This window comes from Crinia signifera, chromosome 4, assembly GCF_055691185.1.
Source record: "Crinia signifera chromosome 4, ASM5569118v1, whole genome shotgun sequence".
Classification (NCBI taxonomy): Eukaryota; Metazoa; Chordata; class Amphibia; order Anura; family Myobatrachidae; genus Crinia; species Crinia signifera.
The window spans coordinates 150,183,286-150,255,374 of record NC_139220.1 but is presented as its reverse complement, the minus strand read 5'-3'; the positions used below and the strand labels follow the sequence as shown (position 1 = coordinate 150,255,374).

The 72,089-nt window shown below is 43.1% G+C and overlaps 1 long non-coding RNA gene across 1 annotated transcript; it reads right to left on the bottom strand.

The window, feature by feature from the left end:
• Positions 1-28,085: 28,085 nt before the first annotated feature.
• On the bottom strand, positions 28,086-69,147 carry LOC146072441 (uncharacterized). The gene is made up of 4 exons (XR_014473129.1): positions 68,869-69,147; positions 57,442-57,520; positions 41,565-41,616; positions 28,086-28,967 (listed from the first exon to the last, which is right to left on the bottom strand). It is a non-coding gene; the product is annotated as an uncharacterized LOC146072441 (long non-coding RNA).
• Positions 69,148-72,089: the final 2,942 nt, after the last annotated feature.

The following is a 72,089-nucleotide window of genomic DNA, read 5'->3' as shown; positions in this document are numbered from 1 at the left end:
TCATTTGCATACAGACAAATCCCCTAAGAAGAGGAATATGTTGATGACTGGGAGCTGTCCCCCACACGCTGCAGCATGACTGGTTCCATAGCAGCATAGCTGGTTGTGATTGGGGATATATATTTGGTAAAGCACCGCCCCCTCACAGGCATAATTTTGCGGGTGTATTTGAAGCTGCAGAGGGCTCTGTTGCCATGAATTTCCCTCCAGACCTAATGCTAGCACATGTAGTGCTCTCTGATCCCTCTTTTACAATCTTTCTGCCCCCTCTTTCTCTCCCTAACATTCTACAGTTCTCCCCTCATTCTCTATCCCTAGCAACCCCTGCTCTCTCTCCCTGGCAACCCCCCTCTCTCCCCCCCCCTTCTATTCCTGGCAACCCACCCCCTCTTTCCCTGGCAACCCCCCTCTGGTGTAAAACATACACAAAAATATTTGTGCCATATCTATGCATGGCAAATGACCATTGAATGAAGTTATCTAGGACTTAAGTTTGAGTCCTCTCTCCCTTGAACCTTTTTCTCTTGCTCCCCCCTGTCTCTCTGTTCATGATAACCTGTCTCTTTCCATTACATCCTACTGTCTATCTTTCTTTCTCTCTCCTCCCCTCTGTGTCCACTCTCTTACACCCATGGCAGGATGTAATAGCATCCAAGTTCAGTTGTGGGTGTGGGATGCCACCCCCTGCAGCCTCTTTTCCTGGATGGTCTCTCTGGTGTCAACCTGGCACTGGTTCCCAGGGTTACCAGGTACACTGCAGCCAGCGTGGAACAGTGTCAAGCCACACCACAAGCAATGTGATCCAGGCAAAACATGGATACCTCCCACAAGCTGGGAGGTATCCATGGCACTGAGCATGTAACACCTGGCACTTACCACATAACCCCTGGCACTGAGCATGTAACCCTGGGAAAAAAGCATAAAACCCTGGCATCGAGCAAGAAAACCCTAGCAATCAGCATGTAGGTAAGTGTGCATAATCCCCTGTCCCACAAAGCCATGCCCTAAATCAGGGGTGTCCAAACTTTTTGCGACGAGGGCCAGTTTTGGTGAGGTGAAAATGTGGGGGGCCGACCATTCAGCCTGACATTCTTTGAATCATTAATCACATCAGAATGGTCCCCCACTCTGCCCCCATTCACTTTATGTCCCCCAGCCTGCCCCTTCACTGTATATTCACTAGACTGCCATCCTTCTCTTTATTTCCTCCAGCCTGCCCCCATTCACTGTATATTCTCCTGCCTGACCATCCTTCTCTTTATGTCCCCCAGCCTGCTCCTCCTTCACTGTATGTCCACCACTCACTGTATGTTCCCCTCTCTGCACCCATTCACTCTGTCCCCCAGACTGTCCCCCCCTTCTCTGAATGTCCATCACTGCCTCCATTTACTGTATGTCCCCCAGCCTGACCCTCCTTCACTGTATGTCCCCCACTCTACCCCCATTGACAGTATGTCCCCCTGCTTGCCTCCTCCCTTCTCTGCATGTTTCTTAGCCCCTTGTGTGAGGACAGAGAGGCAAAGCAGGAACGGCAAGGACAGGAGATGCTTGCGCTCCCGCTGCTGCCCTCCTCCACTCTGCATGTTACAGGAGCAAACTTCCCCCTTGCTGCACCCCATCCCCACACACTGCTGTCACTGTGATTGTGGAGGAGGGTGATATACAATTGCAGCTGCAGGGGTTGGATGCATACTCACCTGAAAGATGCCAAACACATCTCACTGTGGTGGCCAGCACCTCCTCACTGCTGATGACAGCAAGGTAAAGGCCCCACCTTTAGTGCTGTCTGTCCCGCATCTGATGCTCCACCCACTTCTGGCTGGAGCTGCGGGCCACTTGAAATGACAGCACGGGCCACAATTGGCCCCCGAGCCAGACTTTGGACATGCCTGCCCTAAATGTTTGCTGTGCGCCTTTGGTGTGCACTGTTCTTTTTTAGTTTGGTGTTGGGTTGTTTTGCACTGTGGAGCATAATTTGAATTCGGCGTGGTATTATGTGGCCCACATTATTCTATTCAACGGTGTGTAGGCCATAAAGCTTGCAGGGGGGTGCTGAACACCCTAGTACCCCCCCCCCCCTGACTATGGCATATGATTCTACCATGCTGAAGCTATTGTATGTCCAGCATCCACACATTCCTTACAGGAGCTGTGATACTCAGGTTACAAAGTCTTCTTGTTAGACAAAAGGAGGCTAAGAAGGTAATCAGATGTGCAAAAGCACAAGCTGAGGAGAAAATGGCCAGTGGGTAAACGGAGAAAACTTTTTTTATGTATATAAGTGAAAGGAGAAAAACAAAAAGTGGAGTCATAAGACTAAAGACAGAGAGTGGAAGTCTTCTTGATGGGACAATGTAATAGCAAATCATATTAATAATTATTTCTGCTTAGTATTCACTGCTGAAAGAGAGGAGAAGGGTCACAGTTAAGTTGCAAGTATAGTCAGAAAACTGAGGGAGAAACAAGTACATTTACAGAGGAGAAAGTCCTCACAGAACTCTCAAAACTACATCCAAGGATACTAAAAGAGCTTTAAGCAAAGCTGGTAATACCATTAACAGAATTATTGAACCAGTCACTAGCTACTGGAGTAATCCCAGAGTACTGGAAAACAGCAAATGTATTCCCACTGCACAAAAGTGGAATCAAGGAAGAGGTAAGCAACTATCGACCAGTGAGCCTTACATCATTAGTAGGGAAATTGATTGAAACACTCTTAAAACAAAGAGTTCTAGAATATCTCAAAACCAGCAATTTACAGGATCCGAAACAGCATGGGTTTACTGGGGGAAGATCATGTCAAACAAATCTTATTGACTTCTTTACCTGGGTGACTAAAGTAATAGATCAAGGTGGGGCTGTAGATGTAGCTTATCTAGAATTTAGTAAGGCTTTTGACACTGCAGTTGGATTCTAAAGGTGCCCATACACGTACCAATAACCCGGTACTTTTTGTGCTAAAATAGCATTGCATCCCATGCACAAGGCATGCACAACGATGCTATTTTAGCACAAAAAGTACCGGGTAATCAGTACGTGTATGGGCACCTTAAGATAGTTGAATGGATAAGATATTGGTTGCAGGACAGAAAACAGAGAGTTGTAGTAAACGGAGTACAGTCAAAGGAGGGAAAGGTTACAAGTGGAGTATCCCAGGGATCTGTACTTGGACCAGTGCTCTTTAATATCTTTATTGGTGATATTGCAAATGGAATTGAGGGTAAAATGTGCCTTTTTGCAGATGACACAAAGGTATGCAACAGGGTAGACACACCAGGATGGGTAAACTAAATGATTGATGATCTAGGTAGATTAGAGGAATGGTTAAGAGCGTGGAAACTACAGTTTAATGCCAAAAAATGCAAAATCTTGCACTTGGGTCTCAAAAATCCAAAGACTAAATATAGTATAAAAGGCACTATAATGGAAACTACTGAGGAAGAGAGGGATCTAGATGTCACTATTTCAGGGGACTTAAAGGCAGGTAGGCAATGTAACAAAGCAATGAAGAAGGCAAGTCAGATGCTTGGCTGCATAGGGAGATGTATCAGCAGTAGAAAGAAAGAAGTAATAATGCCACTGTATATGTCATTGGTATGACCTCATCAAGAGTACTGTGTTCAGTTCTGGAGGTCATATCTCCAGAAGGATATAAGAAGTACAGAGACTGTACAAAGAAGGGCAACTAAAATGGGGCATGGCCTACATCACAAAACGTACCAGGAAAGACTAAAATATCTTAAAATGTATACTTTAGAGCAGAGAAGGGAAAGGGGGGACATGATAGAAACTTTCAACTATATCAAGGATTTTAACAAGGTACAGGTGAGAGACTTTCTTCACAGAAAGAGGAGCAGCAGAACACGAGGACATGCACTGAAACTATAGGGAGGAAGATTCAGGGGAAATTTAAGGAAGAATTACTTCACAGAAAGAGTAGTAGATAAGTGGAATAGCCTCCTATCAGAGGTGGTAGAGGCAAATACAGTAGAACAATTTAAACATGCTTGGGATAGGCATATGGATATCCTTACAAAAAATAAGGATCAAATATGGTTTGAGGTAACATGTTTGAAAAAAGGGGCAGACTAGATGGGCCAAGTGGTTCTTATCTGCCGTCAAATTCTATGTTTCTATGTTATCCCTTCTTTGGCTATCAATATCACCACCCAAGACATATAATACTCCTAGGACTATATACCAGGACTGTAGATGTTAGTAACAAACACACCAGTAACTAACTGTCCCTCACCACAACTTAGGTGCTGAGCTTGAGGAACGGGGTTGTGTGTGGACAATAACCCCAAAATGACTTTTGATGGGAACATGGACATGCACCTATATTGCATGTATAATATCCCTCCTCCCAAGTAATTGAATGGATGTATGGATGTTGCAAAGGCATCCTCGCCTCAGATCCAGATAGAGCAGCTTGGGGACAGAGGCTAAATAACTCTGTTGTCACTATCACTTGTCACTATCAAATATACCTCTTCTGTATAAATTGACGGATTTAAAAAAAAGGAGTGTGTTCCATTCTAAATATAACTGCAAACATACAGCTTAATGAACCCGAGTAATGCTATATTGATATATATATGGTATGCCAACATATACCCTTGCTCATATAGCAACATACACCCAATTTGGTGCACCAAGGACTTTCCTACAAACATCCTGCCGGAGACTCATTACCAAAATATGCATCTTGGTTAAAACACTAATGCAGCAAATGTACTGTGCAATAAGTTCACACCTTGCATCATGTAATATTATACATACTTATTCTGACTTCATACCAACTCCTTTACAATGAAAGCACATATATGAATTAATATTTCTATTAATCATTCTATTACACAAATGTCTATACATGTGAAAACTTTTATTACAGACAACCGATCCCTCCTTCTCCCTCCAATTGGGATTTGTAATTGCCGTATACTAATATAGATGGCTGATCTGGAGGAATCTTTATTCTCATCCCTAATAAAAATCATATGATTGTCAGTAGTACAGTTTGTGATTAATGTGAGAGGTGCAGAAAATAATACACATTTACTTGTTAAAGCATACATAAAACTAATGGTCTCTCCAGTGGAGCACATATATACTTTGCAACTATTGAGAATTCTTCTAATATAAAGTATCAATATATCAACTCAGAATAAAAAGTGATACTTCAGACTGAATAATTTACATTGTACATATTTTTTCATACTCCACCAGGGTCCAATTTCCAGTTCAATAGGCAGAGTGACAGTCCCCATATGAATAGGGGTGTTTTTCTCTCCTATATATCCATACACATAACCTGCTGGAAAGTACACACCAATACAGCTCGTACATGTATTATGGATATGAAATAGAAGAAATGAGATGCAAAGAATGTGATTCATTAATTTATTGATAGAATAATTAGGTGCATGAAGACACTCTCATTAGCTATTTAATCATTCCTTTTTTGCCACTTTCCCATGTATGTGTGTTGTTATACTTTGCTATTTCATTAAAATCTAAAGTAAAAGCTACGTTTTATGTGTACATTTATTCTTTGGTGTTACTGTGATATACTTTTCTTTTCTTGTACTTGTCCTTGACCTGAGGGGGACTCAATAGAATTTTGAATGCCATCAGGTCTTGTGTGACTGACTATCAACGATACTTTTTCTCTAAAGCCCCTTTCACATTGCAGTTTTAACACGGCATATTGCCGATTTTTAACTGCTTTAAAACGGTACCAGCTGCAATATGAAAGCTCCACAATCAATTTACCGGTTACAAAATACCGGTATTTTGAAACGTGTTAAAAGCAGGATCCTACATGTTTCTGAGCCATTTTCCCTGCAGTCAGAACAGCTCAGAAACGGTATTTGCTACAAATGATAACCACACTTGATCCCTGCCCACAAGCAGGAAAAAAACATTTAAAATGACATTGTATGGCTTTCTATGGGTGAACCGGGTTGAATCTGAAGGTACAAAAACGGTATTGAAACTGCAATATGCCTTTACAACATACAATATTAATGGGGGTTTAACTGGCTTTTGACCTGTTTTAAGACACATTTACAAAAACGGGTTGAAAGCAGGTTTTTGCAATGTGAAACCAGCTTAAGTTCATACCTTGCGCTGTGTAATATTATACATACATAATCTGACTTCATACCAACTCCTTTATGATTAAAGGACTCATCTAGTGTGATTGTACAAGGAGAACAATTTTGTGTTGTAGCTACGATGCAAATAACATAAAAAAGTTGCAAAAAAGTACTTACAGTATGGGAATCATCACCTACTGTATAGCAGGACATCTAAATTATGCTAAGTCATATGGCACAATAATGATAGATCTGTTTGTTCCCGGGAAGTGCTATTATAAATTAAATGTTAATAAAGAGAAAGTTAGGGACATTAGAGTGATCTGCATCTCTGCATATCCTGCAGTAAGTAAATAACTATTAGGCTATTGTAAAATAGCTAATTGAAGGAAAGTACATATCCATAAAAATGCAAGCAATGTTCCTGTCTTTATGATTTGATGTATGTTACAGCTTGCAATAAATTAGATTTCTAGTGTATCTTAGACAAAAGTATGTCTACTGTGTTTATTAAAGGACAAGCTGATACTGAGTTATAGGATGTGAATAAAAAGTATACTAAAACAGACACTCGTAAATAAAACAATACTGCAACGCTAGCATACAGTATGCAGCAGGCATACATTAGCCATACATCCAGATAAATTACACACAAAATATGTAACATCTGCATGGTACTGGGTATGGCAAAATACCCCTGCATTGTCACAGCTGATAAACTTCACACTTAGGGTGAAATTAAATAGCATGAGGGAATCAGAAAGTGAGAGATTTGGTAAGAAATATCCAGTTTAAAGCGGCAATCAGTTACACTTCCAAATCAAAAAGGTTTTGCAGTGTAAATAATTGCCACTTTAAAAAACTGGAGATTTCTTACCAAATCTCTCACTTTCCGAGTCTCTCATCCTATTAAATTTCCCCCTTACTCTGCCCCGGCTGTTGGTGGGTTAGGCACAGGTACGAGTGGGTGCCCGGAATACTCAGGAGTTTATTTACAGAAGTATTGTGGTTGTGGGATAAACATGTCAGTGCATGGCAAGCATGACACAATAATGGCCAGCAACAAACTGCCTCAGTAGGTTTGTTAACAATAGCTGAAGACCACACATAGGGGATGAGACAGTTTTTACATCCTTGCAGGTCATCAGTGCAGAGCAAGAGGTGCCGAGTCCAGGTAGCAGCCACTACTGCTCTATTTTAATCTAATTATCCATCAACCATATTTAAGTAGTCTTTTAGTACATATAGTAACGGTAGTTTATAAAAATGTAAAAGAGCAGTATTGTTATTATTGTCTTTATTAGTCCTTCATAGTCTTTATTATCCTCCCATGCTCACAATTCCTGATCAGCATTTTCCTGATTTTGGATTCATGAAATCGGACATTAGCAATTTGTTACGAGTGATCTGCAGATCTTTTGTCATTAGCCTGGGTTAATTGTTTATGCTATGTATAAACTTAGAGTGTTATTGTCACGTCTGAAGGGTGACTTTGGTCCAGAGCTGGAGTATAACGGATCCTTAGGAAGAGATAGTATATCTCGAAACATGTTGATCATGTCCAGTGTGCTTTTATAAGAACGGAGCTAAGTGAGGACAGTTACCTTGTGGATGTACCTGGTGAGACCAGATCCGGATCCTGTGATCTCTCGTGGAAATCGTACAGTATTAACCTACCCTCCAAAACTCCCAACTTATTTTATGCTTCATTTTATTATATTTTACTTCAATAAAAATCTCTTGGAGGAGAAAGAAACCCTTATGAGCGTTTTTCAACACCATATATATCGTGAGTACTGCTACCTTTCCAAGATACCTTTATGTGTGGTACTCTTTACTTAGAAGGGCGCCCATCTCGGCCATCTCGGGCATTGAATGCACTAAAAAATCAGGTGCGATGCGACAGACGAGATGCCCGAGATTTCCCATAGGGAACAATGTTAAATGTCTCAATTGACCCGATTTTCCTGTTCAATGCCTCAATTGACCCAATTTTTCCATAGGAAACAATGTTAAATGGGCCACAGAGGCCAAATAGGCACCCTGAAGTGAATAATGGCCACCCGAATTGTTAACGCCACCCCACGATCAACGTCAACCCGAAGCGTGGCGAGCGCAGCGAGTCCGCGAGGGGCGGCGGTACGCGTCCTATGACCTTTTCATACCCCCACTATCCACGTCGGCGTGGAGTTGAGAATAGAAAGTGTGGCGAGCGCAGCGAGCCACCGAGCCCGAAGCGTGGCGAGCGCAGCGAGCCCCGCGAGGGGACGCGGATACCTTCACAGGTATCCGCGTCCCCTCGCGGGCTTCACAGCTGTCCATATTGGCCCATTTCCCATTGTTTTCTATGTTAGATGGACTTTATCAACTACATTTGATCTTGTGCCATTATAATGGCACAAGTCCGACGCGACCGACAGTATTTCAATGTTAAAAATATTTTAACATTGAAGCCTATGGAGAAATCGCGTCGGTCGCGTCGGTCGCGTCGTGTGCCTTAACTTTAAGGCACACGACACGACGCGATGAACCCGATTTCTCCATCGGGTTCAATGTTAAAAATATTTTAACATTGAAGCCTATGGAGAAATCGCGTCCATCGCGTCGCGTCGTGTGCCTTAAAGTTAAGGCACACGATGCCCGCGACGGGCGCCGCCAAAATACACAAGTACCGAAATCTTTATTCGATCATTGAAGAATTGAATTAGACTCACCCACTGCATGCATTCCTACTGTCTGTGTTTTGTATTCCACATATTGCCCATAGTCCAAACTATACATTGAGAATTGGGAAAATCCTGGGAACTTTCTACCCATCAGGAAGTGCATGAAGGGGGGTATTATTTTATTATTTCTACTCCTATCCATGTAGTCCAAAAAGGGAGCGCCTAGTTTCTGAGTTACAAACCACTTTACTTTACAGTTCACCAAAAAGAAAATCTGGGGAGTAGATCTCAGTACACCCAGACAGGCTGATCCCTTAGTGTAACGCCACGTTATCCCAAAAAAAAAAAAACACAAAGTGCCAGGAGTATAATGGAAGCTGGGTTCCTTAATAAACTTCACTGCATATGAGATAATTAGAGTCTATGGGATAATTAAAAATAAGGAAAGGAATAAGGTTTTCTTTAAAAAATTAAAAGAGAAAAAACACAAAGCACAACAAAAAGGGAAAATTAAAATTCACAATATTAGTTCACATAAATTAACACAAGAAGAGGAAAATATTTTAAGTAAAGGTTTGAAGTTTTGTCCCACAAATTCAGCTAAGTCATTTGACTTATTTGTAGATGTGCAGCGTCACTTGAGAAAGTTAGCACTAAAAAGGTTTTTTTCACAAAAATTCAACACAGGAAAATAACCCTAATGAGCAAAATGGTTTCCGAAAAAAATCTAACTTTAATCCCATTTTCAGTCGAGGATGCTTTGTGGAGATTTATGGCAAATTAATAACAGAAGATTTGAAAAAAATATGTGGGGTTAATGAAAAAAATGAAAAAAAAGAAAAAAAGATTTAACATATCAAAATCTGAAAAAGAAGCATTAGAAAGTATAGGGGTGGGGGGGGTGGTCGTTATGGACACTACAAACTATACAAATAAAATAAAACTATTACTTGCTGATAAGTCCACTTATAGAAATGTAAGAAAAAATCCAACAGAAGAAATAAAAAGAAAACTAGATTCCTTGGTTGATAAATATTATGCAAATAAGGTACTAACAGACAAAGAAAGGGATTTCCTGAAAATGGAATATCCGGTGTTACCTGTAATATATGGATTACCTAAAATTCACAAGAATGAAAAGGACCCACCCCTGAGACCTATAGTAGCAGGGGTGGGGTCCTTAACCTCAAATCTATCAGAAATGATAGACAGACACTTACAACCCATTGTAGGTAAGGGGAAAGCGTACCTCAAAGATACGATGGATATAATAAATAAATTGGATAATGTAGAGTGGCAAAAGGGGGATATCCTGATATCCGCTGACGTATCCTCCCTATACACAATCATAAAGCACAGGGATGGATTAGCAGCAGTGGAGAAAGTTTTGACAAGGGAAAAGAGTGATGAAAATTTAAAATCATTTATTTTGGAGGGTATCCAATTTATACTAGAAAACAACTATTTTTATTTTGACAATATGTTTTTCTTACAGTGCGCAGGGACTGCGATGGGGACAAAATTCACCCCTAGCTTCGCCAACATATTTATGGAGATGTGGGAGGAGTCATGTGTATGGCAGGAGCAGGGGGCGAATCTCATCCTCTATCAAAGATATATAGATGACGTAATAATGATCTGGAGGGGTGGTAAAGAGACATTGCGGACCTTTCAGGATCATTTAAATAAGAACAATGGGCCTTATTTTGGTTCATTCTTTCTGACAAAATCCTTCTTAGATGGACAAAACCATGTGCACTGCAGGGGGGGCAGATGTAACATGTGCAGAGAGAATTAGATTTGGGTGAGTAATTTTGTTTCTGTGCAGGGAAAATACTGACTGCTTTATTTTTACACTGCAATATAGATCTCACTTTGAAGTAAAACCCCACCCAAATCTAATTCTCTCTGCACAAGTAACACCTGCCCCACCTGCAGTGCACATGGTTTTGCCCATCTAAGAAGGATTTTGTCAGAAAGAATGAACCAAAATAAGGCCCAATGTGAGGATAATTTTGAGTTTTGTGTCCAGTGATGAATGTGTTAACTTTTTGGACTTAACGGTATATGTTGAAGAAGACAAAATTTTAACTAAATCTTATCAGAAACCAACTGACAGTAATTCTTTTATTAATATGCAGAGCAACCACCATCCGCGGTGGCTTAGGGGAATACCGGGTAGTCAATTTCGCAGAATAAAGCGAAATTGCACAAAAGAAGACATTTATAAAAACCAAGCGGAAAAAAATGAAAAATTAATTTTTAGTAAAAGGTTATGATGAGGCAGACTTACAGAGAACTTTGGTAGAAGTAGATCAGGTAAAACGTGAATCACTGTTAAAAAACAAACAGAAAGAGAAGAAAAAAGATGGTAATATGGCATTTATAACCACATATAATAGTGACTATAAAAAAATAGAAAAAGTGTTAAACAAACATTGGGGTCTGTTGAAAGCAGACCCGATACTTAAAGAATATATCCCAGAGAAGGCAAAAGTAATATACAAGAGAGCACCCAATATAAAAAATTGGGTAGTCAAAAGCGCCTTGGCCCCAAAAGTGACAATGCACACAAGGGTTAAAACCAAGGGTTTTTTTCAATGTGGATTGTGTGCGGGGTGTAAACAGTGCAAAAACACAGAAGGCAATAAAATTGAATTTTATACATCCACTGTAACTGGGAAAAAATATAATATTGAACACTTTGTAACCTGTAATAGCAGTGATTTCATTTACCTATTCCAATGTAAATGCAATAAACAATATGTGGGGAGAACAGGCCGACAATTTAAGATAAGATTGAGGGAACATCTGAACAATATTAAAAAAGGTGTTGAAACGCACTGTATGTCGGCCCATTTCAAAGCTGAACACAAATGCTCACCAAATAGCATTGTCAGCTTTAAGATCATAGACTCCATTAAGGGAAATTGGAGAAGGGAGGACAAAAAAAGTGATCTAGCCAGCGCAGAAATGCGATGGATCTACGAGATAGATACACTGCACCCAAAGGGGTTAAATGGGGAATTTGAAGTAAAATGGTTCTTGTGATCAGCTCCCCATCTTTCCCCTTTTTTTTTCTCCCTCCATATTATATTTTTTTGCCTTGTTGTACTTTTGCCTCTTCATATTTTATGTATACATTTTATATTATATCTTATGCATATGTTTTATGCACACTATCATCTTTGTGCAATATATTTCAGTGGATAGTTTTTCGTGGTATTTTAGATGTATGTACAACCTTAAGAGAACCAAGGGTGATGTATAGTATATGGGCCACCCGGGAACCAGCACACCGGAGCTCTGGGGGAGGTATAAATAATTAGGAACTGCGGCCTCTAGCTGCACCTTGAGAAAGACCGATTACGGTAGAAACTCGTTGGTGAGCAGCTGGAGACCGGAGTTCTAAGAGGAGACAGCCACCAGATACAGGGGAGAAGTGCCGGGGGAGACCTCTGCACAATTCCAGCAGCAGCAACCTCGGGCGGCTTAGTAAAATCATTAGCCGGGGAGAGAGCGCATACCATCAGAGGAGCATCGCGGCATACAAACATCTTTGCCGCGACCCTGCCAGACTGCGAGCGCAGGCAGATCCTGACAGGAGGGAGCACACCTGTTACCAGCTATCCAAGCACCTAGCTCCAGGCTCTCTTCTTTTTCCCTTACCACCAGGAAAACCTAACAAGCACAGGGAAAACCCAAAGGCTAACCACAGTGGCAGTGTGGCGCCTAAGGGAAGAGTACCAGTGTGGGAAGAATAAATGTCCTATTGAGTGGGAAATCCGGTTTAAGATCAGTGGACTTAAAGGTGAAAAATCACATCCCCCAAGAGGTCCGGTGAGCTGTAATTATCTTCTTACAAAGAACTGTTTTATTTTCATGTTTTTTTCATGTGTTTGATGTCTTGTGGAATTTTTTATATTTTTTATTGGATTGGTCCTATGGTTTGATCCACTTCTTTACAAATAAAGTGACTATATATTTTTTAAGTTAACACAAATCACGTGGCTTCTTTTGGAGAGATTATTTTAAACCTGCAAATCCTACAGATTTATTGGACATATTGTCCCTGCGCTATGGTCAGTCCTTTTACATATTGCCTTATCAAAAAATGCACCCATAGTAAAGAGGATGAGTCGTACTCATCCTCCACAGCAGCAGATATAGGGGCCCATTTATCAAACTATATTTGCAGCTAAATTCCCGAAAACGCACGTTTTCGGGGTTTAGCCGCAAATATTAACTATCTCCTAAATGTATCAAAGGGGGACCGCAGCAGGGATCTCCGATCACTGCTGCGATCCTCCCAGCAGCGCCGCCGGCCGCATCCCTGCCCGATTTATTAACATCGGGCAGCCCGGCATCGCAGCCCTGGGCTATCGCCATTCTTATATGGCGATAGCCCATTGTAGCCTATGGCTACACTTCGCACTGCCCAAGCAGGGCAGTGCGGTCAGAGAGGTCGGCGGGGGGTCAGCGCATAACCGCGCATGCGCTGACTTCCCGGCTTCCGGGTTAGGGCTTCGCAGGGACGGGCTCCTACCGGAGCACTGTCCCTGCGCCCTTAAAAATGATACATTGCCCCGATATGATCGCATTTTACAATGCGATCCTGGGCGGTAATATTGTAAAATGCGATCTTGATAAATGCGCCCCATAATGTCCATCAAAAATTACTTCAGGAGCTGCAGGCACCAGATGCAGACGTGCAGACGCTCCATGCAAACAAACTGACAGCATGTTGTATGCCACATTTGCTGTCCCTTTATCTTACCTGGCACTGGCACGTTCTTCTCTTGTACCTACTTTTTAAGGTGTCTGAATGTGTCCCATGCTTGCTTTTGCAAGTAGTTTTTTGTTCCTTCATTTGGAGCTGGCACTGCTGAGACATGGGTGCTCCCATCCTGCCCAACATCAGCAGACAATTGATCTACCAAAACTAGACCTTATTCCCTGCACTGACCATTGACATATCAGCAGCCAGATCTCTCTATATGAGTTTCACCCTGTCCACTATTCATTGCCAGAACAACTTTTGCTGTCATTTGCTTCCTATCATCCTGTATACTGTACAATTGTTTCAGAATTTGCTCCATAGTTAAGGGTGTCTCCCCAGGAGCTGATTCTTACTACTGATCTTTCTCACAGTCTCCAGTGTGTTCCTGTTGTGCCTTAAGTACGAGATAATATTGCTGAGCAATTCTCGGTCTCCAGTGTGTCCCAATTGTGGTCCCAGTATCAGCTATTACCACATAGTCCAGTCACTCTTTGCTGTCTGCCCTGTGCACACTAGTGTTTCTGACTCATAACTTTCAGATTTTGCATTTCTAATTGTTCTCAGAGCTTTCCTGCTACACAAGAGTTCATCTCCTATTGCTCCTATTGCTCTGCAGTCTCAGTTACAGCCTACCAGGTGACAGTGTACTGTCATTCGGCGGCTGGCATCTGGGGGACTCAAATGCGAATGGATGATTTGCATAAACATCCATTTACATCCTTCATCCTTGTGTGCGGGGACAAAATCATCTGATGGTCGCAGACCATTGAATGATTTCTATAGCGCTCGCAGATGTAAGACACCTCTCTGGTGTCTTATGTCTGTGAGCACCCTGCGTGGGAAGTGGACGGGCAGCTGACATCTGCTGACATCAGCTGTCCGCCCCCCTGCACCCACTTCATGGGTGCATTAGCCTGGGAACGCCCAACATTTCATGGGAACACCCATGAAACGCTCCGACTCCCCATGGGACAAGCAGTTCGTCGTACTTACTTGCACCAAGCGGCTGCACTTGCGCTTACATGTGCATGCGCATGTGCAGTTGCATGCCATTGCTCCCCTGTGCAAATGCGCAGGAGAGCGAATGGACATGAATAGGGTCCATTGTGAGAGGTCTGTGGATGTAGACACACTGCGCCAACCCCCCGATAGGGGCGAAAACGAGCGTCAGCAGTCAAAAACACACAGGTTTTACTGAATCTGTGTGTTTTTGCATTGGTTTTGTTGGATGATCTTATTCAGCTGTTGTGAAACTACACATCCCAGCATGCCTTGCCATAGTTTTGCTATTAGGGCAGTGGTTCCCTGTGTTCCCTGTGTGCCTAGGCACCCTGGGGTGCCTCGGGATTTCTGCAAGGGTGACTCGGGTTTGGGGTCAACTACCAAAACAAATGATTTATGTTCAAAGTGATAGGTAAAACTTGTGCTGGTAGCTGCCAATCATAAAATGTATGGATAATTACAACCATAGCTATGTTCCCCACCACATAAATGAACCTGATGGTGACAGCTAAGCACAATTGACTTTATTTTTTAATTTATCCATAAAAAAAAACTTTTTGACTAGGGGTGCCTTGAACACATGCTAATATTCTAGGGTGCCCTGGTCAAGAAATTTTGGAAACTACTGTATTAGGGAATGCTAAAACTATGGCAAGGCATGCTGGGATGTGTAGTTTCACAACAGCTGGAGGGTCGCAGGTTTGACATGCCTGATCTAATTGGATAGCCTGATAAAAAAAAAAAAATATTGGTGACATAACAGGAAAAATAGCAAAAAATGGCCATTGTGTTTTAGATACATTTTCAGCCACTTTAGTTACATTTTATTTGATGTGTCATAATGAGCAAAAAGATAAAGAAAATAATGTATAATTTGTGTGGGTACTGCATAAAAACTATTAATGATATTGATGATGCAATGTGGCTAACGTTAATGTCAAAACGTGTCAACGTTTTGTCAATGCTAACCATTAGTGGTCGACCTAGTGACTGTCGACCTAGACATTGTCTACCCAGTGACCGCATACCGGAGAGGCTGGGGGGGGGGGGCGTTGATAGTGACAAGAGAGAAGTCATCAGCCTGATGGTCAGCAACATGGAGTTGCGACCCCATGCTGAGATGGTCATGACCCACTTTAAGATCAGGACCCACAGTTTAAGAACTGCTTCACTAGATTCAGCTACACATATGGTTGACATCTTTAGAACATTGCGGGAGTGCGCATTGTTAACGATATTGAATGTGCATTCTAAACAATATGAACAATATACCATTAATGATATTGCTCATATTGTTAACGATATATTGTCTAGTATGCATGGGGCTTTAGTTTGCATATACAATGGAAATAAAAGTAACACTATTTAAAATAAACATGTTTGTATCTGTAATGTTGCTATATGCTTTTCATGGCATCATACCTCCCAACATGACCCGCTCCAGGAGAGACAAAGTGCTCTGTTTCTGGACTTCCCTCTTTATTTATGATTACCATCACTTGTGTTGAAATACCTCAGGGTTGCCGACTTTCAAATGCTCCTCTCCGGGAGAAGCCTGGAGAGGAGACTTTCATTACCCGTTCGGGGGCGGGGCTTGACTGTGATATCATTAAGCCCAGCCCCCATTATGGGAAATAGACAAAATCACTGATCTAAATGGAGGGGGCGGGGCTAAAATGACACGAGTATGTCGTTTTAGCTCCGCCCCCTCCTCTGAGACTCGCGGATTGCGGCATTTAAATGCCGCAATCTGGGGGCTCAGTGGGGGTCCCTTCCGGGGGGCTGGGAGGGGGACCCGATTTTCGGGAGACTCCCGTTAATTCCGGGAGGGTCGGCAACCCTGAAATACCTTTCTTGTCTTATATGTTTAAAACAGGTGAAGGGAAACAGAGTATTGTGTCCCTCGCGGAGAGGGTCATTTTGGGAGGAATGTGGCATAAATTTACTTGAGCATCATGTACAGCACTCCTTTATTACATAACAATGGAGCTTTAGAGCCTTATGAATAAATTAGATTTCATTTTTATGTTAGTGTCAATTACAGATACACATAAATTACAAACTAATTACATAGCAGCTATTTTTTCTAAATACACATGTACTTTATAAATATTTCATAGTTAGCAGTGAGCCCATTTGCACATAACACACCTTCAAGTATTGGTAAATTGAAATAATGCATATACAGTGTTAGTAATACTGTATGCTCTTTAAGGCAAGGGCACAGAGCTCCAGGCAGACTGCTGAGACAGCTTTGAATGGATGACTGTGTTTTGTAAACTTCCTAACACACTGCTGAAAATGTAATTACTCTCAGTTTAAAATCTAGACGTTATTGTTGTTGTATTTTAATGCCCTTTATAACATGCATGCTTCTTTAACTTAGCAAAGCTCAATCTTGACCATATAAATTAACGAAGAATGCAACAAAAGCTGCAATAAAAGAACTTTATCCTCCAAGCCTTCAAGTTGCAGCTAAATGAGATTTCTTTGAAATGCAGATCAGTTGAACTAGATTAGTGAATTTTAGCTCCTGTCAACATCATAACAAAATACAAATACAATTGTTCGCTGGCCTTATCTTCATGCTTCCATCTGCTGCCTTGTTATTTACTTTCCTTGATTTACTATGCAGATCTAAATAAGGCACATCAAGGAGGGCTTACAACACAATGGCTTCTTAAGCTTTACATCAAGGTATTTGAAACTGAAGCCCTGAAAGGGCTGCCATCAAAGACATATCTCTAATGAACTTCCATATCTGAGAAGGTTTGGTATTTAATACTGCTGTGAAAAGGAAGAAAAACAAATCAGAACAGCCTTCGAAATAAAAATGCTAGCAAATCTTGATGAGATTAGCACCTACTGGAATTAATATCCCAATAAAAGTAATGTATTGCACTATACAGAGCTAACTCCCAACCTTGTTTAAAATCAGTGTCAAATAGGCAACAGTGACAAGGTTGAAAGGTCATAATAGGATTTCACTGTTTTCATAGAAGACAATGAAACAGCTTTGGCTCTTTAATCAAATCTTGTAAGTCAAATTATCAGTAGCACACTGATGTAGATCACCAGCAGATTCAGCAGCTTTTAATTTTACAAATATATATTTTATTGTATCTTCTTCAAATTTATAACAGCATCACTGTGTACCAACCTAATCTTAAATGACAGCAGGCTCCATTTGTTCATCATATTCACTATTCCATTTCCACCCCCACAGCAATCTACACTTGCTCAAGGAAAAGTCTTCTGTCAGATGGCTTGAAAAATAATTCATAAGTATATATTCTGTTATCATTCTAATAAAGGGAACACTTATTTTTTTAGTTTCATGACTAGCGAAACACGGGCAACCATTTAATTAAATATTAAAATAGACATGGCATAATAGTTTGCTTTTCAGAAGAAAGTATATAATCACTTTTAAAAAAAGTAGTTCAATTCATTAAGATCCCATAAGGATGAACTGTTAGCCACCAAAGTCAAGATGACACGTTACAAGCTTCAGTGCCTGTAAATTGTGCTGTAGGCCTACCAGATGATAAGAAATAAGGTACACATTTGTATCTCTTGGCCTTTGGGCACATCGCACTTCAAGCTAGTCTTATATCAGAGATAGAAAACACCTTAATTTTTCTGCAGATCCTAGAATAGTGGAAATGTTTTTTCTTGTGACAAAGAGCTGATTATCTTTGTTTTTTGTATACAGACAATAACTATGCAGACCCTATTTTCGCAAATAAACCTTATATCAGAACAAGCGAATTGATGTTTCTAATGAAATAACTCCAATTATCACCTTTGGTACAATAGTTGGAAACGGCATGGTATGCTGCTTTTTTTTTAAACAATGCTTGTTTTAGAAACAGGTGCTTGAACAGATTTTACCTTATGCTGACCGTAGGCATAAGCAGCATTTATTAGCAACAGTTTGGGAAGTAATGTAACAAAAGATAATTAAACCTTTGCAACTTAAAGAATCTGAATATATGGAGGTGAGGGGGGTATCCGTGCGCACTATTTTTCCTGCGGAGATATGTGCAGCCCTCTGTTGCCAATTAAGAGTGACACCAACTCTTGAATATACAATTTGGAATGGGGAGATAGGTCAACAGGTTTAGGCGCACATAGCCCGGAGTGGATATGTGAATGATCTGGACCCACAGTGGGGAGTATTTGACCAGAATGAAGATTTATTTAAACATACAATTCACAAGTAAAATTCACAGATAAAAAGTGCAAATGCAAATGGATACACAAAAGTGCAAGTGCAGCAGCAGTACAAGATTCAAAGTGACAATGCATATATATTCAAAAGTGCATGTACAATGAATAGGACGGGGCAATCTGATACTTTTATCTCACCATTCCAGGGTGGTGCGGTGGGCTGGGTGCTATTAGATGGTAAATCCCGGGTAGCAGGAATGAAGCACCACCGCACAGGCTTTGGATGGTGATAAGTAGATGTTACAGCAGAGTCCTCCCGTCAGAGTGTTGGCATCCTCATAACATGTTTCGGAATCTGGTTCCTTCTTCAGATGTGGATGCCAACACACTGAAGTCAGGGGTTTTTATACCATGTGGGATGAGGTGATTTGATTCACCTGTGTCCCACACCTCCGTTTTCAGGAAGTGACATTTTTTTTTTTTTTTTTTTTTTTTGGTGCACTGAGGAATCTCCTCCTCCGTATGCATCACATAACAAACACTCACAGTGTAGTTCCGCCTGGTGGCAGACACTGCAAGTGTAATCACATGTAATATGGTTACACACAGTCTATAGCACTGCCGGACCGGAACTGTGATTACACTTGCAGTGTCTGCCACCAGGCGGAACTACACTGTGAGTGTTTGTTATGTGATGCATACGGAGGAGGAGATTCCTCAGTGCACCAAAAAAAAAAAAAAAAAAAAAAAAAATGTCACTTCCTGAAAACGGAGGTGTGGGACACAGGTGAATCAAATCACCTCATCCCACATGGTATAAAACCCCTGACTTCAGTGTGTTGGCATCCACATCTGAAGAAGGAACCAGATTCCGAAACATGTTATGAGGATGCCAACACTCTGACGGGAGGACTCTGCTGTAACATCTACTTATCACCATCCAAAGCCTGTGCGGTGGTGCTTCATTCCTGCTACCCGGGATTTACCATCTAATAGCACCCAGCCCACCGCACCACCCTGGAATGGTGAGATAAAAGTATCAGATTGCCCCGTCCTATTCATTGTACATGCACTTTTGAATATATATGCATTGTCACTTTGAATCTTGTACTGCTGCTGCACTTGCACTTTTGTGTATCCATTTGCATTTGCACTTTTTATCTGTGAATTTTACTTGTGAATTGTATGTTTAAATAAATCTTCATTCTGGTCAAATACTCCCCACTGTGGGTCCAGATCATTCACATATCCACTCCGGGCTATGTGCGCCTAAACCTGTTGACCTATCTCCCCATTCCAAACTTAAAGAATCTGTCAAGCAGACTACTATTACTTGAAAATATTTGACATTACCATTGTTATTTCTTCTCTTTTTCCTAATGTCAAAATTCATATCACAATGCACATTAATACTTTTATTATATTTGTGACAGTTTTAGTTCTATTTTTTATTAAATTGTTTATTCAGAAAGTATTTTTTGCTGTATTAGTTCCATATAAAAAAGATTATCCACATTTTTATTCACTTACTTGAAACAACATATACTGTAACTTGTTTGGTATCATCAGTGTATGCTAAATACCTACAGTAACTATGGATCTAAATAATGAGTCTAATTAACAACACATATAGTATTACTGGGGGGGTGGAGCAGTGGCGGTTTTGACCAATGCATTGCTGGGCCCCCCTCCCCCCTAGGTAGAATCCACCACTGTGTGAAGCCAGATGCAGCCTGTGAGACTGCACTGGCTTCACTCTGACTGGCAGTGGCTTCTTATTGGAAGTTCGACCTGCCAGTCATCCAAACCAGTCTCATTGGGTTCAAGGACGATTCTGTGCATGCACTGGACCCAGGACTGTGAATATGCTTCTATGGACTGCTGCCGAAGCAGCACATAGAGGCTGGGGGCCAGTGCATGTGCAGTATTGAAGAAGCTACTACAAATGCTCTGGTCACATGACTGTGGCGGAGATTAGGATGGGCAGGGAGACCAGCAGGCCCCAGCTGGGGGGGGGGGTGGGCAGCATTGCAGTTGTCTCCCTGCTCCACAGAGGTAAAAGCCACCGCTGGTGTGGCGTGATATTAATGTGCATTGGCTGGGGGGCCCCCATACATAGAAGTTGCCATCATTAAGCCTAATAAGCATAATGTAGGGTTGTTTTCTAGCTTCAGACATTGTCCTGATGAACAGTGAACAGTGAACAGTGAGTGCCTTCTTACTTTAATGAAAAAAAGAAATTAATGATTTTTTTTTTTTAAAGAATCGGGTTAGCTGTGAGAAAGGATGGTTAGGGTTTGGGGGATAGAGGGAAGAAGGAAAGAATACTTACCCTAGGACTGCTGGGATTGTGGTCATCGGGATGCCAGGGACAGCCTTCTGAATTGCTTTTAGGGCCACTTTAATTGCCAACATAATCTCCTACTATTTAAATGATGAACCAGATTTATTCTGATTAATGTGCTTTCTGTGTTTGTTTTATGGTATATAAGGCTATTGTGTTAATGTAACCTGATTAAAGTGCAGTGGTCTACAGCTATATGGGGGGGGGGGGGCTCATTTTTCCATTGTTATAAGCAGTGGCATAACTAGATGCTTGGAGGCCCCTGGTAAATTCTCATGGTGAGCTTCCTATTTTATTTCTATAAACCCGTAGGTGTCCATGTGTAGCTGCAGCTGTGTAGGTAACAACAGAGCCAAACAGTGAACCAGCAGATGTGGAGGAAGCTATGCAGAATGCTGGTCGGAGGCACTCCCCCCCACCAACAGGCAGCTATGGGGGTATCTGGGGGGACAACAATCTTCACAGGCAGACAACTACAGACTTTTTAGGTAAACATGAGAAAGCAGGGCACTTGCCAGTCTAGCCACCCTGTAGTTATGCCACTGTATTAATGACTTTTATGTCTCATAATTGTTTGCTGAGAGGTGCTGAAGCCCCACTTGGCAAAATGCCCATTCTCTCCTTCCTCCAAATTCTCACACTAGAAGAACTCCATGATCAATTTCTAGAAACATTCATCTGCTGGTTTACATTTATCAGGTACTGTATTATCTTGTTCTTATAATGCTCCTAATATCAGAGCCCACCTGACTCCTTGTATGAGAGATGACACCTTCCCATCAACTTCATTTCCTATCACCATTGTCTCATTTGCCATCCTCTGTATGTATACTGGCAAAAAGCAGAAGAAACATCTCAGAATTGTATTAATCTAACACACCATCTATCATATGAAAGAGGCAATACCAATCTGATAAATATTGTAGCTAACATATTGGGGGAACAGAAATACGTCTATATACTCAGTCGAATGGGGGTTCCTAACTTACTAAGCAGCCATATGTAATATACAGCCGTTAATTGCTGCTAAAACATGCCTGGAACATAAAACTAATTTTTCCAGGTGTATTTGGCTTTAGCCTGCACGGATCAGTCAGATCCATGCAGGCTGCAGTGTGTAAAAAATAGAAAGAAAAAATAATAATAAAATATGGCATGGGGGCCCCCCCACGACCGTCACATGCCCCTGGCTCAAAGAGCCAATCCTGGTTCTAGAAATTCACAGGGTAAAATGAGTAGGAGATGCCTGGAATTTCTACAACCAGCACCAGACTCAAGGGCTGGACCTAGCTCCCAAAATGCGGGGTCAAAACGAGTAGGGATCTCCACATTTTGAGAACCAGCACCAGGCCCAACCAGCCTGCAGGGTAATGCCACAGCTGGCGGAAACTTATGATATAAGTTCCCGTGGATAAAACATTACCCCCTGACCTGTCAGCCCGGGCAGGGACCCTGGGAGATTGGGGACCACCCCAATAAAGGGGTCCCCCCTCCAGAGTTCCTCTGCCCAGGCTGAAGCCCGGTGCTGTCTCTGGTGCCCCAGTCATGGGGTAATTTTTCAGCCACGGAAACTTATATCATAAGTTTCTGTCGGCTGTGGCATTACACTGCTGGATGGTTCAGCCTGGTGCTGGTTCTCAAAATACGGGGAACCCTTACTAGTTTTGTCCCCATATTTTTGGAACCAGGACCAGCCCTTGAGCATGGTGCTGGTTGTAGAAATTCCGGGATCTCCTACTCATTTTGCCTTGTGAATTTGTAAACCCAGGACTGGCTCTATGGTGACAGCATGGGGGTTGGACATCTGGTCTGGACTGAAGGACCTGCCAATGATTGCTGACATGTCTGCTGTTGCTGCATACGATGCTGTTACCATTTAAAAAATGGTGGAGGATTACTTTGGTGACAGCATCCAAGTAGACAGGTGACAGCATCCAAGTAGACATGTCAGTCCTTAACTCTATTGGCTCTATTTTACCTGAGTTGTCCCCCCTCCAGTGTGTACTCCAAAAGAGTTTTTAGTGCAGCTGGGAACCTGGTCAGTGAGCAGCGTAGGAGGTTGCTTCTGCAAAATGTGGAGAAGATGATGTTCATCAAATTGAATGATCAATTCTACAATGAAGACCAGCAATTGCCTCCAGACACTACAGAGGGATCTGTGATTGTGGAGTCCAGCAGGGATGAATTGATCATCTCCGAGGATGATGAAGTACACACTGAAGGGGGTGAGGAATCAGAGGATGAGGACAACATCTTGCCTCTGTAGAGCCAGTTTGTACAGGGGCCCAAACAAGCCAATCATTTCAGCCACAGTCGTGTGGCAGACCCTGTTGCTGAAATTATTGGTTTGTTACAGACAGTGTGCATGTCCTAAATAAAAAAACAAATTCTGTGATTTTAGTGGTTTTTATTTTTTTTTATAAAAACAATACAGCTCAAAAACATGAAACATGGAAGGGCAGTGTTTTGGAACAGATCCAGACCTAAAACACGGTCAGAGATACAGACCCAAAACACAAAAGGTGCTGAGTGCACGCCCCTACCGTATACATAACCAATTAAGACATATTGCTACAAATAAATCTTACACATACTACAACTATTCTTTAACAAACAATTTGTAAAACAATATTTACATTGCTGGTTGCATACATTCATATGTGGATTCAGGGGGGAAAGGCACCAAGGCATATGCCCCCTGTCATTTACGATTAATTATTTTTCATTATTTAAGCAATAAATACCCCTCTGACCAACATGAGTCACCCTGTATAGTAGAGATTTTAGCTGGGTCCTGTACAGGGCCGGCGCTACCCGCTCAGCAGAGCCTGCGAAGCAGGGAGGCGCCAGGCTGTATAGGCGGCGCTGTCCCTGCTCTGCGACTCTGCAGTTGTGCGCAGGGGTATGTGGTGCTGGTGCTGATGCTGCGCCTGTCACAGTGTGTGACAGGCAGCAGCGCTGGCAGCAGAGGAGAGGGAGAGATTACAACAGCAGCAGTAGGGACAGGAGTGACTCAGGACGGAGGGCTTACATCAGAAAGCAGCAGCAGGAGAGGTCCCTTCACCTTCCAAGCTTCCACACTGCGGTGCTGAGCCCCTCCCCCCTGAACTCTGCATCAGTGTCAGGACAGCATGTGCCGAGCTGTGATTGGAGGAGCTCGGCACATGTTGATTAGCAGAGCCCTGATTGGAGGAGCCTATCATCACATGCTCCCCTGACCCCTGGAACATCGAGGATCTGACTGACAGCATGGCACCCTCTGAGTCTGTGAGTATGCACCTAGCCACCTCTTTCTCTTCACCTCCTGCCTCTTTGCAGCTTCTCTATCTCTCTCTCTCAGCCCATCATCTGTACCACCCTCTCCCTGCCTTGTATCTATCCCCTCATCTCCCTACCCAGTAACTACCCCCTCTCTCTGTCCATTACCTCCCCCCTCCCTGCCCAGTACCTATCCCTTCCTCTCCCTGCCCAGTGCTTACCAGCATATATCCCCCCTCCTGGCATTATCTATCCCCTCATCCCCCTGGCCAGTACCTGCCCCCCTCTACTGTCCAGCATCTGAGTCCCCCCCTTCTGGCAGTATCTATCCCCATCTCTCCCTACCCAGTACCTGCCCCCCTTTCCCTGCCCATTACCTGCCACCTCTCCTGCCCAGTATATATCCCCTCATCTCCCTGCCCAGTACCTGCCCCTCTCTCTGCCCATTATCTGCCCCCCCTCCTGCCCAATACCTATCCCCTCATCTCCCTGCCCAGTATATGCCCCTCCCTCCTGCCCAGTATCTATCCCCCCTCTCCCTACCCAGCATATATCCCCCCTCCTGGCAGTATCTATCCCCTCATCTCCTTGCCCAGTACCTGCCCCCTCTCCCTGCTCAGTATCTATTCCCTCTTCTCACTGCCCAGTATCTATCCGCCTCCTCTCCCTGCCTATCATCCGTCCCCCCTCTCCCTGCCCATTATCTGTCCCCCATCTCCCCAAACCTGTCTCCATCTCCCCTCCATCTGCCCCCTCTCCCCACATATATACCACCCTGACTCTTCACAGCATCTCCACTCCCCACTGACTCCCCAGCATTTATCCCCCCCTCTCTCCCCACATCTGTTCCCCTCTCTTCCAAGCATATGCCCATCTGCCCCATCTTTGTGATACTTAAGGGTGTAATTGAATTGGTGGTACTATTGTACCACCAATTATGCCCCTTCCTTATGATACCACATCCTTTAGTTGTTTGTTCTGTCCTTTTATTAAATAGTGGGGGGGGGGGGCAAATATAGCGTTTGCAGGAGGGTGCCGGACCAGATGCATTAGTGGAAGCAGTGCAGTCAGTGCCTGATGCAGTAGAGGGGCCAGCAGTATGACAATGAGCCAAACTGACACACATGCCATCACTGCCATCAGTCCATGCTATGAGCTGTTTGCCACTTAAATGGGCAGTTGAGGATGACCTGCTCCATGCTGTGTGGGGAATTAGTGCAACCCATCCAGATGCAGAGGAGGGACTGCAATTCACTCTCCTCTCAGCTTCTCCCCTCTGCACTACCTACCTATTGCTCCAACCCTGGCTTCCACTCTGAGTCCTCTGACTGAAGGAGGAATCGCCTTCCATGCGCTACACTTCTGGAACCAGGTAAGCAAATTCTCATACACTTTTTACTACTCTTGCTCACTCATTGCCTCTTTGTCACTTTGTCCCTGTCATTGACTGCCAATCTCTGTCATCCACTGCCTCTCTCCCTCACCCACTGCCAATATCTATCATCCACTCCTTTAATCACTGCCTCTCTCCATCACCCACTTTCTGTCACCCACTACCAATCTCTGTATCCCACTCTGTCATCCAATTCCTCTCTCCATTACCCACTGCCTCTCCCCACACTCACTCTTTGCCACCCACTGTCTATCTCCATTACCCACTACCACTCTCTATCATCCACTCTGTCACTCACATCATGTAACCCACTCTCTATCTCTCACCCACTGCCTCTCTCTATCACTCAACCCCTATCACCTACTGCCAATCTCCATCACCCAGTCCCTGTAATCCACAGCCTTTCTCTATCACCAACTCTGTCACCCACTGCCTCTCACCATCACCCACTCTCCATTACCCACTGCTTGTCATCCATTGCCTCTATCTATCACTCACTCCCTGTCACTCACTGCAAATCTCTGTAAAGCACTCCCTGACATACACTTCCTCTTTCCATCAACAATTGTCACTTGTCTTCTCACCATCATCCACTCTCCATAATCCATCCCCTTTCACCCACTGCCTCACTTCATCACCCAGACTCTGGGCCTTATTCTGGTTGGTGCGGCCGGGTCGTACGCGTACGTTCCGGGGTTTTTCATGATCTGGGCATGCGTACATTTGCTAATGCGCAGGCGCGAACACTCCACAACGCTTACGGACGGGTCTCTCCGTGCGAAAAAACCTGTACGCGAGTGTACGGGCATTGGGGGCGGCATAGGGGCGTGTTGAGGGGAGCGGCCGAAATAATGAGGGAAAATGGGCGTAAATATGGGCGTACACGGGGGTGTGCACCAAAAATGAGCGGTGCTACTACCGCACGATCGCCTAAAGCACCGTTCATTTCGGACACAAAACAGGCGGCCGCCAACCGCCAGCTCAGACCACCCCTACAGATACCGCATGCCTGCGTGCGCCTGGGTTTGCTAATTTACGCTGATTACTACTCAAACACATACACCTGAATGTAATAAGCAATGCTTCAGTCTATTAATTCCAAACCATGATTTCACTACCTGCAAGCCACACACAGCACTCAAACACATTGGAAGCTTATCTTTCTATACTTCTCTACATTTAAAGGTTTGTTTAATTTAAGGTACGAATCTTTTTAAGACCTGCTTATATATGCTAAGGTAGGTATTTGTTAAACAGTTAGACACATTCACTACGTGCTTTCATAGACTTTACACAGTAGCACACTCAATCTACACAAGTCGACATGTGTCAACGTGTTCACTCTAATACAAACATAGGTTTTGTATTTATGATACAATAACATAAACCACATCTAACACCTACAAAGGATGTTTCAGCAATGTTTTAAGCCCATGCCCACTATTTTGCACATTAATTAATTCAATCAATTAATTAATTTTCATAATTATAGTTGAAAGGCAAGATTTGCAGGTCCATATATGTGAAGGGTATGCCAGCGTACACGGACGTACGCTCACTCTCACGAGCGGTGACATAAGCTGAGTTTTCTATTGAAAACAATAGGGACCCGTCCGTGCAAGCTGGCGTACGCTCAGATAGCCGCAAGAAGTCGGTGGGAAGACGGACGAGAGACGTCCGTAAACGGTGGCGTACGCTCAATTGTACGCCAGTTGTCGGAGTGTAAGGGCTGGTCCGTCCGTGTACGTTGGCGTACGCTCAATTGTACGCCACTCCCCTTCGACGTTGTTTCTGGCCGTACGTATGCGGCTGATTTGTGGGTGGACTTAACCCCAACGGCCGCGTACGGATAGCGTACGTTAATAGTGAACGTACGCACGTTTGGCCGCTACGATCAGAATAACCTCCTCTATCACTTGCTGCCTCTCTCTGTAACACACTCCCTATAAACCACAGCATCTTTCTGTGTCATCCTCTCTCCATCACCCCCTCCATATCACATACTGCCTCTCTCTGGCACCCACTGCATGTCACCCTCTCCTTTTCACCCACTGCCTCTCTTCATTACCCTCTACCTTTTTCCCATGGCAAAATCCTTCTTAGATGGACAAAACCATGTGCACTGCAGAGGGCAGATGTAAAATGTGCAGAGAGTTAGATTTGGGTGAGTTATTTAGTTTCTGTGCAGGGAAAATATGAACTGCTCTATTTTTACACTGCAATATAGATCTCACTTTGAAGTAACCCCCCCCCCCCCAAATCTAACTCTCTATGCACAAGTAACATCTACCCCACCAGCAGTGCACATGGTTTTATACATCTAAGAAGGAATTTGCCAGAAGGAGTGAACCAGAATAAGGCCCAGTATTTCTGAAAATTTCAAGACATCTACACTATGAAGTCGCAGCATTTGTGGATAACACAGCAGGATTAGGAATAGGAAACATTGGAACAAACTCTTCCATAGTAAATCATTTTTAAGTCAATTTTGTTGCATATTTCCAGAGATTGTCAACTGTACACCTTCATATTTGGCTTACTGGAAGATTTACTAAAAAAAAGACTCATGACAGGGAAGGAGAAGAAAGAGAGGCTACTGTATGTATACTACTTCTGGAGTGTTTATGATGGGATTGTCTTTGCATAGATTTTTTCCAATTTCTGCATTACTGGACAATTTGAGAATGAGGGGTACATTTCTATTGAATGCAGGTAATATGGTGTTCACCACAGTGCGCAAACAAAACAAGCTGCTAGGATAAAAACACTCTGGGGTGTTTCTTCAATACCCCCAAACATATACAATTGAAAAGGGTGAATGAGTATTCCCTTCAACCAGCACTTGTAAACAAAAAAGGTTACTTCCCTTCTGGAGTCATTCAAAGGGTTATCCTCCTCATATGCGAATCATGTCACAATATCAGATCGATGTATCATGTAAAAACAAGATTAAAAGATCATTGCATAAAACTGTATTTAATTGACATGAGCATATAAAAACAATGCATAAAAAATTCCATACATCAATACTGAGCATACAATAAAGTGACGTAGTGCATGAGATCAATGAGGTATATTTACCAGATGGTAATGAACTGTTGTGTAAAGACAGTTCAAACAGGCATGGAACAGTGCAAATATGGATCCCGGGTCACATACAGCATTCCAGTACGTAGGTAAGTGCCTCAAGGATATCTGCCAGTCACCTCCACCGACGCGTTTTGGACCCCTTGCTGGGTCCTTTTTCATACTAGTTATTACAAAATGTCGCATTTTGAGGTAATGGTTAATCCAAATTATATGCACATTTTGCCATTTTGGCCTCAAAATGAGCTAATGCCCAAACTAGGCAAATCAAAAAAAGTTACCTGTCACAAATAGCATTTGGGACAACAATAGTTCATGTCTAGCAGAAATAAAGAGTCTTTCACATCAAACAAAATAGTTATTTATTGTTGAATTAACATGTGTTTATAGTGACCTATTATAGTTGTGTCATTCTATTTTTGAGTTATGCCAGCAGAAGGTAACACCATATGCCCCAAGCCTGACGTTTGATGCTCTTTCTGCAGTCAAATGTGGCTGTCAAAGTGTGTTACAATCACAAATCTCCTCTCACTCTCTCTCTCTCTCCACAATCTATTACTATGTGGCTGTTTTCAATCTCTTTATTATTTTGTGACATATTAGACATGTGCAATGAAGTAGTTTTGGAGATTTTACTTTAAGGAACTATTTTTTATATAGAATTTTTTTTTTTTAAAGATAGTACAAGATAATTGTACATAAGTAGCAAAACAACAAAAACACCTTTGAATAAGAATTGCATTTTGCATTATTTGCTTAGGATGTGAGGAAACATATACATTATTTTTAAAAACAATAGAGCTCTTACATGTGATTTTTGTTACTACAGTAACAAAAAGCCCAATTTTGGTCAAGGTACAAGATGTGGTAATTACTGCATAGAAGTAGGTGCAATACATACAGTAAAGTACATTTAAAGTATCACAGACTTGGGATTTTGTGGATCCAACAATGATCCTCGTGCCTCAGTAGAGGCTGTTCTGCAGTTGGAACAATGTGGGCCTGACAATGTTTACTCATTAACTAGTGGCAGAGCTTGATGTAACCCAGGAGTGAAGTCTAACATGGGGTGTTCACCAGTAACCCCCGGAAGGAGGTATGCACTTCTGCAGAACTTGTGGTTCATAGCCCCCTGCCTTGGCACTCTACTCTGATGTAGGTTCTATGATGTAGGGACTATGCAGGCACACCAGACTGGAACAGAGGAAAGTCTGGAAAACTAAAAACACTGTAGAATATACTGGAACTGGAGAAATACCAGATAGACTGGACCAGGTAACTGAACAACGGAATGATTGGAGAATATACTGGAACCAAAAGATTACCATATGGACTAGGCCAAATAAATGGAGAACTGAAGGGCTGGAGAATAAACTGGAACCAGGGCACTGGCGTAACTACAGCACCGCAGCCCCCGCGGTCGCGGGGAGGCGCTGGGTAAGTGCGGGCGCCGGGGGGCTGCGGTGCTATCGTAATGCCCCATCCCCCGCAGCGTTACCTATATTCGCTGCGGCGGTCCCGGCTCCCCTGGCTTCATTCTGCTATTGCGACGGGCTACAATAAAATGTCCGCCCCCATATAGCAGCCAGTTCTTTGAAACTGTCTGCTGTATGGGGGCGGCCATTTTGTGATGGTCCGTGTTTCATATCAGAATGAAGCCAGAATGGGAGCCGGGACCAGCGCAGCGAATACAGGTAAGTATGCGGGGGATGGGGGGTTGGGGGGGCATCGGCGTCCGGAGTGGGGGTGAGGGTGAGGGGGGGGGCGCGTGTTTTATTATCGGCGGGGGGGCGCCAAAATTATAGTTACGCTGCTGAACCAGGGAATTATCAGGCGGACTGGACTGGATGACAGAAGAATAGATGAACAGGAAAATATTAAATCCAAAAGATGTCCAAACACTGTAACACAGCAAAAGGCAGCTCAGGACACATAACCACAGACTGCCTGTGAAAAGCATTGCTCTGGTATCCATACTTTGTCGCTACATTTAAAACTGGGTCTACTAAGATCATCTGCAAATTTTTTCACATTAAAGACAGGAAGACTTTGAAATTCTGGTACTCGAGGATAAAGGCCATAAACCGTGAAGAAAGAAGTTGTTTGGGATGTAGAATGGTAAGTTATTATGTGCAAACTTAGCCCAGTGTATCCATTCAAACCAATTATCATATGATGAGGAGAGATATGACCAAATAAATGCTTCCAGATCTTTGTTAATCCTTTTGGTTTGACCGTTAGTTTGAGGGTGGTAAGTGATAGAGAATTTTACTTTTACTTGTAAAGAATAACAAGAGCTTATTTCCACAAACTGAACACCTCAATCAGAAATGATCCCTGTAGGAAGGCGGAAGACTTCAGAAATGAACAACTGAGCCAATTTAGGAACTGTTTGCAACCCGCTTAGTGGCAGGAAGTGAGCCATTTTGGAGAATTGATCCACTATTACCAAGATGTAACAGGGGGGATCCTGACAGTCTGTATCCCGACATTAGAATATCGACTCACAGGGGCCATTCTGCCTTGTGGGTTTCCACAACCCCCGTAGAGGGAGAATAGAACCTGTGGCGAGCAATCGAGCCCACAGCTTGGCAAGCGCAGCTAGCCTGCAAGGGGCTACTTTGCGTTCACCCCCCTGTTGGAGCACCGGCAGTTAGGATTCCGGGATACTGACCGTCGGGATCCTCCCTGTCGGAGCTCCATACCACACCCAATGTGACAGGGCATGTGAGTATAGACAAAGGTTTGAGCTCCTGTGGGTTTATGGTCACATATTTTATGTTGGGTACATCAAATGCAGGATGAATTAATTATTTTACATCAGCCTTCATTTAAGGGCCACTAATAATCATGTCTAATGAATGCCAATGTTTTATTACTTCTCATGTGACTGGAAAATTGAAAGCATGAGCCCAGTGTATTAACCACAGACAGAAGAGAAAGGTTTTCCTATGAGGTACTGATGAAATATTGATGTTGGCAAAAACAGTGGGACTCAAAATAGGATTTTCTTCAGGTTTTTCTTGTTCTGAATATAGAGATCTAGAGAGAGCATCAGTATTGGTATTTAAAGTGCCAGGATTAAAAGATAAATGAAAGTCAAATTGGTTGAAGAATAATATTGGGTTAAAACATTTATTATTTTATTTATTAACAGTTTTTTTTTTATATAGCACAGCATATTCCATTGCACTTTACAATATAAAAACATTGTGCATTCTGTAGATATAATAGTTTTTTTGATCTTTGTGAATGGTGATTGGGAATTTGTCACCCTCCAGAAGTCAATGATACTCTTCTAAGTCAAGCTTAAGAGCAAGCAGTTCTTCCTCTCCAATTGGATCATTTTTTCAGTTGGCAAAAACTTCCTTGAAAAGGATGCAAATGGGGAAAGCTTCCCTTCAATGGACCTTTGAGAGAGAACAGTTTTAACTGCCAGAATGCAACAACTTCTAGTAAAAACAGTAGATTGGTGTCTGGTTGTTGAAGAAGGGGAGCAGAAATAAAGGCTTGATTTTTTTTTTTTTGACTTTGTCCTCTCTGACGCTGTTTTAGAGAGTCTCCTCTCTCTGAAACAGCGTCAGTGATCTATCTGTATGGGCTCTTCGGGGTTGGCAGTGGAGAAGGAGGAATGGGCCGAGATGAAGGAAGGACCCAGAAATGATCTTGCTGACTCTCCTCAAGTTCTCTCTCTAAAACGTAGATCTAAAATATTACAAAGGGAGATTACAGTATATCTGAGAGTTTTGATGGTAATCCTTTCAGAAAGACCGCATAAGAATACAGATATGAGTGCTTTTTTGTTTCATTGAACACCTGAAGCAAGCTTTTGGAATTGTATCATATATTGCGCTACACTTCTGTGGCTCATGAAAAATCCTCCTAAATTAGGTTATAAAGTCAGGATAACTGGAAAGCAAGGGATCAGCTCTTTCCCATAAAAGAGATACACAGTCTAGTGCTGATCCCGAGAAGAGTGATACCACATAAGTCACTGAAGCCTTGTCCGTCGAGAAGTTGGATTTTTTTCAAGGAGAAGTGGACCTCACATTTGTTAATAAAGCCTCTAAATAGCTTGGGAGAGCCATCAAAGTTACTTGGAGGCTGTAAATGTAAAGATGACAAAGATGGGTGTGTAGATGGCGACACTGGCACTGAGATGGATGGAACTGGCTGAGGGGCGACCAACAGCTATGGCATTGTAGCCTGAAAAGATCATGCCACTAAGAAATGTCATGAAGGCATTGGGCCAATTGCCTCTATGTGGCTTTCAAACTCCCTAGCCGGTGAGTGATGCTCTGCAGAATCTTTGCCTCAACTTGTTGGATTCATGGAGCCAGAGCAGACTATAACTATATAATTATACCCCTGCTGAACATAGATGTAGCCGCATCACAGCAAAACCAAACTTAGCAGCCTACAATTTAACCAAAAGAGGTTCATTTTACTTAAATGCAAAAAATGATATATACGAGTTGTAAAATAGTCTGGCATTTACATTTAAGGAAAATTTTCTCTTAAATATCTGTATAACAGCCCCAAATTACATGTAAAAATAGATGGTCTTTTCATCAAAACAAAAAAAAGTCTTAATTAAGTTTAAAGATCACACTTAGGAGGTCATTCTAGTTCACACACAAAGTTGCAAAATTTAAGTGCTGCCCGCTTCCTGCCCAAATGCCCCCCCCCCCTACACGTGTGCAAATGGATGATTGGCATAAACATCCATTCACAGCTTGCTGGCCGGGAGGAACTCATTCGATGGTTGCCAACCATTGAATGATTTTAAAGGTGCATGCAAATCTAAGACACTCTCTGGTGTCCTAGATTTGCGGCTTCCTTGTACTTGAAGAGGGTGGGCAGCTGACATCCAGTGATGCCAGCTGCCCGCCCCCAGCACCCACGTCATCGCAGAATTATATGGGAGCGCCCAGCGTTTTCATGGGAATGCCGTGAAGGTTATTATGAGATTGCATGTCAAGAGAGAAGAACACCAATGTTTAGGAAGTGATATCTGTTACCTTCATAAGTGGTGCTGTTGGCTTAAGTTGCATACAAATTGGGCAATATAATGAATCATATTGCTCATTTTGTCCCTTCTGAGCGATATTGTTCATAATATCGCCTAGTGTGTATGCTCCAAATGATGAACGATGCATATTCCCTTGGGTCATTATTAACGACCCCCGTTGTCCGTGTATACAGCTCAATTTGACTATATCATCAGTGCAGGCATGCCCAGCAGGGTTCCCGGTGATGTCACTGAATGATACTGACAATATCATTCAGTGTGTATGCAATGCATCGTTAACCTGCCAGTACGCCAATATAATTTCCAATATTGGCGGATGCCTGAAACACCCAGTGTGTATGGGGCTTTTGGCCACATACTATAGCTATAGGGTTGGGTGGATTTCATACTCTAGTTAACTTGTCATACCCACATGGGATTTGTACCTTGTCAGTCTGACCATAGTATAGTTAAACAAGTCAGTGCACTCAGGGGCGGAACTACTGCCAGTGCAGACGATGCAGTGCACCGGGGCCCAAGGAGTTCATGGGGCCCATGCCGCCTGCACTGCATGCAGGCATTTCATTTTTTTTATTCTTTTACTTAAGTTTTGGCAGTCTGGGTGCGGGGGTCTGCAGGGGGGAAAGCGGCGGCAGACAGATGGAATGTTACATGGGCGGGGGAGGTGTGACGGATCGGATCTCTGTTGTGGATCCACGGTTGACAGGGGGGGTGCAGTAACAGCGGGGATCGGGTGGCTCTCAGCACAGCAATCCCCTGCAGCAGCTCCAGATCCCCGTGTGCACCTACGAAGCAGCTTAAGATCCCCAGGCGCTCCCACAACAGCATCTGCTGCTGATTGCTGCAGATGCTGTCATGGGTGCGCCTGGGGATCTGGAGCTGCTGCCGCGGATTGATGTGCTGAGAGACGTCCTATCCCCATTATAAAGTGTGAGAGGAAGGGAGCCCTGACCTGTGTGCCTGCACACACCGCTGGCGGCTGCTGATGCTAGGAGTCGGAGCCGGTGGTCGGGCATATGGCTCTGTGGTCCCAGGTTGCATCCTGTTCCTGCTTCTACAGCTGCAGAGGCTCAGGGTCTGTATTCTCTCACTTGCCCTGCCTGGCTGCCGGTAATCACCTTGGGTGCTGGTGCTGCTTCTGATGGTGGCTGGCCCCATTCAGGGGCTGCTGTATACTGTCAATGCTGCCCAGCCAAAGATAGGCCATAAAAACACCTGGACATCGTCTGCCTGGTGCCATCTATAAGTAGGTATGTATGTATATAAAGGAGGGGAACGGGGGCAGAAATTTAAATTAGAGGACAGGGGGCTGTTAATATTAATAATACTATGGGCTGGGGGAGGGGGCTGTTAATATTAATACAACCACAAGGAGAGGGCTGTTGATTATACTACAGGGAGGGGGCTGATATACAGTATGATAATTATACTACCGAGGGGGGGACAGGGCTTAATGAACCATTAGTTTTATCAGGCTGCAGCCTAAAATGCTGGGTCCTGGGGGAGCAGTGCATTACCATAGCTCTCTGTGGTTTGCTCTCTGCTCCTTGGCGCAGACGGACATTTCAAATATGGCTCCTGCCCACCAGCCTATCAGAGCTCATGGATCAGAAGCCAAAGTTAGCCGACCGCTGCCGGACCGCCAGCTCCAATTGACTCCCTGTGCCATATTTCAAATGACCATCAGCGATGGTATGAGCCGCCCAGCAGCATTGGAGCTGAGCGCACACCACACACACACACACACACACTAATATGGGAATTCTGTTAGGGGTACTAATGTGAGCAGTGTTCAAGGGTCAATACCAGTGAGAATTATGTGTAAACATTGCTGGAGGCATAATATGTAATAGGCATTACGTGTGTGGCATAATGTGTAATGGGCATTATGGTGTGTGGCATAATGTAATGGGCAGTATGGTGTATGTGATAATGTTAATAGGCAAAACAGTGTGCAGCAATGTGCAATGGGCATTGTGGTGTGCAACAATGTGTAATAGGCAATACAGTGTGCGGCAATGTGTTAAGAGCATTACAGTGTGCAGCAAAAAAAAATATTAAATGGAGCAGAATAAGCAAAAAGCATGCAGGTGTAATCAATCTAATTTAATGTTAAAAATAAAAAAGTATGAGTCACTTGTGTAACTTGATATACAAATTAATCACAATATCTACAATATTGTGAATGAATTAATACAATCAAATAACAGCATGCTGTTTGAGCTAGCTGGTCAATCAGGATAGGAATCACAATGCACTTATAATGAGGCCATATACAGAAACAGAAAACATTGATAAATCTCTTATGTAAAAATACTATTCTTATCATAGTTAGGAGAACAATTATTGTTTTATTTTATTCAGAGAGCAATAATATTTATTGATTATAATAAAGGAATAATCAATATTAATACATTTTAAAGCTGTTTATATAATTTACATATGGACCCACAGAGCCCGATTATAGGGTACATAATGAAATAAGCAAGACAAGAAAACAGTGACTTTTAGTTAAAGACATTATAGGACTAGTAGAACATATAAAATCTTAGCTGCATCAGCAGACAATACTGGCATAAGTTTTAGGGTGACAGAAAACCAAGGAATTTAGTGACAGTGAAGGGAGTATGGAATTAAGAGATGGTTTAAGTAATACAGGGCCATCTTAACCGCAGTGCAGTGGGGCCCCTGCCTAATATATATGTAAAATTACCCACCACTACATAGGCGCCGATTCCGTGGGTGCTCAAGGGCTTGAGCACCCACGGAAATTCATGAGCACCCACGGGCGGCCGTATTGCTGTATGTATATATATGTACCTTTGTGGACCTTTGATAGACAGGTCCTCAAAGGTGGCGGAATAAGGAGCCGGCACCAGAGGAGGGAAGTGACGCAGGAGAGAAGGAAGCGGAGGCAGCGTGTCATGAGACGGCGGAGAAGAAGGAAGGACGGAGCGGAGATTGGCAGCTCCAGTCCCGGCGGCACCCGACAACAGCGCACAATATCTGTCAGCCGCATCACCGCGTCAGCCTCCGGCACCATCTGACCACAGCACATGGTTTCACCAGGCCTCCAGTCCCGGTGGCTATAGGCGACCGGCGACCGGAATGGTGGCACCCACAACTGGCAACAACCTGCTGCAGCACTTGGCGGGGCCCAGCGCCAACAGTCCCCAGCGCCCAGTGACTGAGGGGGCAGAGAGTGGACTACAGAGGGCGCCCAGCAGCACAGATCTGAGGGAGGGACCCTATGACTTCCGGAGCCACGCACCTCAGTAATTTACCTCAGGGAGCACATGAGTTGGCCTGTGATAATATAAATAGGTATTATTTTGTGGCCACGCCCCTTCCCCATGAAGCCACTCCCCTATATTTTGGGGGAGTGGCTTCATGGGCACCCACCAGCCAAAACATAAATCGGCACTTATGCACCTCTATACTACTGGTCCCGCTATGCCTGCCACTACACTACTGTCCCATCTATACCCTACACTACATTACTGACCCCTCTGAGGATAGAGGGGAACAGGGAGAAGCAGAGGGTTATGTGGTTGGTAGAGAGAGGCCAAGGAAGATGGCATCTGAGAGATAGTGGATGACTGAGGAAGCAGTGGGTGGGTGACAGAGTATGACAGTTAGATTGTAGGTGACCGGTGAAGCAGCAGGTGATGGTGGCAGAGAGAGGGAAAGGGTTACAAGGAGAGGTTGAGGGTGACACAGTGAGGGTAAGTGTGACACAGACGGTAAGGGTGGCATGGAGATAATGGGTGACACAGAGAGGGTAAAAGTGACACAGAGACAGTAAGGGTGACAAGGAGATGGTAAGGGTGACATGGAGATAGTGGGTGACACAGCGAGGGCAAGGGTGAAAAGGAGAGGGCAAGGGAGAAAAGGAGAGGGCAAGGGTTACATGGAGAGGGTAAGGGTGACAGGGAGATAATGAGTGACAAGGAGAGAGAAAAGGAGGACACAGATGACAGGAGTGACACAGAGAGGACAAGGGTGACACAGAGTGACCCAGAGAGGACAGGGGTGACACAGAGAAAAGGGGTCACAGATAGAGAGGAAAAAGGTGACAGGGAGTTAGTGGGTGACATGGAGAGAGAAAGGGTATTCTCTAAGTTCACCCACTTCTCTCTTCAGCAGCAACTGGCCTCCATTGCATGCTTTCCCGCCCCCCAGGCTTCCCACACCGAGTTTTACCTTCTCCACCCTGCTTTAGGCTTGCCTGCAGGGCATTTGGAGAACTGTCAAGGGTGACATGGGATAGTGGCTAACCTAGAGAGAGAAAAGGAAACAAAGAGATGACAGGGGTGATACAGAGAGGACAAGGGTGACACAGGCAAAAGGGGTGACACAGAGAGGACAGGGTGACACAGAGAGGACAAGGGTGACACAGAGAGGACAGAGGTGACACAGAGAGGACAGGAGTGACACAAAGAGGACAGGGGTGACACAGAGAGGTCAGGAGTGACACAGAGAGGACAGGGGTGACACAGAGAAAAGGGGTCACAGACAGAGAGGAAAAAGATGACATGGAGTTAGTGGGTGAAATGGAGAGAGAAAGGGTATTCTGTAAGGTCACCCCCTTCTCTCTTTAGCAGCAACTAGCCTCCGCTGCATGCTTCCCCACCCACCAGGCTTCCCACACCTAGTTTTACCTCCTCTGCCCTGCTTGAGGCTTGCCTGCAGGGCATTTGGAGAACTGTCTTTTACCGCTGTGCTCCTTGTGGCTGGTCGGGAGATCAAAGGAGTTAAGACGGCCCTGAAGTAATAGAATGAAGGGCAGGGCACATTAGGGAAGAGGACCCTGCTCATGAGAGTTGACAATATTCACCTCTGCATCTAGACACTTGTCACTCAGCTACCTGGGTATTCATTTCTACTGTACATATTCTACAATGCTTACATGATCACATCACTGATTGCTAAATTTAGAATTTGTGTGTGTGTACTGTATCTATCCATTGGAGACATAGGGTGACATTTAATAGGATGCGATTTTTAGGCACTTTCCGAAATCGGACCTTATCGCATTTTTTGAATTCACATTTTTCTTCTGAAATCGATTATTTAATGGAATGTGAGTTAGTGGCCCAGAAATGGTGCCATTTTGTGACCCAGTAATGTGTGATTTCCAGAGCTAGTCATGTGCGATTTTCTGACCAACCGGAATGAGAATTACTAGACTGCCTCCGTATGCCATACAACCCTTAGACCTATTTGCCCACCTAAGTCTCCTACAATATGCATCACACACCCTATATAAAAGGGCACAGGTGCCATTTTGACCTTCGAAAGTAAGGCGTGAGGATGGCCAGTCACAGGCAGCAGTGTGAGAGGAGCCATGACTGCTGCAATGCTATCCTTAACTTGGTTGGTTGGGCAAAGGCAATGTTATGTAGTATGCAGCAAGCCTGGATGATCATCACTACTTTTGCTGGGTGGTAAAGCAGTAACAGACTTTTTTCTCTTACTTATAGCTGGTAAAGCAGTATACAGTACCTGATGATTGGTCCAAACACCTGAACCGACTTTTCAGCACCCCAAAGATGCATTCTACAACATTGCAGGTGGCAATGTGTGTTTCGATGTAGCGGTCTGTGCTGGGCCTTGCGGGTTACGCAGAGGTGCCATGAGCCAAGGCAGACACCCATATCCTGAGTCACCTTCAAACAAAAAAAATCAAGGTGTTTAAAGTTTACAGTGTAAGATAACATGTGTAATATATATTTTTTAAGGGCAATACAACACAGTGCTCTTTTAAAGAAATATGCATGGAAAAAGACAGTAATAGTTTAAAAGTACATATTTAACATGTCACATATCATTAACACCACAATAGTAGCAACAAGTAACTGGGTCATTTCAAAATACTTTAATTTGGAAGTATAGTACAGGCTCAACAGTACAGCTGCTAATTACTGGTCAGTAAATCATGCATTCACATTAGTTGCCCTTAGTGACATCAGCTTTGTAATTAAAGTTACCTCAGGTTAATTCATAGCAGTACTCAATATAGTTGCACACCACTACACAGGAGTGGAATAATTATTTCATATTGTAAATATGAAAACATTACACTATACAAAGAGGCTAAACAATTACATACAAAAAAGTGTACTTACCAAGTAGCCAGCCCTCTGGCATGTTGTGGTCCCGAAAGCGGTCCGAGAGGGGTGAGTGACGCAGAATATAGGCATCATGGCACTTCCCTGGGTAGCTTGCAACCCTACTGAGAATTTTCAGGTTGGCATCACATACCACCTGCACATTGAGAGAGTGCTGGCCACGCCGATTGACAAAGATGTGCCCGATTCCCAATGTGTTTGCAGTCTATGGCTCCAGCACATTAGGAAATGCTGCAAGTCGACACAATGCCACTTTTAGGTCCTGACACTTTGACTCACAACGTGTGACTCTGATATATGTGCGCCACAACTTCTTCAAAGCAATTAACACCTGAGTTAAATGTTTAGAGAAAGTGGCGCCTATGGCACACATACATTTTTGCAGCCCAGACACTGCATAGTTGGCAGCACCCAGGGGCTGATTGAGACCGCAATTCGGCCCGGGAAGAAAACTTTTGCAGCAGCCCAGGGCCCCCCCTGCTGGCAGCATTGGCAGCCTGGGGGATGCTGGCGGCGTTGGCAGCCTGGGGGGTGCTGGCGGCTTTGGCAGCCTGGGGGGGTGCTGGCGGCATTGGCACCCCTGGGGGGGCTGTGTTTTGCTGGCGGCAATGGCAGCCCGCGGGGGGAGGGGTGCTGGCGGCATGTTAGCAGCCAGGGGGGGGGCTGACGTAATGCCAGGGGGAGCTGTGCGGCGGTGGCAGTGCATGGAATGCTAATGCCAGGCGGGGGGGGGGCTCACCTGCTCCTTTCTTCTTCCTCCAGGGGAACGGGAGCTGGGAGCCCACTGCATTTTCAAAAGGTTGTTCTGGGGCAAATTCGCCCTTCAGAACCTGGTCTGTTTCAGTGGAGATTTTTAGACACTTTTAGGATGGTAATTGCAAATTTGCATCCTATTAAATAAGTGATTTGTATACTTTTGAATGGGAAAACATCTGGATGTGGTAAAATCGCCAAGTTACCATATGCGAATTATGTCCTGAAAAATGTTAAAAACATCGCTTTTCGCACCCTATTAAGTATGCGATTTCACCAAAACGTGCAAAATCGCCATTTTGTTTCCCAAAAAAAAAATAAAAAATAAAAAATCGCACAATATACACAATCACACCCAAATTAAATGTCACCCTGAGTGTCTAAAATGGAGGTAATAGTCATTCATAGTTTATACTACTGTGGGTCCTCCCAGTTCATCCTGTATTCATATGTAGCTTATTACCTGCTTTTCCAGTTGCTCTATTTGTCTTTACCCATTTGTTTGGGAATCATTCTTAAAATGAAATGGTGTCTTCTGTTACTAATGTGGCAGAGTGTGGGGGTCCATTGAGAGAGATCAAAAGATGATGTTAGGGAAAAATATTTAGAGGCAGTGGGATCACTTGGGGCTTCAGTATGGATATGAAAGTCGCACAGAATGAGGGAGGAGAGAATATGGGAGAGCCAGGAGGAAATGTTGTTAAGGACTTTGGAGGTAGCTGTTTGATAGGTGACAGTTACACAAAGCTGAACAGAGGCAAGTAGAATTAACATCAACAAAAGATAATGACCCAGGAATTTTCTGAGGTTATGAAATGGAATTAGCAGCAGGGGGAGAACTTACATATCGCCACATTGCAGAACCCATTGGTCCTATGTTGTAAAAGATTGAGAGGCTTCAAGGGGAAATGGTATTTTAAAAGGAGAGACAAAAAACAAATATTTTGTAAGTTTGATAAAAGTGTGAAGTTATAGCAGAAAAATAGTGTTTCAAACTTTAATATTTAATATTTAAACTCATATTTTCACTTCTGGTTCCAGATGCTTTCACATTAAAAACATACAACAGAAACAATGTGATAGGGTTTAAGTTGTAATTAGTTTAAATTACTTTTAAATAAAACACAAATAATAGACCTGCTTCTGGCTGGTGAGTTCAATGTGGCACTGTTTTACAGTAAGTAAAACATTATTTAATGCAGAAAAAGGCCTATGCACTAATTCAGCAGTTTTCAAACTGTGGGTCTGACCCCAAAGTGAATCACAACCTCATCTGCATGGGGCAGCGTCTTCATGTTGCTGACCATCAGGCAGGGGTGTAACTAGAACTCTCTGGGCCCCATAGCAAAATTTGAAAAGGGGCCCCCCTTTGTACAAGGTGACACACACATGGGTAGTAGGGAATAAAAGGGGTCACAAAAACATTTACATAGGGGTAGGAGGGTACAAAATGTCATATACGGGAGGGGGATGTTTGGAACGTACATGGTGTCAAAATGCACACACAGAGGTATAGTGATACAAGAGTTCACCCTGGAGATTAGGGGGATAGGGGCAAGAAGGTGTCGTACACTGGGATGAGGGGGAGGGGTCACACGCAGAGGAAGGTTGTAGAGGGCGGAGAAGAAGTCACGCACAGGGGATGTGTGGTACAGGGAGGGTCACAAACCAGGGATGAAGGTGGAAGAGGTGAAAAGGTGTCACACATGGGAATAGGGGGTGCAGGAGGTAATACATAAGGGATGATTGGGTGTCAAGGAGGGGGGTCACACACACACTGTTAATTTGTAATATGAAATAGAAGAATAAAGTGCCAGAACTTTATGAAGGGCCTGGAGGGAAGAGACCAGATTCATGATATACAAAAGGGTGTCTTTCTAAGTTTCTCAGCCAGGGGTTCCACAGCGAATGCAAAAATGAAAGGGGAATGAGGGTAACCCTGCATTGTACTGTTAGATATGACAAAGCTAGATGAGAGACATCCATTTATATATACCTTTTCTGAATGAATACAAGGCAGGGCATGTATGGAATTCAACATTCTACCCATAAAGCCAAATCACAGCAAGACAGAAAGGTACCCCCGGTGCAACCTATCAAAGGCTTTTTCTGCATCGAAGAACATAAGAAGCAGCGGAGCCTTCATCTTGGAACAATGCGCAATCAGATTGAAAATCCTACGCGTATTGTCCAGGGTCTATCTGTCAAGCACGAAACCCACCTGATCAGGGTTAATGAGGTCCAAAAATAAAGGGCAGAGTCTATTTGCAACAATCTTAGCATATAGCTTAATATCAGTATTAAGCAAGGCAATAGGCCTATAGTTCTGCACCACGGAAGGGGATTTTGGCTTGAGGATATCTACACTTCAAGCATTTTTGTTAGGGAAATAATGCAATCCAGATGCCTCATTAAATACAGATAAAAGCACTGGTGCTATATCATCTTTAAATGTTTTATAAAAGTTGGTGGGGTATCCATCTGGGACAGGAGCTTTATCCTGAGGCATGGAGTCTATCTCTAAAACAACTTCATCTAAGGTCAAGGCGTGTTGAGTGACAGACAGACCTTGGCGGACATACTGGGCAGCTGCAGATCACAGAGAAATTCCTCATTTGCTTCCATCCAAGGTGCGTCTGTAGAAGGGTCTATATTAAGGGGATATAGATTGGCATAAGATGCTGCTAACACATTAGCTATCTCAGCTGGGTCCAAAACCTTCCTTCCCTTATCTGAAACTATAATATGGATCTTTTACTTGGCTCTTCTACTTCTCAGCTTGCTCTGTTTCCAAAGACATAGAACTTTTGGTTGTCTTTTAATATTCTGCTGGACCTCAGCTAGAGAAAACTTATTTAGCTCATCACGTGCGCTTTGCAGTAACTTAAATACTGTCTTTGTGTATTGATTCAAGTTTAACTACCTCTGCCTCAGCTTTCACAAACTGTGTTTTATAATCCCTTTTAATCTTTGCAGACATCTGTAGGGCGGAACCCCTGACTACCGATTTAAGTGCATACCAATGGTTAAATATGGAGGTGTCTGCTTGAGATTTTTCATTCAAATAGTTCTGTACCAAACTATAAAATAGATTGGAAGGCCCATGGCTGAGAAAGTATTTGTCTACCTGATTGCCAAGGCCCAGGCTGAACCCTCCTAGCAGTGATTTCCCATGACAAAAAGAGGGGGTGAATGATCAGACCAAGTTAAAGGTAGTATTTCTTTTTTTTTTTTTTTTACTTCAAGTCTTTATTTCAATATTTCATACAAATACAATAAAAATAGACATTCGGACATACATACATATACTGGTGCAGATCTTCTTATGACATAATTATCTCAGATTGTTCAATATAGGGAACAGAGTAGCGGAATTCTATTTACAACCTGCGCTATTCAACTGGCACATAGATGCTAACATTGTTTCGGCATAATCAGAGCCGTTGAGGGAGCTTCTATTGTTAAATCGTTTGCTACAGACTGATGCTGCACTGTATGATGAAGAACATTGGTTGGGCTTGTTATAGGAGGGGCTATTCCTTAGCTTTTCTATGGGTTCTATTGGTCAGGCTGCGGCCCTGTGCTGTTATACGGACCTATTTATCTGCGTAATTAGTATGTCCGGTTCTATAGTATTTAATTGGCTTTAGGCTGTCCCCGACTCTTATTAAGCTCCTGTCTTTGCGGAAGACCTTTGCTCCTCAGTTCTCCCTGTGTGATATATATTTATAATAAAGTGCACTAGTGTCGATCATTTTATCATACAGGTGTGTATTTGTGCGTCGCGTACTCGCACAGGCGACTTATAAAGTTGATAAAGTGTCCATGATTATATAGAAAGAAAAAATAGAGAAAAAAAAAAAGATTTATATAACTTATAAAGAGCAAAAGTGGTTACGATTACTTAACCATCCTTACATGTGTATAACGTTGTATCGGCTTATTAATTCACCGTGAAGTGTACCATTTATAAATCTATCCTAAGTTATTCAGCTGCATAGCACATCCATTCCGATTGCTAAATTATCTCTAGTTTTACTACAAAAAAGTATAATGTGAATTTTATTCCTATTTATCGTGATTTGTGTGCTGGAAAAAGGGGGAGTTTACCCAATATTGCCAAATCTTATCAAATTTGGGCAAGGTATTCCGTTTAATATATATACATTTTTCTTGTCTGTAGGTGTAATTGACAAGTGCCATCCATTTATTGTAATCGGGTCCTTTGTTGGACATCCATGTTCTAGCTATTATTACTTTTGCCAATGAGCAAAGATTAGTTATATATGATCTTTCATATCCCGGACTTCTATCTCCAACAATCCCTAGTATACAGCACTTGTCTGTAAGGGCTTCCTTCGCACAGCCAGTATCCGCGATAGTTTGAGTAACTCTAGACCAAAATTCTGCTACAACCCGACATTCCCAAAGAAGATGTATAAAAGTACCCGGGAGTAATCCACACTTCGGGCAAGTTGGAGATGCTCTGCCCGCGAACTTAGATAGTGTGGTGGCAGATATATATGCTCTATGGAGGATGTAAAATTGTATCTGTTGCGTGCGAAGAGCATTTGTGGCTTTTGCCCCAGAGGACTTTGCCACTGACCATTCATCTTCCCCCAGTGTCCCTACGTCTACCTCCCATTTCTCCCTCAACTTATCTAGCCCATCCTCATATTGCTTCTTACCCAGGGTGCGGTACAGTCTGGAGACTGTTTTTTTCCTATTGTTGGGTCTCAATAGCAATTTAATCGGGGATTCGCCAAATGTGGGGGAGTGTCCCCGAAAGTGCACATCCAAAGCGCTCCTCAACTGTAGGAAGCGAAAAAAATGCGTGCACGGTATTGCAAATTCCTCCCTCAGCTGTTGAAAGGATTTGAAACCCATTGTATTATACATCTGGGAAAGGATAGTCACAGTATAGGGATACCATGCTTCTTTGATCTGAAGGTCTTTATATTCCCTGTCTGATAAGAAGGCATCTAATGGACAATCCTGATCTATAAAATCTATCTCCATCGTTTTATTGGCTTCTCGCCATATTCTAATTGCCTGAACCACAAGTGGAGGGTCAGCAGCCAGTATATTACCCTGTAGGATTCTATGGAGCGGAGTTTTGGCCGGGGAGGAAGACGCCACCAGAGCCCTGGCCATATCGCTTCCATCTTCCTCCTGGTGAAGCCATGCGCTTAACTGTGTTAGCTGGGCTGCTATGTAATACCTCCTTATGTCCGGTAGCCCCATTCCGCCCTCCCCTCTTGGTCTCATTAGATTATACAACTGGATTTTAGGGCGCGCTCCATTCCAGACGAATGAGGAGATTATGCTGTTTAGTTTTCGAAATATTGGTTTAGGGAGATAAATTGGTGAATTTTGAATGATATATAAAAATTTGGGAAGAACAACCATTTTAACCAGGTTTATCCTGCCAGATACTATCAATGGCAGTTTCTTCCATGATTTTATTTTTTTCCCTAACCAATCGAACAGGGGGTGGATATTCAGGCGTATATAGTCTTTTGGGTCCCAGGACACTGTAGCTCCTAGATATTTAAAAGATGTTGCCCATTGTAGTGGATATGAGGGACTTATTGGCTGACTCCCTGGGGGGCCTGCCGGAAATACAATAGATTTTGCCCAATTGATCCTAAATCCGGAGAAATCTCCAAATTCCTTGATCGTATTCAGGATCATCGGCAAGAACTTATTATGGTCCGACAGATATATTAAGAGATCGTCAGCATATAGCGAAACAGTGTCTCTCCGCTCGCCATATGCAAATCCCATAGGCTCTGGCTGTAGCCGTAACAGGCAGGCAAGTGGCTCTATTGCCAAGGCAAATAGGGCCGGCGATAGGGGGCACCCCTGCCTTGTCCCTCTTGCGAGTCTAAATGCGGGGGATGTCCATCCATTAACTGCGATTCGGGCAGTTGGATTAAAATACAACATTTTGATCCATTTTATAAAATTGGGACCCAGCCCAAAGGCCTGGAGTACAGCCCATAGATAAGGCCATTCGACCGCGTCAAATGCTTTAATGGCATCTAGTGAGGCGATCGCTGGCTCTTTCTCCCCGTTTTTTAAAAGCTGAAGATGGCTATAGAGCTTACGCAGGTTTATAGAAGTGGACTTCCCGGGCATAAAGCCCGTCTGGTCAGGGTGGACTAATTTCGCTATATGCCGATTCAATCTCTTGACCAAAATTTTAGCTAATATCTTGGCCTCTGAAGATATCAGCGAAATGGGTCTATATGAATCCATCGCTTTTGGATTTTTATCTGGTTTTAAAATCACTACAATTTTTGCCTCTGTCATAACCTCAGGGACCTTACCCTCCTCGAACGAGCTACCCAGGGTTTTGTGTAGGAGGGGGGCTAAAGTTTCTATATAGTTTTTATAGACTTCTGCCGGGATCCCATCTAATCCGGGAGCTTTCCCGCTCGGTAGCTCATAAATAGCTTTTTTTACCTCCTCGATGCTTATAGGGGCTTCTAATTCTATGCTATCCTCTTGATTTAATGTTGGGAGGTTGATCTTATTAATATACTCCTCTATTTCCCAGGAGTTATATTCTGACCGTGTAGCGTAGAGCTGGGCAAAATAGTTTTTGAAAGCCTCCCCAATTAATGGGGTGGTATTTACTGGGTGTCCAGTCTCATCATTGATTATGCTGATGGTATTATGGGGCTGTTCGGCTCGAGCCAAGAACGCTAAATATTTCCCTGATTTATCCGAGTTGCTATAGTTTACTTGCGACCTATGGAGCATGATCTTATCGTTCTCTTTTTTAACTGCATCTAACCAACTATTCTGCGCCTGCTGCCAGGCTAAGTAGGAGGAGTCAGTTTTATTAGTGATGTATTCCGCTTCCCTAGATAGGGCCATAGTCTCCTTCTCCTGGATTTCTGCTCTATTTTCTCTTTTTAATTCAGCAAACCCTTTTCTAAATGTGCCGCGCATATATGCCTTGAAGGCATCCCATAGTATGGGAGCGCTAGTTGAGCCCTGATTCAGCGCCCAAAACTCTTGCCATTGGGTTGCTAGGTCGTTTTTCCTTTCTAGGCTGCCCAGCCAGTTTGTATTGAGTCTCCAGAAGCTGCAGCCCCGGTCGTTCTCTACCAATATTTCCAGATACACAGGCGAGTGGTCAGATATGCCTCTCGGTTTGTGTTCAATCTTCTGAACTAAGGGGCTGATGTTCCTGGAGACCAACATAAGGTCCAGCCTAGAAAATGTATGGTAAGAAGTGGAAAAACACGTGTACTGTAGGGTTGTTGGATTGCGCTCCCTCCAAGGATCTACCCATCCGATAGCCTGTATAAAGTTAGCAAAGCTCATATTGTTACCTGTCGTAGCTGACAAGTTGCTCTTCCACCGATCTATCTGGGGATCTAAGATGTTATTAAAGTCTCCCATGCATATGATCGGGGTATCTGGAGATAGGGCTGCAAATTCTGTAGCTTTTATCAAAACCTTATAGGAGAAAGGGGGCGGGATATAGACTGACAACACTATGAAATGTCGGGCTTCAATGGTGCAATCTAAGAATACATAACGCCCCCCCGAGTCAATACTAACCCTATTACAGATAAATGACAGTGTGTTTTTGATTAATACTGAAACCCCCCGGGAGGAAGACGTAAACGGGGCATGAAAGGCATGGCCAATCCACGGTTTCTTAAGTGCCATTTGTTTCCCTCCGGTCAGGTGGGTTTCTGTCAATGAAATAACATCTGCGCCATACTTTCTCAGCTGGTTCATAACCAGCGAGCGTTTTATTTTGTTATTTAAGCCCCGGACATTCCAAGTAAGTATTTTAATCATCCCTCCTTGTCCAATAATGCCAATCGTGCCTTTCTCCTGTCCCTACTTCTCCAACCCTGATTTAAGCTCTGTTGCCAGTTGAGTATGCTCCATACATAACCATATACCCATGTTCCTATTGTTTTCTGTACCATATAATACATTACATCACAAACAACATACCTTCCCTCCCCCCACCCTGTATACCTCACATTCCTTGGCATACCTATTCCCCCAGCTCTCCCAGAAGAAGAAAAAAAAATAAAAAAAAAATTTTAAACCAAAAAATAAGAGAGAGAAAAAAAAAGAGGAAAATCCAAAAAAACTAAGACCCAGTAGCCTGGGGGCTACAAAAAATATATAGGCCACCAAGTTTGCGGGTGAGCTCCCTGGTGAAATGATTAGGCTTTCTCGATAGACCTAGCCCTCTGCCAGTTGCCGTAGCCCTGGGACATGGTTATCCAGCCACTTAGCGGCTTCCTGCGGTGTTTGGAAGAAAACAGTCTCATTATTATAGATCACCCTAAGTTTGGAGGGGAATATCATTGAATATTTAAGATTTTTTTCCTGAAGTCGTTTTTTTACTTCAGTATACTTTGCTCTGTCCTTTTGGACTTCAAGGGCAAAATCTGGAAACACAGAGACTCTAACACCCTTATATTCCAGCGGCCCCTTAGCTCGTATTAAGCGCAGAATAGCGTCCCGGTCCTGATAATTCAGAATTTTTGCAATGAGTGTCCGTGGGGGGGACCCAGGTGGAGATGGTCGGGAGGGTACTCTGTGGGCCCTTTCTACTGCAAACTGTTTAGAAAACGCTTCCCCTCCAAACTTTGTAGTCATCCATTCCAGGATAAATTTAGCCGCATCGCTTCCTTCTTCTTTTTCAGGTATACCCACGAATCGTAAATTATTTCTTCTCAACCTGCCCTCTGTATCTAGCATTTTAGACTTCATTTCAGACACTTGCAAAGTCATCTTGTTTACTTTACTGAACCACTGATTGTTTATGTCCTCTAGTGCCGAGATTCGCGTCTCGACTTCAGTGATTCTTTCTGTTGTTACTTTAAGGTCAGCTTTTATTGAGGAGATTTCTGATTGTACCCCCTTTATTTGCTCGGACAGTCGGTGCTCGGAGGTGTTTATAGCCTCTAACACTTGTTGGAGTGTGATTTCTGGGGCCGGTGGCGGGCTTTTGCTTTTAGAGGGTGTGGACTGTGGGGTCGTCGTGGGGGTCTGTGATGTATTTCCCCCTTGTGCCCGGGCATACCTCTCTAGTCGAGCTGCCGCAGCCGTATTGCCTGTTTTTGGCATATTAACAATGGATAGCAGCGTATACAGTAATTCTTTAATTACCACTCCTCCGAGATAGACCCGTCCTGCTAGGGCAGTGGTGGTTACGATCGGGAATTATGTGCGAGTTGCAGTGTCCTCAAAAAAATGGCTCAAATGTTAAGTCGCAAAGCAAGTCTATTGAGAGCACCCAAAAACAACCACAAAAAGAGAAAAAATAAAAACCGTGAAAAAAAACAGCTTTGAAAAAGTTATCAAAAGGACAAAGTCGACGATTGCCAGGAATTCTTGCTCTAGGAAGGGTTGTACACAGTAAGGGCCACACACAATGATACAGTCAACAGTCTATTTTCTCCCAGCCCGGCATTTCCACAGTGTTACAGTTGATGGTTCTTAAGCTGTCTTATCTGTCGGCTTTTATCTTATTTATTTCCTTTATCTTTTTAATTCTTATTTATTGATCTCAGGATCAGATGCCCCCCGTCCAACTTTAGCTATGTCCCACCGGGTTTTATCACAAAGCAATCTTATGGGGCTTCAGTACCTGACGGTTCATAAACTTCAAATGCACGGGGATTCTGTAGACGTAAAGCAAAGCTGAGGTACACAGTGCCTGGTTTTCCTGCACTTAATCCCGTTCTTTATTAAGTCTCAAGCCTGAGAGACAGGGATTTCCGGCACAGCCGAGCACGGATACCCAGCTGCGGTTTATATGCAATTACAGGCAGACACCCTTATATATCAGCAGATAATAAATAATAAATTATACTGCACCGGGCTGTTACAGGATTCCCTCGCGGACTCTTCGCTTGTAGGTTGTTCGGACAGTTCAGGGTCTGCTTTTGGGCAGAAAAAAGATCTTCTGAGCAGAGTCCCCTTAGGGAGCTGATCCTGGAGGTCGGAGATGTGGTGAACCTGGTGACTTGGAGGTCCTAAAATTCTTTAGGGCCGGCCCGTCTGAGGTGTGCAGTAGTGAGTCCAGCTAAGTGCCGGAGGTACAGTGGGCTACAGTGCGGAAGGGTAATGGGGGTCCTCTCACAGCCCTTTTTTTTTTCTCTGTCCCTCTGCTTCCGTATGGAAGCTTGCTAGTCCACGCACTGGCTGGTGTATATTCAGGCTGCAATATTTTTGTCCCAAAAGAAAAGGAGATGGACTCTCTCACAGCCCCTTTTAGCAACCATAGGGCAGAAGCTTGCTGGACCCCAGGCTTTACTGTGGTTAGGAGACCACTGGCTGCTGACGGCTCCGGATGGTTACCGAATGTTCAGAGAGGGGAGACGCTCTCACTGTCTCTCCCTCTCGCACACCCTTGTTTGTGGGGTCTGTGCTTGCCTCCAGAGTCGCCGGCCACACACTACTCTGCTCTCGTCGCTGGCGCCTGCAACACACGCCCGATGGTGAGCAGGAGACGGGCGGGTGTACGATCACGTGCGCCGCAACCAGGAGGAAGGGGAAAGGCGGAAGCGCTCACACCTCCCGTTGTTACCCACACAGCGCAGTCCCAGCAGCGGCTCCCTCAGGCGGCGATGTCGTGGCAGCAGGTCCTGCAGGTACTAACTTGAGATGTATTGCGCCGCTGTATCTCAGTAATTTGCCGGGCTAGGGCTCACCAGACAGGGGCTTGGAGTCACGGATATACATAAGCCAGGGAGCTCATTCCTCCAGCTCTCTCACTCCCGCACCACCGTGGCCACGCCCCCTTAAAGGTAGTATTTTTTACCTTATTAAATGATGGGAGGGACCATCTATCTGAAATGGCCAAATATATACGAGAGTACATACTATGCATATGAGAGTAGAAAGTAGTGGGTGGCATTTAATAGGATGAGAGATTCAGAAAGTGAGATTTGGTAAGAAATCTTCAGGGTTTTTTTTTAAAGCGGCAATCATTTACACTGCAAAATCAAACAGTTTTTTGTTTCAGTGTAAATGATTGCCGCTTTAAAAAAAACTGGAGATTTCTTCCCAAATCTCTCACTTTCTGAATCTCTCATCCGATTACATCTCACCCACTGTCTCTTACTGAAAGGTGTTTAGTACGCCAAACATCAAAGAGATTGTATTCCCCCAGTAATTGTCTAAAGTGTTTATTGGGCTCCTGGGGTGGCCTATGTGATATGACTCATTTCTGGGTTTATCTACTGCTGAGTCTAGAAACAAATTAAAATTTCCCAACAACAGAGCTCCCTGATATGTTTCTGTGTCAATGCACACAGTTTTCTACAGAAAGCAAGCTTTTTGGAATTTGGTGCATAGCAGGAAACCAAAGTGACCTCCACATTCTCCAACAAACCCAACAAAATAAAAAATGGCCTCCGGATCAACCACTTTTTCAATAAAAGAAAATGTACAATGTTGTGACATGTGGATGGCCAACCTGGCCTTTTTAACAGGACCATTCACCATGTAGCAGTGTGGAAATTTTACATTGCTAAGTAGCTTACTTCTTAAAGTGGGTCTCTTGAATGGTAACTTTTTGCACCTTAAGCTTGGAAGAATAGTTCAAAGCTACCCTCCTCTTATGAAAACTGAAATGCCCCCTCCTGGGGGCACATCTATGTGCCATAGCATGGCAAACCTAAAGTTGGTGTGGATGGGTGTAGCATCCCTACCCCACATCCAAACATGTACGAGAAATATAAACTCACTCACCTCCCATAGACCCCGAAACACAGGTAGCTAACATATATATGTATATATATATATATACAGATGGCGCCGGCCTTATTATTGCTGGCGGAGCGCCAGGACCGTGTCCCTGGCGATCCGCCAGCAATCTGGCGCTCTGGCTGAATGAGACGCTCGTGCGTTTCCCACGCACGAGCGTCTCAATAGCCGGGCGGCGAGGCGGCGCGGCGGGTGCAGTCCTGCCCGTCCCCAGCTTCAGTGAGACCGGCAGGGCTGCGGGGGGCTGCGGGGGGGCGGTGTGGACCGGCGGGGACCCGGGGAAGCCGGCGGGGACCCGGGGAAAAGCACCGTCGGAACGGGACGCGCGTGCACCTCGTGCACGCGCGTCCCCTTCCGACATACAGATGGCGCGGGGCGGGGGATGGCGGGTGGCGAGTCCTCCGCCATCCCCAGCAAAGACAAGCCCGGCGCCATCTGTATATATACACTTTCTACCTGCAGTGGAGCTGACTGTTTGTCCTGAGTGTGGACTACCTTCTTATTGCTGGAAAATTCCTGCTTATAAGTATTTAACCTGTAGTGGGTTCATCTTATCCCGGTGGTATCATTATTATTCATTGCTTGTGGGCTATTGAATGATTTTCCTTGGGACAATTGTTCCTACTACTGTGTAATGATTTTATATTTGTTGCTCGATGTAAGGATTATCCTTTGTATCATTTATTTTATGAATTGCATTGCCCCTGATGAAGTCGTGTTGACGAAATGCGTTGGACTCTTTTTAATCAAGAAAAACCATTTGAACGACGTCTTTGTTTTATTGATGAAAACACTTGAATTATACTCCAGAGAAATTGTGATATCATTGTGATTGTATGCACATGCTAGGTGGTACTACTTGAGCGCACTCTAAACAACCCCCTTTTTTGTCCATATATATATATATATATATATATATATATATATATATATATATATATATATATATATACACATCACCTTACTTGTGAAAGCACTTACACCATTTACCAGATCATATGGCCATGTTGGCTTAGTTATATCGGTAAAACACAGAGAAAATTCAAAGAGCGTATGGCCGCTCACCACTCGTCAATACGAGCAGCCCTTACTAGTGGTAAAAGTGACCAACCAGTAGCCCAGCATTTTGCAGAGGCAAAACATTCTATGGCTAACTTAAAATAAAGAATGATCAACCACATCCCACCACTTAGTCGTGGTGGTGATTGGGGTTATTGTTACTTAAAAGAGAAGCCGAATGGATTTTCCGCTTACAAGTGTTAGCACCAGAGGGATTGAGTGAGGCCCTGTCCCTCGCAATGTTTTAACTCATTTATTACACCTTATAATATTGATTGGGGTTCTATTAGCCTCACCATAGATAAATGTACTTTAACATTTATACTTAAGTATGTATCAATTAATCGAGGCAATTTACCCAATTTAATCAACAAGTTACTTTGTTATCAGTATATTTATTGCTCTAACACATTGTGTCTCTGCCTTTGTATTTATACAACTCTGCATACTATATATGCATATCATGTTTTTGTTGATGCAATGTTACTACATGTTTTTAATTCACTTTGTTGACGTGCATCGTGGGGCTCCACAACGACGTCATGTTTCAGTGCCGCGTCGGTTACCGGCCGGCACTGCCAGACTGGTTGCAGGTGGGTGGTTGTGGGGGTATAAGGTAAGCTGAACTTTGTATGACTTGTTGTATCCTGACGAAAATCGCAATAAGATTGAAATGTTGAAACTATCTGTTGGTACAGTTGTGTCTTCCGAGGTGGCAACAGCTATAGTGCAGCCATCACGTAAAATCAGCAACTTAGTGGGAAAGGTCCATCTATATGGCATGTTTTCCTTATTCAAGACTGATGTAACTGGGAAAAAGGAGCATCTCTTTGGCAGGGTAGCCTGTGAAAAGTCCCCAAATATTTGCAGAGAACCCAGGACCGAAGAAGCTTCTTCCGAGGATCTGGCAGTTTTAAAGATTGCTTCTTTAACAGGTTATAGTGCATGCACATCAACACATCCCTTCAGAAGCATTACGAGACATGAGCAGTCTATATATCTGGTCTATCAGGAAATCTGTAGTCCACACTGAGGGAAGGAGTTTTTAAATAGGTCAACTGCAAGTTGTTAAGGCTGTTATTCGAAATATTTTCAGGGACACCATGTAATTTAATATTTTATAGTATCAATCTGTCTTCCAAATCATCCACTTTGTCTCTAAGAGTCTCCATCTCAGTCCGAAGGGAGTCGTGGGAGCCCACTACTTTGCCTATTTTACTCTCCAGAAGATCCATATGTGTTGACATATCATGTTGACAGGGTTGGAAATTGCACAGCTACTTCTGATTTAAATTGCTGTAACAGAAGTTTCATCGATGCAACAGTGCGTGCGTTAGAGTCGCCCAGTGGATCTATGTTAGGAGCACCCAGAACTGCAGGTTTAGAGCCAGGTGTAGTCAAATGGGTTGTTGCGGCTGTGCCAAGTGCTTACATGCCATCAGTTTAGGCTTAGAAGAGTGAGGCGAGGGCTTGAAAGAAGTTATTTGGGAAGCAGATTTGCCTGCCCTAGGTTTCTTAGGTGCCATTGGTTGACTGTGGAAAAACACAGTAGAACAGGATAGGATATAAAGAGGACGGCTCCAATTATGTCAGAAATACTATAGGATCACAAGGAGTTGTTGGATGGGAGGAGGTCTATAGATCCAGTTATGATTGCATGGATACACTAACCAGCAGTGACCCGCAGATGCTGCCCATGTCAGAAGTCTCACAGGCTACAGCAATGCAGGGAACAGAGTTATAGGGGGCCCAAGAAGACAATTAAACAGTAGGGCTACCAGGGAGTAAAATGAAAAGGTCTAACCCATTGCTCAATGGGAGAGCTCCTCTGCTGTGGAGATGGATCAGATACTGTGTCACAAAATAGACAGTGGTACGACTGCTGTATCCCTCTGGGCTCCCCTGTGTATCACCAGCAGGCAGATGGTAGGGTATCTTTGGGGTCTCACATTGAGGCCTGGGGTGTCCAGCACACAGTTCTACCTGCCCCATAGTAGCCCACTACACAAGAGTGACTGTGTGCCGCAGGCCATTTCCAAGATGGCTTCCACTGCAGTAGAGGAGCCCGGAGCTCCATGCTCCCCAGGAGTTGCCAAGGCAACCATAACAGGAAGAGGTCCGCTGGAGGGGGTAAGGGAGGTCCCCTCTTACCTCCCAGTGTCGGATTACATCCACTGGGGTCTAATTTCTTGCCACTATCGGACCTCAGTAGCCGGATGACTATAATAATTGAAGCCATGGCTTCACATGAGGCATAGATGGCAACCCATAAGGAGTGATTTCTCCCACCCCCGGCTCCGCAGTCCTACCAAGCTCAGTCCGGAGAGTCCCCTCAATGCAGACAAGGGAGGCTCAGGACAACAGAGGTCTGGAGATGGGTGGGAAACACAGGTTTATAGATAGGAAGGCATGAGGACTGCACAGATGCATCCCATCTTCCTTACAGCTAGGCCCGGCATTAATGATTTAAAGAGGGGAGAAATGGAGAGTGTTGAGATTGGAAGTAACCTGAAGGGTGAACTACCAATGTGACAAGGAGGGAGCTTAGTACTGTATCATGAGAATGGAGGAGGGGAAAGGTTACTGAGAGAATGGAGGAAGCAGGGCTTATTGGAGGGAAAGCAGGGTTAGGACCACAAGGGGAGAGAACTGACTGAAATGGGAAAGTGGAAGGGGTGAGGACAGAGGTAAAAAAATCCCAGGAGGAGGAGAAAAGAGCAGGTGGTAGTAGATGAAACTGTCATCAAGCCAATAAGTATATGGAAAAGTTGATAAAACAGAGGGTCTAATTCAGACTTGATCACAGGGCAAATTTGTTCTAAAAATTGGCAAAAGCATGTGCAATTGGGCCCATAGTGTGTATGTGTGCAATGGATGGGGGATGTCAATAGTGATGGTAACAGTTATATGCCAAAAACAATACAGGCACAAAATGCATTATTATTATTATTATTATTATTATTATTATTATTATTAATCTAAAAATACAATGGTACTATAATTCTGTATTTTGACATATTAACCCATTGAGTGCCAAGTGAATATATAAAAAAAAAGTGTGAAAATTGCCAAGCAAACTATTTTATTCATCATAATGACCTTTAATGTTAACCTTATATAGGAAATATTATCTTTTTTTACACAACATTTTTTATTTGAATTGATATAACAAATGTGAGTGATGTAGCATTTTTAGTGGATATTTTACACATTTCTCACAGAGTTGTTGGCCCCAAATGTGATGCTCCAGATACTCAAGTAGCTCAAAGGAAGGCCAGTTTTATAGCTTAACTAATGAGCAAACCCATTTTCAGCTTTGCTTACATAATTACACAAGGGTTTTCAAGGGTTTTCTAATCATCCATTAGTCTTCTAGCATGATTAGAAAATACAGTGTACCATTAGAACACTGGACTGATGGTTGCTGGAAATAGGCCTCTATACACCTAAGTAGATAGTCCTTTAAAGACTAGACGTTTGCACCAAGTATAGTCATTTACCACATTAACAATGTTAATTAATTTAATGTTATCTTTAAAAAAAAGTGCTTTTTCTTTCAAAAATAAACTTTTGAACGGTAGTGTACCTACTGCCCATGAGCAGCGGTCATTTTCCAGCATTTTTTTTGCCACTTCAGCACAGGGCTCTGGAAAGGTGAGTAACAAAATACGGGTGTGGTGTGTGAGGTTTGTGCCCCCTCATGGGCATCACATATGATTGCACCCATAATAGAAACACCTTTCCAAAGGGATTCCTTACTCTGGCCCTAATCCTTACCCTAACCCACCCCTTCTACAGCCTAACTGTAATCATCCATTATTGCAACCTACAGTAACTCTAACTAAACCTCAGTATGCAGCATAATGCAAACCCTCCCCCTAGTGCCTAACCCCAGAACTTACCATCAGGATCAATAGAAATTCTGACTGTTGGGATGCCGCTGTCTGTATTTAGACCACTGCTATTCCAAACGCCAGGAGCCTGAACACATCCGGTTAAAAAGTAATGACAAATGTATTATTTTCATGTTTTTATAAATTGATTACACTATTTATTTTACCATTTTTTATGTTTGGAATTTAGAATCAAAGTCTTGATTTTCAATTATACTGTGCTTGTGAAAATGATCTGGCTTGGTCATGCATACCCATATGCCAAAAGATGGGCCCAGAAAATGTAAGCCATACCACACTTCCCAGTATCCCTGGACAGCAGTATAGCCAGGAAAAAATGTATAAACAAATTGCATTGACTATTGATTTTCTATTGTCCCAGTTGAAAAACCAGAATAATCTATGCAGAGTTACAAGCAATTCCCTCCCCCCCTTGGCAATGAGTGATTCCCTCCCAACTTGGAAACAAGGAATTTCACTCCCCCTTTGCAATGAGCATTTAACTCCCTCTTGGCAACAAGCATGTATTCCTCCTTGGAAACGGGCATGAAGCCCCCTTGGCATTGAGCATGAAGCCCCAGGCATCAAGCAAGAACCCCTAAGCAATGAGCACTTAGGTAAGCGGCACTTATGTGTCAAATATGTATGTAATGGGCATCATGATGTGTGGCACAATGTGTAATGGGCATTATGGTGTGTGGCCTTATGTGTAATTGGTATTACGGGGTGTGGCTTTATGTGTAATGGGCATTACAGTGTGTGGTCTAAAGTGTAATACCATGCCCCTTTTTGGGATGCCACGCCTCCTTTCCATCAGGCCAAACCCCATTTTACCGCACAAAGGTCCGCTCTGCTTATATATTTTAATCTTGGGCCACCCATTACCATAATTCCAGATTTGCCTATGCTCAAATCCATAAAGGAACAATTAATTTAAAAAAAGCTCTGTATCCACATTTGAATACAGGAATTATACAATTTCTTTTAAATTATTATTACCAGAACAACAACTTGACTGTTTTGGGTACTTGTGTATTATCACGGCGCCCATACCCGCGGATCACATGCCATATCATATACCAAACCTATGCAAATCGTATGTGATTTGCATACAATTTGCATGCGATTTACACACGAATTGCATACGATTCAATCTGCGATGCGATTTAGCACACCACCACTAACCACATCAACCAGAAGCGTGGCGAGCGCAGCAACGCCCGCGAGGGGACGCGTTACGCGTCCTCCTGACCTGTTCATACCCCCACTATCCACATCGGCATGGAGTTGATTTTATAAAGTGTGGCGAGCACAGTGAGCCACGAAGCCCGAAGCGTGGCGAGCGCAGCAAGCCCCGTAAGGGGACGCGTAAAATGAGCCCGAAGCATGGCGAGCGCAGCGGATTACTTGAAGTGTATTCCGCGTCCCCTCGCGGGGCTCACTGTGCTCGCCAAGCTTTGTACGCATCCGCTCGCCACACTTTATTAAAACAACTCCACGCCGACGTGGATAGTGGGGGTATGAACAGGTCGGGAGGACGCATACCGCGTCTCCGCGCGCCAAGCTTCGGGCTGACGTGGATAATGGTGGTCTGCTAAATCGCATCGCAGATCGAATCGTATGCAAATCGGATGCTAATTGTCTTCGATATGACATACATACGATTCAATCTGCGATCATGGGCTGTTTTGTATTTTAACTAGAGATGAACGCATCCGGTTCACGAGCCTGTTCAGGTTTTCCTGCCCAGACTCAGAGCGTGCCTTTCCGGCGCCCGCGAGATCCCACTGTCGGATCTCGCGAGATCCGGACAAAGTCACTATATGTATATAAGGACGTATATTCATCCTGAGGAAGCCGCTGAGAGGATACCAAGGTGGAGAAACGCGTTGAGAGGGGACACTGAGGCTGCCAATAACATCTGGCTGAGATATTGTTCTCTGATATGACCGAGTGCTAACGGTCGGAGAAATTCACCGCTGCTAACAAGCCATCTGCATGACCCCTGGATTACAAATAAGTATACCACGATAAATGTGCACATTTCTGTGGGGACCTGAACTCAGTTATTAACCTACTAACTGGCTCTGTATATGAGCAAAAAATCTGCAATTGCATACTGAACTAACAAAAGTAACCAGTACCAGTTATAGGGGGGAGTTCTTTTGTTATGTGTGTGTGCGTCTTGTTTGTCTAATTTTGACTGTGATAACATGTTTAATTAAATTCTATAATTACATTTTTATATTCAGTACAGCGCTGCTCCTACTCTCTTTTTTCTTGTTCATACTCCTTTAGGGGTTTGGTAATCCCCCTATAGGTTCAGCAGCAGTACAGAATATACAATCAGCGCTCAATATCAACTTGTGGTGTTTAGTGTGCACATCTGTCTGTCTTCCCTGGCGCCAGAGGCGTAACTCTGGGAGGCAATGGAGTTATCTGCCGCCGGGCTCCTGCTCCCAAGGGGGCACCTCTCCTCCCCTGCCAGTTGGAATCAGTTCATTGAAAGCCGTTGATATCACTTCTGTGGCTGATTCCCCCTCCTAGGAGGACCATAGATGTCACAGTATCTTTATTTTAAACATAATATACGTAACATCCACACATACATACATACAGGCATACGTATATTTATATAAGGTGCTGTGTGTGTGTGTGTGGGGGGGGGGGGGGGGGGACAACGACAAATATTTATCTTGCCTCCAGGCAACAGGGACAAACTTATGCCACTGCCTGGCGCCCACCCACATGCTCACTCTCCCGCCCCGTTGTGCAGCCTGCGTGGTGTAGTAGTTTAACTACTACACTGCTGATATTGACAACCTGCGTGGTGTAGTAGTTTTAAATATGATACTGCTGATAGTGACAACCTGCTGAGTTAGTGTAGTGTAGTGGTACACTAACAGAGTCTTTGCTGTATATTGTATATTTATCCATGTAGTCTGTGCCTGTGCCTCATATAGAATGATTTACCTGTTCTCCAGTCCCAGTCCTTACCACCAATTTCCTTAATAATAATCCTTTCAAATGTTTCTGTGTTGCTGCTGTGTGTGTAAGCTTGAACAGGGTACTACAAGTCTCACCTCACCTATTAAGGCCACACTGCGGTGCAAATTGCAAAATATAATTTTTATTTTAAAATAAAGGGGTTAATACTGACTTATTACTAATCCTTTAAAATTGTTCTGTGTCTGCTGCTGTGTGATCAAGCCGGGAGAGGGTACTACAAGTCTCACCTCACCTGTGCCGGCCGCACGTCGGTGCAAATTGCAAAATATCATTTTTATTTTACAATAAAGGGGTTACTGACTTCTTAATAATCCTTTAAAAATATTCGGTGTCTACTGCTGTGTGTGTAAGCTGGAATAGGGTACTACAAGTCTCACCTCACCTGTGCAGGCCACACACCAGTGCTAATTGCAAAATATAATTTTCATTTTAGAATAAAGGGGTTAATACTGACTTCTTAATAATCCTTTAAAATTTTTCTGTGTCGGCTGCTGTGTGTATAAGCCGGGAGAGGGTACTACAAGTCTCATCTCACCTGTGCAGGCCGTACGTCGGTGCAAATTGCAAAATTTCATTTTTATTTTACAATAATAAGGGGGTTACTGACTTCTTAATAATCCCTTAAAATGTTTCTGTGTCTGCTGCTGTATTACTGTTAGCTGAGACAGGCCAGGGTAGTACAACTCACCTGTGTGCACACCGCACATTGGTGCTGCAAAATAAGAAATCATTATTTTCTTTACAATAAGGGTTACTGACATAAATATTAATCCTTTTCAATTTTCTGTGTCTCTGTTGTTGTGTGGCTGTACTCTAGAAAGATAATGGAGAACCAAAATATGGAGGCTCCAATAGTACAAGAAGCACTTCCTCCAAGTGGCTTCTGCCACTAGTTAAGACATAGAACATGATGATGAAATGCCATCAACATCTTCTGCCAATGTCGATGCCCAATGTCATCGTCGAGGGCTTGTGAAATCCAAAAAGGCAAAGTTGAGTACGTTTAAGACAAAAAAATGTAAATCCTTGGAGGAGAAACATAAGAAACATAGAAACATAGAATTTGACGGCAGATAAGAACCACTTGGCCCATCTAGTCTGCCCCTTTTTTAAACATGTTACCTCAAAACCATACAGTATTTGATCCTTATTTTTTTGTAAGGATATCAATAGGGCCTATCCCAAGCATATGCCTATTCCAAGCGACATAGGCAGAGGAGCGGGGATGCACCTGACTCAAACCCACATGAAGTCAGCTCTGATACTGCCAGCTTGAGTCAGGTGATTCCCCTGATCAGGCTGTTGCAGAAGCAGCTGGAGAAAGTGAAGGAGAAGCTAAAGCGTAGCGATTCCACAAAGCTTGTAGCTCTTGTGGATGAAGCGCTCCATACACTTTGCCAGGATACGAGGGTGGTCAGTCGGTTAAAGTCAAAGGAATACATTCTGGTCACCGTGCTCGATCCTTGGTTTAAAGCTTATGTTGTGTCTGTTTCCGGCAGACACAAGTCTACAAAGGTGCAAAGACCTGCCGGTCAGGAGATTGTCATTTGAAGCTGACCATGACACGGCAACAGCTCCTCCCTCATTTTCTCCCACACCTGTGGCTGCGAGGAAACAGCTGCAATTTCCCACACAACCCACTGGCGGGGATGCAGGGCAGGCTAGAGGGAGTTTGGAGTTGGACATCTGGTCCGGACTAAAGGACCTGCCAATGATTGCTGACATGTCTACTGTCACTGCATTGGATGCTGTCACCATTGAAAAAATGGTGGAGGATTACTTTGGTGACAGCATCCATGTAGACATGTCAAACAGTCTATGCCTGTACTGGCAGGATAAAAAGGCAGTTTGGAGGCCCCTGTACAAACTGGCTCTATTTTACCTGAGTTGTCCCCCCTCCAGTGTGTACTCCGAAAGAGTTTTTAGTGCAGCGGGGAACATGGTCAGTGATCGGCGTAGGAGGTTGCTTCCGCAAACTGTGTAGAAGATGATGTTTATCAAAATGAATGATTAATTCTTTAATCAAGACCAGCAATTGCCTCCAGAGACAACAGAGGGACCTGTGATTGTCCAGCGGGGACACCGCAAATGCATAATGTGGGAGGGCCCAAGGACAATTCCATCTTGCACCTCTTTGTTGACCATTATGTGCTTTGTGGGTCTTAGTTTTTCAAACTGACATCCTGTCTGCCACTGCAGTGCCACTCCTAGATGAGCCATGTGTTTGTGCCGCATGTGTTTGTGTGGCTTAGTATAGTTAGCCAGTTTCCTCGGTGCATTAATTGGTTTGTCTTTTCCACCCAGGTAAGAAACCCTTGGCCATTGACAATGTATTCGTGTATTGGTTCATCTCGCCTAACTTCCCGGAAAACAATTTCTTTTGGAAGCTCCGGGCAGATCTCAGTGCGGCCCAAATCATCTGCTGCTCCTTGGCTATATGTATTTAAATACCCATCACCCAATGATGTAAAATCAGCTAACATGGCATCCAACAGTTCTAGGCGCAGGTGCCAAGTGGTGTAATACTTCCAGAGCAAATTCTTTCAGCAAATGTGTAGACAGACGATCAAGCCATGTAGTGAGGTTATCGTTTACTAAACTGCTTGTAAGTCAGCTTGTAATTCTCGCCTAACTTGATGGAAAACACAAAGTTGCTGAATTTCTTTTGGAAGCTCTGAGCAGATCTCAGTGTGGCCCAAATCATCCGCTGCTCCTTGGCTATATGTATTTAAATACCCATCAACCAATGATGTAAAGTCAGCTAACATGGCATCCAACAGTGCTAGGTGCAGAGCCAAGTGGTGTAAGACTTCCAGAGTGAATTCTTTGAGCAAATGTGTAGACATTGGACGATCAAGCCATATAGTGGGGTTATCATTTATTAAACTTTGCTTGTAAGTCAGCTTGTAAGTCTCGCCTAACTTGCAGGAAAACAAAAAAGTTGCTGAATTTCTTTTGGAAGTTTGGAGCAGATCTCAGTGCTGCCCAAATCATCCGCTGCTCCTTGGCTATACCCATCAACCAATAATGTAAAATCAGCTAACATGGCATCCAACATTGCTAGGCGCAGAGCCAAGTGGTGAGAGACTTCCAGAGTCAATTCTTTCAGCAAATGTGTAGACATTGGACGATCAAGCCATATATTGGGGTTATCCTTTATTAAAGTTTGCTTGTAAGTCAGGAATGAAACTTGTGAAGATGGCATGTTGAGATGTTGAGTCAAAAATTCCTTAAGTGAACACGTACGATTAGGAAGGAAGCCCCGTTTTCCATGAAGAACAGGTATCTCCTACCTGTGTATCAAATACATTGCTGAGAACCACCCCATATTGATGGGATGAGACATCCCCTAGCCAGCGACAGCCATGGACCACATTTAGAATGCTTTTGTTTTCAAGTGCCATTTGTAGCCCGTTTCTGAAAACTACAGGCCCCAAGAGAAGGACATCAAAAAGATAAATGCATCTTTTCGTAGCCACCTGCAGCCAGCACAACTTTCCATGGCAACACAAGTTCAGTCCCACTGCACCTAAGCTCAGGACTTTCTGGCTCTGTAGATGTCGAATTGCAGGACCAAGCATAGATTGAAACTGGTCTATCATAACATAGTCTGCATCTTCATCCTCAACTGCCCGTTTAATGTCATGTAGGATACTGTCATGAATCCTGTGTGGTGCAGGTAGATCAGGCTTACTCATATCCCTGAGAGGCTTCCCAGCATCTTCAACACTCTCTTAGCTGTATTTTCTGGCTCTTGATTTGAAGGACCAGACAAATCTTCTTGGTTCCACTTTCAGAATGGTATGCCCAAAGAGGATTTTTGTTCCAGGCACTTCTTTCCCTGTTGCTAAATCCTTAACTTTTCTTAAAGTGATTGTACTGCTCGCATCAATACTCATTGGCACGCCCTGAAAGCATCCATTGGTGGTTGTAAATTTGAAATTCTTCCCAATGACCTTCGTTAGGAAGCTGGTATCAGTTACCACGTCCAAGCTAAATGTGTATTATGGACACAGGACCAAGCACAGCACAAACCGCCTGCAGCAACTGCAAACAACCTCACCCTCCTAAAGACATTTTATCACAAATCCCCAAGGAGAGTCAAAGGGTGTTGATGGTTGCGATGCCGGACCTTCCCATCAATGTGGTGGAGAATTACTTTGGTGACAGCATCCAAGTAGACATATCAGACAGTCCTTACCTGTACTGGCAGGACAAAAAAGGCAGTTTGGAAGCCCCTGTACAAAGTCAAACTGGCTCTATTTTTTTAGTGCAGCAGGAAACCTGGTCAGTGAGAAGTGTAGCAGGTTGCTTCTGCAAAATGTGGAGAAGATGATGTTCGCCTGCAGCAACTGCAAACAACTGCAAACAACCTCACCCTCCTAAAGACATTTTATCACAAATCCCCAAGGAGAGTCAAAGGGTGTTGATGGTTGCGATGCCGGACCTTCCCATCAATGTGGTGGAGAATTACTTTGGTGACAGCATCCAAGTAGACATATCAGACAGTCCTTACCTGTACTGGCAGGACAAAAAAGGCAGTTTGGAAGCCCCTGTACAAAGTCAAACTGGCTCTATTTTTTTAGTGCAGCGGGAAACCTGGTCAGTGAGAAGTGTAGCAGGTTGCTTCTGCAAAATGTGGAGAAGATGATGTTCATCAAAATTAATTGGATGAGGATGAGGACGACATCTTGCCTATATAGAGCCAGTTTTTACAGGGAGAGGTGACTTGCTTCTTTTTTTATGGGGCCCAAACAAACCAATCATTTCAGCCACAGTCGTGTGGCAGACCCTGTCGCTGAAATGATTGGTTTGTTAAAGTGTGCATATCCTATATTCGCAACATAAGGGTGGGTGGGAGGGCCCAAGGACAATTCCATCTTGCACCTCTTTTTTTGCCATTATGTGCTTTTTGGGGCCTAGTTATTCAAACAGCCATCCTGTCTGCTGTAGTGCCACTCCTAGATGAGCCACATGTTTGTGCCACCCACTTGTGTGGCTTAGCATAGTTATCCAGCTACCTCGGTGCAGCCTTTTGCCCTAAAAACAATATGAGGTGTTCAGAATAGACTGGAAATTAGTGGAAATTAATGATATTGAGGTTAATAATATCGTAGGAGCAAAAACAAAACCAAATTCTGCAATTTTATCAGTTTTTATGCTTTAAAAAAAAATCAGAACCCAAAACACGAAACACAAAACACGAAAATGGTGGTGTTTTGGAACAGATCCAGATCCAAAACACTGCCTGAGATACAGACCCAAAACGTGTTTCACGGAACACGAAAAGTGCCCAGGGCCCATCCCTATTATTAACAGATTTATTTTATATATAACACACATCTTCAACAAGCTTTACAGAGAAAACGGGATATGGTTACTAGGTCGTCAAGGGGAAGGTCAACAAGCATTAGGTCGACCACTAATGGTCTACATGCATGAAGGTTGACATGGGATTAGATCGACATGGGGAAGGTCTACAGTCAAATGGTCAGCGTGGGGTTTTTTACTTTTTTTTGAGCTGACAGGCAGTAGTTCATGCTCTACCATCCACTAGGGCGTGGGGGGCATAAAATAGTGCCCAAAGCATGGGGAGTGCAGCGAGCCATGCGAGGGGGCGCAGGGCTACATAACTGTATCCATGTCAACTGTGTCAACATTCGGCTCAAAAAACATGAAAAACCCCATGTCGACCTTTGTTTCTGTTTTGTTTATTAACAGGTTTATTTTATATATAACATACATATTCAGCAAGGTTTACAGAGAAAATGGGATATGGTTACTAGGTTGACAAGGGGAAGGTTCGACAAGCATTAGGTTGACCACTTAAGGTCGACATGCATGAAGGTTGACATGGGATTAGGTTGACATAGGAAAGGTCATCAGTCAAATGGTCAACATGGGGTTTTTCACTTTTTTGCGCCAACAGGCGGTATTTCATGCCCTACCATCCACTAGGGCATGGATGGAGAATTAAATAGTGCACAAAGCATGGGGAGCATGGGACACAGTGCTACGTTATGGTGTCTATGTTGACTGTGTCGACATTTGGCTAAAAAAACATGAAAAAACCCATGTCAACCTTTGACTGTCAACCTTCCCCATGTAGAGTCAATGCTTGTGTCGACCTAATGACTTGTTGACCTAACCCCATGTCGACCTTCAGTGATGTTAACCTTCATACATGTCGACCTTCAGTGGTTGACCTAATGACAGTCAACCTAATGCTTGTCTATCTCATGATCCATACCCAAGAAAACAGTATTTCAGTAATTTACTGTACATCAGTCCCCTGCCCCAGAGGAGCTTGCAATCTATATTACAAAAATAGTAGGATAAACAATAATGATGTTGATCTTACATATAGCAGAATGTTAGAGCAGGAAATATTCAATGACAATGAAAAGGAAACAGAATATAATTGGTGGGATATAATATTGTCTAAGTTTGCCGGATGAATGCTTATATTTTTTTATAAAGTGGCAATCATTTACAATGCTTGGTTTTGACTTGTCGATGATCGCTGCTTTAAAGAAAAATGTCCACTTTCAGCCAACAACCTGCACCTCAGGGGAACACTAACTTTATTACATCCCGCCACAAGTCTCAGTTGAAAAAAGAAATAATATATGGACGTCATACAAATAAATTCAAACATAGATATATAACAACAAAAAAAGGCCAAATTTAATAAGGTGTGAGAGACAGAAAGTGAGAGATTTTGGGAGATTTTTCCCATTTTTTTAAAGAGGCAATCATTTACATGATTGCTGCTTTAAATAAATGGTCAAACTCTCCCCAAATCTCTCACTTTCTGATTCTCACACCCTATTGCATTAAGCCGAAAGTCTTGTTTTTCATCTCTCCTCCAGCACAGTAACAGCCCAACTGTATCCCCACTTTACTGTACCATATGCCATCTTGATTGGAGTGTAAATGGGTAGCACATGCACACACTGCACCGGTAAGCTGTCCTACTTAGTAAATATGTAGTCATATATAAAACATTTCAAAGTCATAGTTAGTGTGTGGGGGGCATAGGAGGTGGCCATTACTGATGTGCCATGGGGTGCCCTGGCAAATTCACCCCTGCCTCACTGGCCACTTCACGAGTTAACTATTATGACATATATATAAAACTTGTAGAAATGCAATCCTTCATTTCAGATAACAAAGTCTCTCCTGGTAGGATTCTACATAAAGAACATACAAACTCCATTAAGTTCTGATAAGTTCCTGGGCAGGAACTTAATGCATGACCTTTGGACTGCGAGGTAGTAATGTTAGTCGCACTGCCAAGATTTAGTCAAGTCAAAATACTGATGAGCTATATCTTAAGACTCGTCAATATTGTTTAACCCAAAATGTTGCATTTTCTAGGTAGGTTTTGGTTATGATTGTATATAAAATAACTGACAACCAGTACAATATACGTTATATGTGCATGAATCAACAAGAGGATAAATAAGGTTTTAGTGAGATTTGATGGACAGCCTAGTGATATGACACCTGTTAATTCATTGTAAAATATAATAAAAGACACCAGCTGAGGTGACAATAAATTGCTGGGATATTTTCATGCTTAAACATAAAATAACATTGAAGACAATTGGAAAAAAATGTTTTTATACCAGGCCGTGCAGAAAAAATACACTAATTATGATGTCAATGTATTGTCATAAATTGAACACAAAAGCTAGTGGTGCAAATGAGGAGAGCAGAAAGCAGATACATTTTAAAAATACATACTAATTAAAGATAACAATGTATAGCCTGGCTGTTTATATACTTAGACAGTAGCTAACAGTGCTAATGACACAACAAATGCTTGTTTGCTTGATTGTAAATTTTAGGAGGAAGGGATAGGTAGGTTTTTGCTATTAAGAAACAATGGATTTGGGGCTTATTACAATAAAGCCTGAATGAAATAAAAAGTTATAGTATGACATCATGGAATAAAATCTCCAGCTCCCAAACCTGTTGTACCCCCATAGAGTCACAATAGGCATACAATAATTTAAAAATAAACAATCAGTGAAGCTACTGAGATTGGAGCAGTAGGTAAATCACATTTCCCAGACATGTGCCATTCCTTCCTGCTTGTTAATTGGCTTCTTTACCCCCCTATGCACTGTGATTGGCCTTTATTCTCCAAGGAGCATATACAATTCAGTTGATGTTCTATTCACCCATCTCTATTTGGATGGGATATGTGAGTTAAATTACCCACAGTGTAGATGTGCACTATACCATGCAGTGCTGCATTTATATACTGTATATATTTATATATATATGGTTTCACCTTTTAAATAGCTAAACTACATTTCTTTCAAACATTCTTAAATATGGCAATTTACCCTGAGCTATTTTAAGTCCCATTTTTTGGATGACTAATGTAGAATTGTATGAAAACATGCATAATATTACCTCGGTTTTCCCATTCATGCTAGCAGCATCTCAGGTTCTATAATAAGGTCCCGTATTACAAACTCGGCAGGCACTGTGTGTACCTGGGCTGCTGCGGACACCTGCTACCGATCCTGTGCAGCCATACACTGCACCGTGCGATCGGAGTCTGCAGAGGACCCCACCGTGTGTAGTCGGGGCAGGAGGTCCTATACAGGGGTCTATTAGGGCTACAATAGGGGGCACACAACTAATCTGCACAAGTGACAAACTTCAGTATATGATATACGCCCAAAGTTATAGTACACAGCTCCTAGCCCGACACAGGAACCTACAGGAGAGGTGACAGCGACATAGATACAGGAAAGGCTGTCATATACACAGGGCTACACAGGAGAACACGATGTACTGTACTGTATATTGTCACATTATGTCACACTACAATGTCGCCTCTCTGCTACGCAGGCTATATGTATGCTGGTCCTGTCACAATAAAACAAATACAGTCACCTAATCCGATGTATTTACTCACAGCCACTTCGTATAAATTGATTATTGGCATATTATCTTCCCAATATTGTGTGGGTCGTTCAGGCTGCATGTGGGCTTAGTGGTAATAAGTCCCTGCGTCAATAGTTATTAAATTACTACAAAACATGGACTGTTATATTACATATATATATATATATATATATATATATATATATATATATATATATATATATATATATATATATATATTCATTCATTCAGCGCACACATATCTTTCCTCTGAATATATCCTAAAATAGTTTGCTGAACAGAATGATTTTGACATAAAAACTTAAAACGCTGCATGTTCCTTATCTGAGTAGATGATGATGATGATGATGAGCATAATAATAATACCAATAATCATCATCATACAGCGATAACTTTACCCGTGAACACTAATCAGATGTCCAAAGCCACCAGTTCATATTGGCAACACGAATATCTGCGCGCAGAGCCGGGTACAGTAGTTATTGTGCTTTTTAGATAAGAAAGGAATCCCTTTTGTAAAGCCAGCTTAATAAATACTGTAACTAAATAAATAAATAAGTAAATAAATAAGTAAACACATAACTAAATGAACCAATGTGAATTACAAGTAAATTGTAACAACTGAAAGAGAAATGAAATTACGATTAGTGTATTAATAAGCCTCGCTGTAACTTTATTATTGTGCCAGTGTGTGTGTGTGTGTGTGTGTGTGTGTGTGTGTGTGTGTGTGTGTGTGTGTGTGTTTACAGTATATATATATATATATATATATATATATATATATATATATATATATATATATATGCACACACACACACACACATAAAATAACTGTATGTGTGGGTGGGAATGTGGAAAAGTTTGGCTAGGAGTGAAGTTGTTGTTTATTAGTGTAGTGAATGAGAGGGACAACCTTTGCGAGTGCCCCCATTGTCCAGATACAAATCACTCCTTATACTGTCCCCTGCGCCGTGCAGGTAGCCCTAGTGCACAGTGATAGAAGTGTGATAAAGGGAGTCAGTGAGGGAGGGAAGTGTCCGGGCAGTGGGGTGGGGGCCTGGGAGGGGGGAGGGGGGGGAGGCTCAGTCTCGGATCACACACTTTCCTGGGGTCAGGAGAATGCACGGCTGGGTGGTTATCCCACACCGGTTTCCTGGACTTACACCTACTGTACAAGTGACAGGTTCCCTCTCTCACACTGCACGGGACAATACCCCTCTGTGTATGAGAGCATGGTCTGTAGTACTGTATACAGGTACAGACAGTATATCCAGATGTCGTCACCCACATCGCAGACATTACATGATCCATCTTTGCATGACTGGCAAAAGCAGATAAGAGCTGTATCCAAATTCGTCTTGGGGTCTATGTCATGGACCAACAAAGTGTTTTACTATTGCAACATATTTTGGAACTATGTGTAGCAATTGCACGGTCATATAGGATCACTGTATGTGCTATAATTGTACAGGGTAGCTATATTATTCTAATAACGAATTCTATGTGCGCAAGTCCCATCCCGTTAGGAAATGCCTAGAAATGACCATCATTCTAAGTTCAGGACTACACTGGGGACAGCAGAAGAAATCCTAGTGACACAACAAGCAGGGGTCACCACGGCTGTATAGGACATGCAGTTCTCTGCCTGCCTCCCTCGGAGTGACATCCATTCATCCCCAGGCTAATCCCCAGTGGGGTTCTATTACTAGTGAGGGGAAGCCGCGCACACAGCCCACAAATATTACATACCTTATAGAACGTGTGTAAACTATTTCCTTTCTCAGTGCAACATTTTAATGATTATAAACACTATTACAATTTGGTAAAATGTGTTTCATTCGAGGCACTGTTGTTTTTATAGCATAAATTTTAAAGCATCAATTTTAACATTATATTATATAGGCTATTTGTTTGGAAAAGTTGCAACGGATTTATTGTTTACAGCGTTCAATAACACGATACCATACACGCTGGAAGCAAATGTACAAATTGCAATGGGTTTATGTAGGGAGAGGGAGTTTATTATGCAGGGAAAGGTTTATTTGTGGTACTGCAGCGCCACCTGTTGTTACCATGGGTGTTTGTACAATAAGGGCTCACGTACACCAACAGAATTGTAAACTCAGTTCTGTTCTGATCTGGGTATAAAGTACATTCAGTATCTTTTTTTTTAAATAAATTAGCAATATAGAATTAAAACCTAGATGCAAATGCTGAGTTGCCATATATTTGTGTGGTATCTTAATTCATCAGCAGCATTTAATAACATATTAATAAGAGGGAGCATATTTTTTACATAACTTAATATACAAAAAAAAAATGTATCTTTGAGTCTCTACTGTCTTCATTTATAAACTAGATTTGATACAATAAAGGTGCATACTTATAACATGTTTTACATACAGTAAGGACCTTAATTATGTGCACAATATCCCAGTTCATAAAATGAACTAAAACATACATGACAAATTATTTTATCTTTTATCTACTTTAACATGTATTTATTTTATTTACAGGTGTGAATATGGGCTCAGTTCAATAGCTTTATGTCTTTTCCTATCTTCATATAATATGTACTCCAGGTAGAGAGGGAGCAAATATCTTTAATTTCTGAATGATGGGGATTTCTGGTCTCAGACCAAATGTTTTGTACGGTATATTTTGTTGTGTTTCTTTGCAGCTGTGTTGTGCATTATTTGTGTTGTGTAATGACAGTCTGG